Source organism: Callospermophilus lateralis, chromosome 1, assembly GCF_048772815.1.
Source record: "Callospermophilus lateralis isolate mCalLat2 chromosome 1, mCalLat2.hap1, whole genome shotgun sequence".
Taxonomy (NCBI): Eukaryota; Metazoa; Chordata; class Mammalia; order Rodentia; family Sciuridae; genus Callospermophilus; species Callospermophilus lateralis.
Genome location: NC_135305.1, coordinates 213,093,234 through 213,165,322, shown reverse-complemented (window position 1 = coordinate 213,165,322; position 72,089 = coordinate 213,093,234). Strand labels below are relative to the sequence as shown.

The 72,089-nt window shown below is 40.0% G+C and overlaps 5 protein-coding genes and 1 pseudogene across 5 annotated transcripts; all 6 read left to right on the top strand.

Annotated features, from left to right (window-relative positions):
- The first annotated feature begins 5,193 nt into the window (after positions 1-5,193).
- LOC143386810 (olfactory receptor 7A5-like) lies at positions 5,194-6,129 on the top strand. The gene has a single exon (XM_076841638.2). It carries the CDS (start codon positions 5,194-5,196, stop codon positions 6,127-6,129), a length of 936 nt encoding a protein of 311 aa, XP_076697753.2.
- An 11,329-nt stretch (positions 6,130-17,458) lies between these two features.
- On the top strand, positions 17,459-18,385 carry LOC143642129 (olfactory receptor 7A10-like). The gene has a single exon (XM_077110257.1). The coding sequence runs from the start codon at positions 17,459-17,461 to the stop codon at positions 18,383-18,385; it is 927 nt and encodes a 308-aa protein (XP_076966372.1).
- A 13,451-nt stretch (positions 18,386-31,836) lies between these two features.
- LOC143642128 (olfactory receptor 7A10-like) lies at positions 31,837-32,592 on the top strand. The gene is made up of 2 exons (XM_077110256.1): positions 31,837-32,280; positions 32,392-32,592. Exons 1-2 carry the CDS (start codon positions 31,837-31,839, stop codon positions 32,590-32,592), a joined length of 645 nt encoding a protein of 214 aa, XP_076966371.1.
- Positions 32,593-37,363: 4,771 nt separating this feature from the next.
- Positions 37,364-38,290, top strand: LOC143386811 (olfactory receptor 7A10-like). Its single transcript, XM_077110255.1, has one exon. The coding sequence runs from the start codon at positions 37,364-37,366 to the stop codon at positions 38,288-38,290; it is 927 nt and encodes a 308-aa protein (XP_076966370.1).
- A 639-nt stretch (positions 38,291-38,929) lies between these two features.
- Positions 38,930-55,734, top strand: LOC143642127 (olfactory receptor 7A10-like; annotated as a pseudogene).
- Positions 55,735-66,617: 10,883 nt separating this feature from the next.
- On the top strand, positions 66,618-67,547 carry LOC143642126 (olfactory receptor 7A10-like). Its single transcript, XM_077110254.1, has one exon. The coding sequence runs from the start codon at positions 66,618-66,620 to the stop codon at positions 67,545-67,547; it is 930 nt and encodes a 309-aa protein (XP_076966369.1).
- The last annotated feature ends 4,542 nt before the right edge of the window (positions 67,548-72,089 follow it).

Here is a 72,089-nt window from a genome sequence, read left to right as displayed (position 1 = left end):
AACAAACAAACAAAAACAGCTCACTCCTCTGGTTAAAGATGGAATGGAAAACTTCTGGAGATGCCAGAGACTGTGTCCCCAATGTGAGTCAGTGTTTGGAGGACACAAGATACCTAACCAGGGCAGGTTTCTTAGTTTTAGACGTGGGAAGAAAAGTAGAACACAAAGGGTGGATGTGGTGATGGGTGGTGGGACATTGGGAGGTGAGGCTCTTGGATTGGTGGTAAAAAGGGACAGATTAATAGCACTCCACTCTGATCTCAGGGGAATCTATGAAAAATCTTCCTTTCCTGACTATAGACCAGAGTCCTGCAGGGAAATCAGGTGCTTAGAGGTTGGCATAAAAAGAAGGACATGTGCCTAATGAGCAGATACAGAATGCTGTTGGCTGTGATTGCTCCTGTCTCCCTGAGTGCACTCCCTGGGGCATACTTGATTCTTCAGGATCTTCAAATCTGACTTAAGGACCAAAGCTGGACCCATTTCTCTTCTCTTGTCTGGGGTTAGAGCCTCACTCTACACCTTCAACATCTAGGGAAGAACTGACACCTGTGCATGAAAACCCTCCCATCAGAGATGCCACCCAGGTGAGCCTGAGGACCCAGCAGACACTGCAGGAGAGGACTGAAGAGAATGAAGGCAGAGCTTTCACCTGAGGTTCCCTGAGAGCCCAACTAGCCTGGCCTGCAACCCAGAGATGGGGTGTCCTTTGCTAGCCTTATTAATTTATTAATGGATTCATAAGGTACTAAAAAGGAGAAGTGACTAAGAAATCAGCAACACGGGGTCACTGTTGACCATTAACTTCTGGTAACAGAATCTCAATTAGAAGAGGGATGAGAGGCACTAAGTGATTCAAATAAAGTAAAATGTAAGTCTGCTTACCTTTGCAAAGAAGGGGAATGGATAAATCCAGTATTAAGTATGGAGAGATATGCACTGGAGGGAGCTCATTAAAAAAAATTATAATGAAACATATTTCAGCCCATTTTCATATTGGTGAGAAAGATTTAGATTTAGGAGTTTCTATAAATAAATTCCTGCAGGAGAAAATCATGATATAGATATTTCATTGATTCCTCTTCCTCTCTGGGTATCCACATGGAAAATGAACTAACTTAATAAGTGAAGATGAGTATGCCAAAGAGTTTTACGTTACAAATATTTTACAACTTGTAAAGAAGAAGTCAACAGGATGGCTGTCGACCTATTTCAATTTGTTAAGATCCTTTGCTTAGGGTTGGAGTGTATTCCCTCTCATTCTATTTTTTTTTTGATTCTTTAGTTTTTTTTTAACTGATTTTGCATGTTGTCCCTAGTTTCATTTATATAAGCACAGCACATAAGTGAAGATGTATCTGTGGGGAGTTACTGAAAGTCCACAGATTCTGATGTTTTCCAATAGACCAGTGTTTGTTATTGGGCTTCTGGCAGTGTTTTTCATTCTGAAAGATGTGACTCAACATTCAGATATTTCTTGACTTGTGAATACTTGCTTTAAAGAAAATTCTGCACTCCTTGCACTAATAAGTCAACTTTTCAACATAATTCCAACTTATTTTCATGTCTCTCTTAGGTCTCTGTGCCTCTTGATTTTCCATGATTCAATGTAGGCTTTGCTCCTCATTATTTTACTGGAGATTACATCCACCATGCACAAGTATATTGGAGTTTGTTTCTCTATAGATAAGAAAGATTCAATCATAACTTTTTACTCTACTTCCTTATATTTTATTTCCAAGGCTTTAGCAATTTATTTTTACATTTTCTTGCTAGTACACTTTTTTGATCATTATGCAACATTTTCATGTATCAAAACAAAACAATATGCCCCATAAACATATAATTAGTATGTCTAACATGCATAAAAAATTTTAAAAAGCCCCAAACCCAAGAACAATCATGAAATGACACATACAAAACAAGCAAAGTAAAAAGATAAGGAAGTAGAGTAAGGACTTAAGGAGATTGAAAGGATAATTACCCTGATTTGATCATCACACAGCACATACATGTATGGAATGATCACATATGGTGAGAAAAGGCCTGCCTTATCTGCAACATAACCAGGGACAAGCCAATAGGGAAAGGGGCAGAACTAGGGAAGACAGATCTGCTATTTCATATTCAAAGTTCCCCACTTTGCTTCAGGTAGATATCTCCTCTTGTGAATTGCTGATTTTTGACCTTTGGTCATTTTTTTTCTTTTGAAATGTATGGTCTGTCAGGTTCCTTGACACAAGGAAGAGGAAGACTGGGAGTGACAGAGGAGTGAAAAGGGAGGTACTGGGGACTAAAGTGGAGCAAAATAGATTCCCTGCATGTGACATTGTTTCAAAGTGACCCCGACAGAGCTGTGGCTGTGGTCCAGTGGCAGAGAGCTTGCAAAGCAGGTGTGGGCACTGGGTTCAATTCTCAGTACCACATAAGAATAAATAAGTAAAATACAGGTATTTCGACCATCTACAACTAAAAATATTTAATGACCCCCAATTATGCATCACTGCAATGCAATGAAAACATTTAAAATGTAGATGAAGAACATGATGTCACCACTTTGGAGTTTTTGGGTAAATGTATTTTGCTGCTTATGATTTTTTGCTGGGCACTCAGCGAGGGTCACTGGGTTTGGAATGCTGCCAGGACCAAGAAAGCTTTTCCTCCTGGAGAAGAGACACCTGGGCTTGCAAGGTCCTGTTCCTGGGTCCACGTCAGCTTGCTCTGTCTCTGCCCTCACCTCTTCATTTTCTGTCCATCCCTTTGCCTTCTCTCTCCTTTTCTCTCACTCCTCATCCTTCTCTATTTCTCTTCCTCCCTCTATTGACGGCACAGTTTTTATGCTCCTTTTCAAACAGGGGAAGAAGAGCAGCAGTCTTTTTTTTATTTCTTTTATACACGACAAGAGTGGAATGCATTACATTCATAATTATCCATTCACAGCACAAATTTTCATAACTCTGTGTATAAAGTATGTTCATGCCAAATTATGCCGTTATACATAAGCTCTCTCATTGATTTTTTTTGCATTACGATTCTTAATACACCTTTATACCACAATTTGTCATATATCTGTTTGTATATAAGGTGGGTTCACTCATTTGTTCATGTAAAGATTGTAGAGTGGACTCTCCAGGTACCCTGTCCACATTCTTCAGACAAAAGACAAACTCGGCTTGTTTTTGTGAAGCTCACAGCCTTGTAAGGGTGATTGGTGCTGAGAGGCCATGGCAGAAATCAGGCTATGAGAGTGTGTGAGTGTGTGTGTTTGCCTCATGGAGGGCTCAGAAAAGGGGACCTGATCTTATATATTCCAGGGTGATTCTTATCAGCTAGAGGCCAGAACTTAACCCTCAGGTGGTAGCAAGGAGGAAATGCTTTTGCAATCCACAGAATGTGTTTGCAGCAAATCTAAGGGCAAGAGGTTCAGAGTATGGACAAAAGACTCCCTGTACCTTGGAGCCTCAGAGAGCAATGCGACCAGATCATTCTTTGATATTCTCTGACACCATCTCTCATCACTCTCACTCTTTTCCCTACCCCTTGCCAGCAGATTTCTTTTAAGCCTCAGTTTTTTTAAACAAGCATGTTCCTTAGGATCTGTGCATTGACTGTCCCCACAGTGAAGACCATACTGCTGAGGGACTTGTGGCACCTGCCCTGTTTTCCTTGTGGTCTCTGTTTAGATGCCCCTCTTCCTGCTGGTTTTCCCTGCATTGCTATAAAATTACAACTTCCTCTCTGCTCTTTCTTTTTCCTCTTAGTACCCATCACCATGGGACATATTAGGTGATTTTAACCATTTTTGCTTATGTTCTTTCCCTCTCTTTGGATAATGGGGATTTCTTTGTTTTAACTCATACAGATTACTCATCCAAGGCGTGGAACATAGTTGGTACTCAGTAATTAGTTATTGCTTTATTTTAATTGACATATAATTATACAAGTTCACAAAATAGCTTTATCCTTACATATCTGTATAAATTGCATATTATTGGCTTAATTTTCTCAAAATATAAATAATATGATTGGCTTAATTTTCTGAAACATTTATCATTTCTCTGTGACAAACATTCAAAGTCCTCCCCTCTATATATTTTTTAAAAGGTAACATGTTATTTTTAACTATAATTAGCCTACTGTACAGTACATCACCAGAAGCTATTCCTCTTCTCTTACTGTATTTTTTCCCCTTGAGGAGCTTCTCCTATTCCATTGGGACCAAAATGCACCTCAGCTTCTGTGACCATCATGCTATGCTGACATTCTATGAGATCAAATTTCTCAGAATCCACACAGGAATGATATCATGCAGCTTTAGTGTTCCTGTTCCTGGCTGATTTCACTTCATAACTGTCCCTCAGGTTCATCTATCTTATCTCCAATGCTAAGATTCATCATTTTATTAATAGCTGAATATTATTCCACTGTGTATCTGTATGGCCAATAGCCTTAAGAAATATGCTCAAAATTGCTTAACTATCTGGTAAATGCTAATCAAAGTCTAATTCCAGTTGGAATGTCTATTATCAAAAAGAGCAAGGATATCAAGAGATAGTGAGTATGTGGAGAAAAAAAAATGAATACTGACCTAGAGTTGGCAGAAATGCAAGTTATTGAAGCCATTATGGAAAACATTATGGAGAATCCACAAAAAATATGAAATACAGTTATCACTTGATGCAGCAATCCTGTTACTGGGTATGTGGCCAAAGAAAACGAAATGGCTATTTTGAAGAGATCTGCCCTTCCACGTTGACTGATGCACAATTCACTGTAGCCAAGACACAGAAACAACCAAAGTGTTCATGAGGAGTGCTCAATTTATACTGCTCAAAGGCCTGATTAACTTTCTCATTAGAATTCTGAAATGCATAACTTGCTAGTGAAACCTTCAGAATGAAACAGAAATTCCTCAACAGAGGTGGCACAAGATCCCTTAGGGGACAAGAGCCACAAATGTTCTATAGAAGTTATGTTTTTCCCTTTCTCTTAGCTTTTCTTGCTTTCTTTTCTGAGGTATAGGGATGGTAACCAGGGCCTTGCATATGTTAGGTAACCAATCCAACACGAGCTACACACTCATCACTGAAATTTTTATTTACACCAAAATATGCAGTGTTTCATTCCAATGATGTAAGTAATATCTGTCTATGAAAGATTAGTTATGCTCTTTTTCTCATTTCTGATAGTCACATGCATTTGGAACCAGGGAATGATACTCAACATTTAGAATTCCTTCTTCTGGGACTTGCAGAGGACCCAGAACTGAAGTCCCTCCTCTTCGGACTTTTCCTGTCCATGTACCTGGTCACTGTGGTGGGGAACCTGCTCATCATCCTGGCCACCATCTCAGACTCCCACCTGCACACACCCATGTACTTCTTCCTCTCCAACCTGTCCTTTGTGGACATCTGCTTCACCTCCACCACCATCCCCAAGATGCTGGTGAACATCCAGACACAGAGCAAGGCCATTCCCTACGCAGGCTGCATCACCCAGATTCACTTTTTTGTACTCTTTGCTGGATTGGATGATTTCCTTTTGAGTGTGATGGCCTATGACCGGTTTGTGGCCATCTGTCACCCCCTGCACTACATGGTCATCATGAACTGCAGGCTCTGTGGATTGCTGGTTCTGGTGTCCTGGGGTTTGAGTTTCCTACATGCATTGTTACAAAGCTTAATGACGTTGCGGCTATCCTTCTGCACAGACTTGGAAATCCCACACTTTTTCTGTGAACTTAACCAGGTGGTCCAGCGTGCCTGCTCTGACAACTTTCTCAATGAGGTGGTGTTATATTTTGCTGCTGTCTTGCTGGGAGGTGTCCCCCTCACTGGCATCCTTTACTCTTACTGCAAGATCGGGTCCTCCATTCGTGCAATCTCATCAGCTCAGGGCAAGTACAAAGCCTTCTCCACTTGTGCGTCCCACCTCTCTGTGGTCTCCTTATTTTATGGCACAAGCCTAGGTGTGTACCTCAGTTCTTCTATGACCCCAGACTCACGCTCAATTGCAACTGCTTCAATGATGTACACTGTGGTCACCCCCATGCTGAACCCCTTCATCTACAGTCTGAGGAACAAGGACATCAAGAGTGCTCTGAGAAGACTCTGTGACACAGGAAGATAAAAGTGTTAATTGTGCTGAGACTGAATAAGTGTCTATGATTGCAGGGCTCAGAGCCTCAGAATCAGAATCCGGGATTCTTTACCAGAATGTGGAAGCAGGACTTGGCCCTTCTATGCTAACACAGAGTTTCCATTTTTTGATTTCAACTTCGACATAGAATCCCACTACATCTTTCACTCTGTTACATATACGATCACTATGAAATCCAACCTTTTCCCTTGTCATATCCAGCTTGCCCCAAACTATTCCCACTTTGGATGAGAAATACTTGAAAATTCACACTTATCCATAAGATATATTTTTAGAAATAATCTCAAATGTCTTGCTAAGTAATTCTTCATTTTGCTTAAAATATGCATAATTACTACTCACATGTGAAAAAACTTCATATAACAATAAAGTTAATTTTCATAATTTTATTGTGGAAGTAAATCTTAGAAAAACAAATTTTGGTATCTTGGATTGAACCCAAGACTGTTTAACCACTGAGCCATAGACACAGCCCTTTCCGTTTTTTGTTTGAGACAGTGTCTTTCTATGTTGCTTAGGGCCTTACTACATTGCTGAGGGTGGCTTTGATATGTGACCATCCTGCCTCAGACTCCTGAGTCACTGGGATTGCAAGTGTGCACCATGCATGGATGAGAATAGATATTCAATTTTGTATTTTTAATTTTTTTTCTTATATTATTTCCAAAACTTCCATTTTTGATAAGGTAGCCTTTAACTTACCAAGTTATTAGCTGGTCATTAGGTTTTATTCTCACGTTTGGATTGTGTTTATTTTTGAGGATGATGTCCACAGTGTCTAACATAGTCATGGGCAAAACAGGTCATGTTCCCAGAGGTATCTACTCCACCATTTTTTCCAGGTGCATATTTTTATGTGCTTGACAACACTTTTGAAATACTAGCAATATATAAATGGTGAATAAATTGATGATTCTGTGGGGTCAGGCACTGGGCAGGGAGAAAGGTGGATGGGGCTGTAACTTGTCATACTTGACTACTGGAAACTGTTCTGTATGTGATTTTGATTAGTGTAAATAATTGTAACTATTAAGGAAGTTCAGTGTGATATTTCCACACATGCCCATGCTGAACACTCATCAAATATAGCCATCTATTATCCACCCTCTCCAACCTGATGTATAGTAATCTCTATTCAACATTCAAGTCAGCATTTATTTTATTTTATTTTATTTTTATCTTCCTCATATGACAGAGACCATAAAGTACTTTTCTTTTCATATCTGCCTTATTCACTTAGCACGATGTGCTCTGGTTCCATCCTCATTGGCCTAAATGACAGGATTTCATCCCTACATAAGGATAAATGGTGTTCCATGTTGTATATATGCCATGTTTTTTCCCTTCACTCCTCTGGTGATGGGCACTTAGATTGGCTCCGTATCTGAGCCTGTGTGAATGATGTGGTAAGACATGAGCAGGGAGCTTCTCCTGGCTCTGTGTGTTCATTTCCTTGTTATCAGCACTGATGAGCTGCCTGTGATATTTTGCTCAGTGTTACCATGGTGGAAACTGATTAAAGGTCTTTGGATATCTCTCTGTCATTTTTTTACTACCACATGTTAATCCACAACTTTCTCCAAATGAAAAGTTCCATTAAGAATTATAAATCAAAAGGGAAAGCAGAGCAAGCCATTTGTACATAGTTTAAAAGTTGATGTGTTCTCCTTTCCTCCTGAACTCATGATTGCTGTTCACTTTCTCCCATGGAATCGCAAGCTGTCATTGCTGCCCTGGTGCATCCTAGGCTTCAAATTCCCCTCATGTGCTTTCTTCTAATGAGAGCTGGTAAATGAAAGGCAACACCATCTTGATGACAATGTCAACCCACACACAAAATGTACAAAGACTGTGGTGAAGTCTGCTTTTCAGGTTGGTGTAAAAATGTTGGATATTGAAATAAACAGATTTGGGACAAAAAGAAATGTTGGCATATGGCAATTCATTGATCTTGATCTCTGCTACATAGACAGAGAGAAGAGAGTACTGATGGATATTTCATTTAGAATATGGTTTCTACTTAAGTAAACCTCTTCTACTGCCCCCCTTCTGAACAAACATAGGAACCCCACACTGTTCTGGACTTGCAAGAATCCTGAGTTCCCCTATTCTGGCAACCTCTTCAATAACATAGAGTGTCCATAGCTTCTATCATTCTAAAATTTTGACAGTCAGGAATCAGTTCAAAGCCTTTTCTGCATGTGGGTCTAAACTATGGGTAATGTCCTAGCATTATCCACTGGCTATGCAAGTCAGCATTCTGTTACTATAACTCAACACCTGAGATAATTGATTTATAAGGAGAGAACATTTATTTTGGCTCAGAGTTTTCAAGATTCCAATGTGTTCTGGATTGGCCTCATGGCTTGGCCCTATTGCAATGAGCACATGACGAGGGGTGGCAAGAATGTGACAGAAGAAAGCTGCTGACCTCATGGCCTGGAAGTAAAAAAAAAAAAAAAAGGATGAGATAAAAGTTCTAAAATCCCTTTCAAGTGTAATTTCCAAATGAACTAAGGCTTCTTACTAGACCTTCCTCTTAGCATTTCCTCCACCTTCCAATAGCACAAGATGGGGACCAAGATTTAACACAGGGCCTTTGGGTGACACTTAAGATTGAAACTGTAGCACTGGCCTTGAGGTCTTCCTCAGTTCTGCAGGCACTTTGTTGTCTAGATGACCTTGATGTGGCCTTGGTGTCAGCCACATGTTGAGCCTCTTTGTCTACAGTCTGTGGAGCAGGGAGTTGGAGGGGTCAGGTGGATGGTGTCCCAGTGAAGGCCATGGCAGGACTCTCCTGAGCAGCAGTGGGCACTACATCAAGGGCCGAGAGCCTGGCCTCCTCCATCCAGCCCTTTGATGACTTCAGCTTTCACAGGTTTTAAAGCCACTCCTCCCTGGGGTCTCCCTTCAGGAGCTCCCTGTCCCCAGGACTGTTCCTGAGGTTCCACATTGGATCAGCCTTTTAAAGTTCACCAGGAAATCTCAGTTGTGTGAATTTAACAGGGCACTTTCCCAGTTATCTATAATAATGGATTGTCTTCAATTTTAACAAACCAAGATTATACCTTTAACAAGTGACCTCACAAGTGATGATCTGGGTGCCTTATTGCCCTGGAAACTCACTTGCAGAGATGTGTTCTGAGGTGATGCAAATGAGCACGACTCTGAAGATTTCCTGCCTTTTTGTTGGATCCTCTTTCCTTCCCATCATCCTCAACTTACTGAAGTTTTCCACTCACTCACTATGAATTCCTAGAAATTCTGAACCCTATCTCTTCTGTGCCTACAACCGTGATGTCTCGTACAGTTCCTGATAAGGAGTTTGTCCTGTTTTAGTTGAATAGAATGAAAATTAGGAAATGGTTGAAGAGAAAAAAGAGAGTGTCTGAGCCACAAAACTACACATGGGCAGATTAGCTTTGAGGCAGAAAGAAAAATCTAGACTCATGGAGGTAGATCTTGATAATAACAAAATAGAGGGAGTGAAATTAGCTTACAAAGACGTGTCTGCACTTCCCAATGTTCCTGGAGCACTATTCACAGTCGTCAAATGTGGTATATTTATAACTGAGTGCTCTTCAGCCTTCAAGAAGAATGAAATCCTGTCATTTACAAGAGAATAAAGGGGACAGTCCCTTCTGTCCCATGAAAGAAGCCAAACAGAACAGAATAGGGGCTCTGGAGGCTGGAAGGAGGCAGGGGGAGGAGGAGAAGGGAGGCTGGATAACAGGTATAGGAACACAGGTGAATAGAAGACCCAGTCCTGGTGTGCCACAGTTAGTGGGGGTGGGTGGGGGCTGCAGTGCCCAGACCTTGTCATGAGTTTAATGAAGATCTGAAGTGAGGAGTGCAGACCTGGAATCATAAGGTAATGATATGGGGAGGGAAAGTCTTTTAAAGCTGTTTTGTTCAGCACACATTGTGTGCATGGGCTAAAAATATCATGTTCACCCTGTGGATACGTACAATCACTTGTCCATAAATATTAATTTAAGATTTTAAAACTTCACTCAGCATTTGCCACTTTGTTGACCATCTGATACACACTGTCTCTGGAGGTTCCTGGTCACTCCTTCATGAGGTAGCAGGACCTTATGGTCATCAGGCAATGAGCTTGAGGTCTCAGAGGGCAGTCCATGGTCCCAGACCTCATGTTAAGATGGCTCTAGAGAAGCTTTACTAAAGTATAAATTAAGCTCAGAGGAAACAAGAGCTTCTGATACAGACTCCTGCTTCTGAGATTCTCCCCAACAAAGAATCGCTCTGTCTCTGGGTGTTGCAGATTTAGGACTTCAGAAAACACAAAGTAAGGTATTCAAATTCCCCTTGATGATTTAAATATGATTTTCTCTGTATACTCGTGAAATTGAGCACATTTTCATGTTCCTAAGCCATTTGTGTTTATTCTTTTAGATCACTGACTCAGGCACATTAACCATTTTTTTTGTTACATTTTAAAAATTGTAATTGTTTTGAATTAATGTGTATATGTTTATTTTGACTTTTTAGATTTTGTTTAATTTAAATTTAATTTATTTTTAGGGTACATCTTATTGTTCATATTTGAGATTTGCAACCTGATATTATAGGGTAAATATAGTGAGGCAAATATCCATAGTATACAAATAAAGTTTTTCCTAGTTTTAAAACATTTCTTATCAATTCTTTAAATTTATTTTTTAAAAAATTGGTTTAATTTGTTATACATGTCAGTAGACTGCATTTTGACACATTATACATAAATGGAGTATGACTTCTCATTCATTGGGTTTACATGATGTAGAGTAGTAACATAGGTATCATAGTAACGAAGGGTAATAATCTCTAACTTATTCTATTATTTTATCATTTTAGATATGCACAATTTAAAATATTTTATTCAATAATTATTTTCTTAATTTAAAAAATAGGGTATGGCCTTAATTCAATTCATGTATATAGCGTATATTGATTTTTGTAAGGATAGTCAATTCTATTTTCTTAAGCAATTTCAGAAAGACATAACTAACATGTAATAATTGCATGTAGGTGTGAATACACTGTAATACTTTAATACTTGTGCACAGTAAGTATTGATAAAATGAAGATAATTAATGCTCCTAACGACCTCTGCTCTGGAGACTTTGAACTCCTCTTTCCTAGTTATTCATAAAAAGATATAAAACTTTACTATGAACAGTTCCCCTCATGTGCTCAATTGAAGAAAGTGTTCAATAAGGTTTAACTGTTTTATATATAATTGTTATAAAATTGGCATCCTCGATCCTATGGAGAGAACTGGAGGTCACTGTGTGAAGCCAGGCACAGAGAGATAATTACGGCAGGACCTCACTCACATGAAGAAGGTTCAGAAGTTGCTCTCACAGGAGCTCAGAGCAGAATTTTGGTTCCCAGAGGCTGGAAAGGGTAAGGGAGCAGGAGGGACAGAAGAAGGTTGGCCCCAGGGTCCTAAGTTGTAGTCAGGTAAAAGGAAGGGGTTCTGCTGTTCTATCGCACAGTACCGTCATGATAAGGTCCTGCATTTTCAAAAATGATGGAATCCAATATCCTTTGCAATTAGTGCTTCATAATTATACATAATATTGGGGTTCATTCTGCCATAATCATAAAGCATGGAATACAATTTGCTCCATCTAAACCCCAGTACCTCTCCATTCCCTTCGCTCTCCTTGCCCTATTTCATTTTCCTTTTCTCTACCAGTCTGGAGTGTGTTCACCACAAAGAAATAATAAATCTTGAGGAGGTAAATATGTTTACTTCGATCTGCTCATTACCCAGTGTATACCAGTATAAAAATATCATATGATGCCCTAAAAATATGTGACACTAAAATGGCACCATTGAAAATTTAATCTCAAGAAAGTTAACACCCCCAGTGCCCTTTATTCTGAAGTTAATCTGGGGAAACAAGTGTAATGTTATAACAATGTTGTGTGAAATAAATGAAGTGTGTGGAAATACTTTTTGGGTCCACAGAAAGTGGTCATGGTGCCAGGTGTGAATACGACATGTGTGCCTGTGCATTTGTGATTTTCTTAACAGTTGCGTCATCCACCCACAAATCTGCAAGTACATACAAAATCATGTTTTATTTTGAAATTTGAGAGAAGAGATCTGAAAAGAGCCAACTTTGAATGAGCATGAACTGAGAAGGGAGCTCAAGTCATAGTGCCTGAAGAGATTCTTATCTCTTCAAACTCATACTCACATCCTAAGGTAAGAGCCATCATTTGGTCCCTCATTAGAAACATGTGAGTTTATCAGATGCATGACATTGTGGGTATTGTTGGCAAAGTGTGATGAATACAGGAGGTGTTGTCTTATGGATTCACATTTTAAACAAAAAAGAGCTCTCTCCTCTGTTAAACAGGGATACAAAAATTTCCGTAAACACCAGAGACTGTGTCTCCAACATACGAGATTTTTGTAAGGATAGTCCTCAATAGTTTTGAGAACACAAGGTAACTACCTGGGGCAGGTTTATTAGTTTCACAAGTGGAAGAAAACTATAACTCACAGGAGGGATATGGTGACAGGTGGTTTGGACTTTGGGAAGATGGGGCCTGTAGATTGGTGGTAATATGGGCTGATGCACCTGACTCCACTCTGCTCCCTGAGGAATTCATGGGAACTGCTCCTTTTCTGTCTAGACCAGAATCCTGCAGGGAAATAGGTGCTTAGAGGTTGCAGTATAAAGAAGGACTTTTGCCTAGTGAGAAGATAGAGAAAGGTGTAGGCTGTGATTGCTCCTGCTCTCCCTGAGTGCATGCCCTTGGGACATAATTCCTTATTCAGGATCTTCAAATCTGACCTGAGGACCAAAGCTGGACCCATTCCTATTCTCTTGTCTGGGGTCAGAGCCTCATTCTGCACCTTCAACATCCAGGGAAGGACTGATGCATGTTTATGAAGACCCTCCCACCAGAGATGCCACCCAGGTGAGCCTGAGGACCCAGCAGACACTGCAGGAGAGAACGGGAGAGAAGGAATCAGAGCTTTCCCCTGAGGTTCCCTGAGAGCCCAACTAGGCTGGCCTGCAGCCCAGAGATGGTGGTGTCCTTTGCTAGCTTAAGTGATTTATTAATGGAGTTATAAGATACTAAAAATGTCCCAGAAATCAGCAACACAGGTCGTTGTTGACCATTAAGTTACAGTAGCATAAGCTCATTTAGAACATGGATGGTAGGTATGAAGGTTCGAATCACAGTAAATGTAAGTCTGAGTACCTTTGCAAGGAAGGGGAATGAAAAATCCAGAGTGAACAGCAGAGGGATGTACCCTGGTGGGAGATCCTTTAAAAAATTACAATGGAGCATATATCAGCACATTTTTAATATTTGTGAGAAAGTTCCAGATTTAGGAATTTTTTTTGTAAATAAATCTCTGCATCAGAAACTCTTAATACAAATATAACACTGATTCTTCTTCCACACTTGGTATTATCCACATGAAAAATAAATTTACTTAAGTGAAAAATAGGTATGCTAAAGAGTTTTATATTGCAATTATTTCATAACCTGTCAAGTAAGTGCATTGGAGGGATGTTGACTTCTCTATTTCAGATTTTTAAAACACTTTGCTTTGAATTTGAGGGTATTCCTTCCCATTTTTTCTTTCTTTGTTATTTTTGCATTTTATTCTTTCAAACAGAATGTTTTTCACTGATTTTGATGTTGGAACTTGTTTCTTTTCCATGAGCGCAGCAACCATGTGGAGATGTATCTGTGGCAAGTGTCAGAAAGTCTACAGATTTTAATGTCTTCCAATAGATGAGTGTTTTATTGGGCTACTGCCAGGGCTCTTCATTCTGAAGGATCTGACTCAACAATGTGATATTTCTTCACTTGTAAATCCCCACTTTATCAAAAATGCCAGTGAACATTCTTCTGCACTAATAAGTCAACTTTTCTACATATTTCCAAATTATTTTCGTATCACTCTTATGTCTCTGTGCCTCTTGATTTTCCTCATTTTGACACAGGTGTATTTCTAGAAGCCTCTTCACCTTTGACCAGCTGTTGGAAGGTGTTCCTCTTCATCATTTCACTAAAGATCATGTCCATCATCCACAAGTAAATTTGAATTTATTTTTCTTTAGATGAGTCATAACATTTTATCTGACTTCCTGATCTTTTAATTCTAAGAGTCCAGCAATTTATTTTTACATTTTATTCCCAGTACCCTGATCTGATCACTATATAACATATAAATGTACCAAAACATCACAATACACACAATAAACCTATACAGTTATTATGTGTCTAACAAAATAAACTTATCAGAAAATATAAAAAACAACACAAGATCAACCAGGAATTGATGTCACATACAAAAAAAAAATGGAATCAATGAAATGGTCAGTGATAAAGAGATTCAAAGCACCTTATCCTGATTTGATCATTGCACAGCACACACATATATTGGATTGTCACCTATAGACTCAATGAACAGGCACAATCATGCTGTGTGAATTTTAAGACAGGGAGAAAGAGGCCTGCCGTATCTGCTGTGAATCTAGGGAAAAGTCAATGATCAGGTGAAAGGAACAGCAACAGGAAGACAGATCTGCTGTTTCCTATTATTCCACTTTTCTGTTTCTGTAGGTACTTTGGATATCTCCTGTTGTCAATTGTTGATTTTTGACCTTTGGTCATTTTTAAAATGTGTATGAAGTGTCAGACACCTTGACATGAGGAAGAGAAAGAGTGGGAGGGAGGAGGGGAAGGAGAGAAAGTACTGAGGACTGAAGTCGAGCAAAACAGATTCCCTGCATGTGAGATTGTGTCCAAATGACCCCAACAGGGCTGGGGCTGGGGCTCAGGGGCAGAGCGCTTGCCTGGTATCTGTGAGGCACTGGGTTGGATCCTCAGCACCACACACACAAATATGTAAATAGAATACAGGTATTGTGTCCACCTACAAATAAAAATACTTTCAAAGCATAGCCCCAACTTTATGTATCACTGCAATGCAATAATATAAACATTTAAAAACTAGGTTAAAAAAAAACAATGTCACTACTTTGGTCTTTTAGAAAACATACTTTTATTGTTTATGGTTTTAGATGAGCACCCAGCGAGGGTCACTGGGTTTGGAACACTGCCAGGACCAAGGCAGCCTTTCCATCCTGGAGAAGAAACACCTGGGCTTGCAAAGTCCTGTTCCCCTGGGTCTATGTCAGCTCTCTCTCTGCCCTCACCTCTTCATGTTCTGCCCACCCCTTTGCCTTCTGTGTCCTTTTCTCTCACTCCCCATCCTTCTCTATTTCTTTTTCTCCCTGTGTTGACTTCACAGATTTTCATGCTCCTTTTTAAACACAGGGAAGAAGTGTGTTCTTTTGTGTGTGTGTGTGTGTGTTTGTGTGTGTGTGTGTTTATGTGCCTCCTGGAGGGCTCAGGGAAGGGGTACCTGAGCTTATACATTGCAGGGCGACTCTTAGCAGCTAGAGGTCAGAACTTAACCCTCAGGTGGTAGCAAGGAGGGATTCCTTTGCAATTCACAGAATGTGTTTGTAGCACATTTAAGGGGGTAAGAGGTTCAGGGTGTGGATGAAGGACTCCCTGTACCTTGAAGCCTTAAATAGCAATGAGGCCAGATCATTCCTCAACATTATCTGACACCATCTCTCATCACTCTCCTACTTGAGCCTTCTCTGGCCAAGGGCTTTCTATTAAGCCTTGTTTTTCCAAAACAAGCATGTTCCTCGGGAATGACTGTCCCCAGTGAAGACCACACCACTGAGGATGACTTGTGGGTCCTGCCCTGCCTTCCTTGTGGTCTCTGTTTGGATGCCTCTCTTCCTGCTGGTTTTTCCTGCATTGCTGTAAAAGTACAACTACGTCTCTACTCTTTCATTTTCCTCTTAGTACCCATCACCATGGGACATATTAAGTGATTTTCACCATTTTTGCTTATGTTCTTTCCCTCTCTTTGAATAATGCTGACTTTTTTTAACCTCATACAGATTACTGATACAATTCCTGGAATGTAGTTGGTACTTAGTATTTAATTATTGCTTTGTATTGAATAGCATGTAATTATACAACTTTACTAGTATAACTTTATATTTCCACGCATTTATAAATTGTGTAATTATTGCACAAGGGTAATTAGTTAATCACCCTAAACATTTATCATTTCTCTGTGGTGGAACATTCTGAATCCTCTGCTCTAGCTATTTTGAAATATATAATATATTATTGTTAATTATAATTCCCTACAGTGCAGTACAAATCCAGAAGTCATTCCTCTTCTCTAATTGTGTGTTTGATCACCTTGAGAAGCTTCTCAAAATCTCTTTGTCCCCACCACGCTCCTCAGCTTCTGGTGACCATCTTGCTCTGCTGCACTTCTGACATCAGCTTTTACAAAATCTTCCTAAGAATGATGTCATGCAGCTTTAGTGTTCCTGTACCTGGCTTTTTTCAGTTCACATAATGTCCCTCAGGTTCATCCAGGTTGTCCCCAATGACAGGATTCAATCTTTTATCAACAGCTGAGTATTATTCCACTGTGTACTAGATACATACAAATGGCCAATAGCCATATGAAAAATGCTCAATTGCCAATTATCAGGGAAATGCTAATCAAGTTGTCATAGAATAATATCTTATTTCAGTTAGAAGGTCTACTGTAAAAATTTCAAAGATAATAAGGGCCAGTGAGTTTGTAGAGAAAAATAAACTACTCATCCAGAGTTATTTGGAATACAAATTAATGAAGCCATTAAGAAAAACAATTCGGAGGTTCTATAAAAATTAAAATGCAGTTATCACATGATGCAGTAATCCCAGTACTGGGAATATAGTCAGAGAAAATGAAATGCATGTAGTTGGATATATCTATCCTTCCATGTTTACTGATGCACTATTCACTGTAGCCAAATTACAGGAACCACCAGAGTGCACATCAGGGGTGCTCCTTTTATACTTCTAAAGGCACTATTAATGTTTCCTTTAGAATTCTGAAATACATGACTTCCTAGTAAAACCCTGAGAGTGAAAGAGGAATTCATCATCAGAGATGGCACAGCATCCCTTAGGGGAACACAATACATGCACGTTCTATAGAAGTTAATTTCCATTCCATTGATTTTTCTTTTTGTTTACTGTGGGGCTAATGATGGAATCCTGGGCCTTGCACATGTTAGACTAGCACTCCTCCACTGAACTACACACCCATTTCTAAAATTAATTTTTTAGAGTAAAATATGTTTTATCTCTCTATAATGATGTGATACCTGCCTATGGGAAAATTCTTTATGCTCTTTTTCTCATTTCTGGTAGTCACATGCATATGGAAACAGGGAATGATAGTCAACGTTTAGAATTTCTTCTTCTGGGAATTGCAGAGGACCCAGAACTGCAGCTCCTCCTCTTTGGCCTTTTCCTGTCCATGTACCTGGTCACTGTGCTGGGGAACCTGCTCATTATCCTGGCCACCATCTCAGACTCCCACCTGCACACGCCCATGTACTTCTTCCTCTCCAACCTGTCCTTTGTGGACATCTGCTTCACCTCCACCACCATCCCCAAGATGCTGGTGAACATCCAGGCACAGAGCAAGGCCATTTCCTATGCAGGCTGCATCACCCAGATTCAATTTTTTGTACTCTTTGGTGGGTTGGATGACTTCCTTTTGACTGTGATGGCCTATGACCGGTATGTGGCCATCTGTCACCCCCTGCACTACATGGTCATCATGAACCGCAGGCTCTGTGGATTGCTAGTTCTGATGTCCTGGGTTGTGTGTTTTTTACATGCAATTTTGCAAAGCTTAATGATCTTTAGGCTGTCCTACTGCACAGACTTGGAAATCCCACACTTTTTCTGTGAACTTAACCAGGTGGTTCAGCGTGCCTGCTCTGACACCTTTCTCAATGAGGTGGTGATATATATTGCTTCTTTCTTGCTGGGAGGTGGCCCCATCGCTGGCATCCTTTACTCTTACTGCAAGATAGTGTCCTCCATCCGTGCAATCTCATCAGCTCAGGGCAAGTACAAAGCCTTCTCCACCTGTGTGTCTCACCTTTCTGTGGTCTCCTTATTTTATGGCACAGGGCTAGGTGTGTACCTCAGTTCTGCTGTGACCCAAAACTCACACTCCACTGCAATAGCCTCAGTGATGTATACTGTGGTCACCCCCATGCTGAACCCCTTCATCTACAGTCTGAGGAACAAGGTCATCAAGAGGGCTCTGAGAAGACTCTGTGAGAAAGATTAAATTTCAATTTCTTTGATATTGAATAAGTGCCCCTGATTGCAAGGCTCAGAGCTTCCGAGTCAGAATCTGGGATTCTTTATCAGATGCTGGAAGCAGAACTTTCTTCTTCTCCTTTTTCCCTGCATTTCCATTTCTTTGATTTTGACTTCTGCATACAATTTCACTGAATCATTATTTTTTTTGCACATTCTGATCTCCATGAACTTCATTCCTGTTCATTTGTCATTTTTGAACTTTCTCAAAATATTCCCATCTTTGGATGAGAAATACTTGTGAGTTCTCATTTGTCCCATGAGAGATAATTTTAGAAATAAGTTAATCTCAAATGACACATGTCATAATATTTAATTATTTATTTTGCTAAAAATAGTCATAATTTATATTCAAATGTGAAAATATTTATCAACTAAGGCTGTTTTCATAATTTTATTGTGGAGGCAAATCTGAGAAAAAAAATATTTGTAGTACTATGGATTGAAACCAAGGGTGCTTAACTACTGAGCCATATCCATGGACATTTTTGTTTTTTGTTTGAAATAGTAACTTGCTAAATTATTTAGGACCTCACTAAATTTTGAGGCTGACTTTCACCTTTGATCCTCCTGACTCAGCCTCCTGAGTCACTGGAATTAGAAGCATGCACCACCATGCCCAACAGAAAATAGATCTTCAATGGTGTGTTCATGATATATTTCCTGTATGATTTCCAGAATTTCCAATCTTCATAAGGTGGCCTTTAACATACCATGGTGTTAGCTGGTCATTAAGTTTTATTCTCAACTTTTTGGATCCTGTTTCTTTTTCATCATGGTGTCCGTAGTGCCTAACATAGTCACGGGCCAAACAGGTCCCCAGAGGTACCTACTTCGCCGTTTCCCAGGTACATATTTCAATGTGCTAGACAACATTTGTTAAATGCTAGCAATATATTAATGGTGAATAAATTAGTGGTTTGAAGGTCCAGCCTCTGGGCAGGGAGGGGAGTAGATGGGGTTGTAACAGGGCAAAACTCAGGGAATGTGACTGATGCGAGCTATTCTGTATTTTATTTTGAATATCATAAATTATTGTAAATGTTAGGTTCAGCATGGCATTTCCACACCTGCCCACAGGGTGCACTGATCAAATCCAGCCTCCCTTATCCAACCTCTTGAACGCCTTTCCCAATGTCTAGTAATCTCTATCCTATGTTCAGGGTGACATTTTACTTTTTTTTTCTAACCTCCTCTTGAGACACCATGAAGTACTTGTCTTTGTTGAATGCCTTCTTCACTTAGCACAATATGCTGCAGTTCCATCCACATTGCCCCAAATAACAGGATTTCATCCTTAAATATGGCTGAATATGCTTAGGTTGTATACATGCCACATTTCTTTCCTCCTATCATCAGGGGATGGGCACTTAGGTGACATCATAGTGTAGCTGTTGTGAATGATGCTACAGTAAACATGGCCATGGATGATTCTCTTTGCTGTGACTGCATTTCCTTGTTATCAGTGTAAACTCCTGGCTGTGATATTTTGCTCAGTGTTACCATGGTGGACGCTCACGAAAGGGGCCTTGATCTCCCTGTCAGTTTTTACTACTGCCCATTAATCTACAATTCTCTTCAGTTAAAAGTTCAATTAAAATTATAAATAAAAAGTGATGGACATCTGAGTAAGCTGTTGAGTTCAGACTGTGGACAAAGGGGCTCGGATTGTGGGTGACCTTCTCCAGCCTCCCAGCAATGTGGATGGACCTGGAGGATATTGTGCTCAGTGAAGAAGGCAGATACTGAAAGACAAGTACATCAGGGTGTCTCAAGAGGAGGTTTAAAACAAAAAACTAAAATGTCACCCTGAACATAGGATAGAGATTACTAGACATTGGGAAGTTGTTGGAGAGGGTGGATAAGGGAGGCTGGATTTGAACAGTAAACACTGTGGGCAGGTGTGGAAATATCATGCTGAACCTAACATTTTTTTGTTCAGCATACATTGTGTGGATGTGCTAAAAATATCACTATAATTTATGTTCATCAAAATAAACTGTTCACATTTTGATGTGTTTCCCTTTCCTCTTGAACCTGTGACTGCGGTTCACTTTGTCCCATGTGACTGTAAGCTGTCATTGGTGTCATGGTGCATCCTGGGCTGAAAATTACCCTATGCACTTTCTTCAATCAAGACCAGGTAAATGAAAGAGAACACCGACTTGTTGATAATGGGCTGTGGCTTTCTGTCAATCCAGACATAAGATGTACAGAAGACTGTGGTGAAGTTTGCTTTCTGATTGGGGTCAAAATGTTGGATATTGAAGTAAACAGATTTGGGACAATAAGAAATGCTGGTGTCTGACATTTCATTTCCCTCACCCTCTTTTCTATAGATACAAGGGGAGACAATATAGGTGGACGTGTGATTTACACTGAGGCTTTTACTACTTAAGAACCTCTCCTCCTGCCTCCCTTCTGCACACACATGGGAAGTCCACACTCCTCTGAGATCTTGGCAGATTCCTGAGTTCCTCTGTTCAGGCAACCTCATCAATAACATAGCAGGGTATTTAGTTTCTATCATTCTAGTTTTTTGACAGTCTCGAACCAGTTCAAAGCCTTTGCTGCATGTGTGTCTAAACTATTGCTAATGTCCTTGCATTATGCACTGGCTACGTGAGTCAGCATTCTGTTACTATAACACAACATCTGAGATAATTGATTTATAAGGAGAGAACATTTATTTTGGTTCACAGTTTTCAAGATTCCAATCTGTTTTGGATTGGCCCCATGGCTTGGCCCTATTGCAATGAGCACATGACGAGGGGTGGCAGGCATGTGGCAGAAGAAAGGTTCTGAAATCATGGCCTGAAAGTAGAAAAGAAAACGGACAAGATGAAGGTCCTACAATCCCTTTCGAGGGCAATTCCCAAATGAACTAAGATTTCCCACTAGACCTTCCTCTTAGCATTTCCACCACCTTCCAATAGCACCAAGCTGGGGACCAAGCTTTAACACAGGGCCTTTGGGTGACACTTAAGATTGAAACTGTAGCACTGGCCTTGAGGTCTTCCTCAGTTCTGCAGGCACTTTGTTGTCTAGATGACCTTGGTGTGGCCTTGGTGTCACCCACATGTTGAGCCCCATTGTCTACAGTCTGAGGAGCAGGGAGTTGGAGGGGTCAGGTGGATGGTGCCCCAGTGAAGGCCATGGCAGGACTCTCCTGAGCAGCAGTAGGCACAGCATCAAGGGCCCGAGAGCCTGGCCTCCTCCATCCAGCCCTTTGACGACTTCAGCTTTCACAGGTTTTAAAGCCACCCCTCCCTGGGGTCTCCCTTCAGGAGCTCCCTGTCCTCAGGACTGTTCCTGAGGTTCCACATTGGATCAGCCTTTTAAAGTTCACCAGGAAATCTCAGTTGTGTGAATATAACAGGGCACTTTCCCAGTTATCTACAATAAGGGATTGTCTTTAATTTTAACAAACCAAACCTTATACCTTTAACAAGTGACCTCACAAGTGATGCCTTGTTGCCCTGGAAACTCACTTGCAGAGATGTGTTCTGAGGGGATGCAAATGAGCACAAGTCTGAAGATTTTCTGCCTTTTTGTTGGATCCTCTTTCCTTCCCATAATCCTCAACTTACTGAAGTTCTCCCCTCACTCACTATGAATTCCTAGAAATTCTGAACCCTATCTCATCTGTGCCTGCAACCATGATGTCTAGTACAGTTCCTGGTAAGGAGTTTGTCCTCTGTGAATTTTAGTTGAATAGAATGAAAATTTTAGGAGATGGAAGAAGAGAAAGATGAGAGAATCTGAGCCACAAAACTACACATGGGCAGATTAACTAAGAGGTTTTTGAGGCAGAAAAACATAAAAATCCAGACTCATGGAGATAGATCTTGATAATAACAAAATAGATGGTATGAAATTAGCTTCCAAAGATATACCTGCATTTCCCAAAGTTCCTGGGGCAGTCTTCACAGTAGTTAAATATGGTATATTTATAACTGAGTGCTCTTCAGCCTTCAAGAAGAATGAAATCCTGTTATTTACAAGAGAATAAAGGGGACAGGCCATTGTGTTTCAATAAAGAAGCCAGGCAGAAGCAAACACTGTATGTGTTTCTATGTGGAGGCCAAAGGAGCCTCAATCTACATACAGAATAGTGGCCCTGGAGGCTGAGAAGGAGGCAGGAGGAAGAGGAGAAGGGAGACTGGATAACAGGTATAGGAACACAGGTGAATAGGAAGACCCAGTCCTGGTGTGCCACAGTGAGTGGGGGTGGTGGGGGCTGCAGTGCACAGATCTTGTCATGTGTTTTATGAAGATTTGAAGTGAGGAGCGCAGACCTGGAATCATAAGGTAATGGTGTGGGGAGGGAAAGTTCCCTTAAACTATTTTTTTCAGCATACATTATGTGCATGTGCTAAAAACATCACATTCACCCTATGGATACATACAATCACTTGTCCCTAAATATTAAATTAAGATTTTAGAACTCCACTCAGCATTTGCCACTTTGTTGGACCATCTGATACACATGGTCTCTGGAGGTTCCTGGTCACTCCTTCATGAGGTAGCAGGACCTTATGGTCACCAGGCAATGAGCTTGAGGTCACAGAGGGCAGGACATGGTCCCAGACCTCATGTTATGATGGCTCTAGAGAAGCTTTACTAAAGTATAAAAAAGCTCAGGGGAACCAAGAGTTTCAGATACAGACTCCTGCTTCTGGGATTCTCCCCAGCAAAGAATCGCTCTGTCTCTGGGTGTTGAAGATTTAAGACTACAGCAAACACCAGGGCAAGGTATTCAAAGTCCCCTTGATGATTCTAATGTGATTTTCTCTGAGTACTCATGAAATGTAGCACATTTTCATGTTCCTAAAACCATTTTTATCTATTCTTTTAGTCACTGACTCAGACACATTGACCATTTTTTCTTGCAATTCAAAATATGTAATTGTTTTGAAATAATCTGTATATTTTTAAATTTTATTTAATTTAAATTTAATTTGTTTTAGGGTGAATCTTATAGTTCTTATTTGCGGTTTGCAACCTGATGTTATAGGGTAAATATAAGTAGGTAAATAATTACAAATAATGAGGCAAATATCCACAATATACAAAAAAATTTTCACCTAGTTTTTAAAATTTTCTTATCAATTTTTAAATATATTTCTAAAAAAATTGTGTCAATTTATTATACATGACAGCAGAATGCATTTTGATGCATTATACATAAATGGAGGATGACTTATCATTCATTGGGTTTATATGATATAGATAGTAACATAGGTCATATAATCATGTATGCATATAGAGTAATAATGTCCGAGTTATTCTATTATCTTATCATTTTTGACATGGATAATTTAAAATATTTTATTCAATAATTATTATCTTAATTGTACAAATAGAGTATTGCATATTAATTCAATTCATGTTTTCAGTGTGTAATGATCGTGTCAGGATTGTCAACAATTCTATTTTCTTAAACAATGTCAGAAACGTGTAATTAACAAGTAATAATTTCATGTAGGTATGGGTGCAGTATAATACTTTAATTCTTCTGTGTATTAAATACTGATAAAATGAAGAAAATTAATGCTTCCATCTCCTCCTAACCACCTCTGCCCAGGAGACTTTGACCTCCTCTTTCCAGGTTATTCATAAAAAGATATAAAACTTTACTATAAACAGTTCCCCTCATGAGCTCAATTGAAGTACATGTTCAATAAGCGTTAACTGTTTTTATGTATAATTGTTATAAAATTGGCATCCTTGGTTCTATGGAGAGAACTGGAGGTCACCATGTGAAGGGCAATAAGACAAGCACAGACAGACAAGTACGCCAGGACCTCATTCACATGTAGAAGGCACAGAAGTTGCTCTCACAGGAGTGCAGAGCAGAATGCGGGTTCCCAGAGGCTGGAAAGGGTAAGGGAGCAGGAGGGACAGAGAAGGTTGGCTCCAGGGTACTAAGTTGTAGTCAGGTAGGAGGAAGGGGTTCTGCTATTCTATTGCACAGTACAGTCATGATAAGGTCCTGCATATTTAAAAAATGAGGAATCCAATATTCTTTGCAATTATTGCTTCATAATTATACATAATTTTGGGATTCATTTTGCCATAATCATAAAGCATGAAATATAATTTGCTACAACTTAGTCCACAGTACCTCTCCTTTCCCTTCACTTTCCTTGCCCTATTTCACTTTCCTTTTTTCTACCAGTCTGGAGTGTGTTCACCACAAAGAAATGATGAATCTTGGGGAGGTAATTATGCTTACCTGGATCTGGTCATTACCCAGTGTATAAAAGTATGGTGCCCTGAAATTTGTGACACTAAAATGGCACCATTAAAAATTTAATATCAAGAAACTTAACACACCCCAGTGCCCTTTATCTGGAGTTAATCTGGGTAAATAAGCATAACCTCAGAACAATGTTGTGAGGAATAAATGAAGTTTGTGGAAATACATTGTGGGTCCACAGAAATTGGTCATGGTACCAGGTGTGAATACGACATGTGTGCCTGTGGATTTGTAATTTTTCTTAAGAGTTGAGTCATCCACCCACACAAATCTGCAAGTAAATACAAAATCATGTTTCATTTTGAAATTTGAGAGAAGAGATCTGAAAAGAGCCAACTTTGAATAAGCATGAAATGAGAAGGGAGCTCAAGTCATGTGCCTGAAGAGATTCTTATCTCTTCAAACTCATACTCATGATCCTAAAGTAAGAGCCTCATTAGAAGCATGTGATTTTTTCAGATGCATGACATTGCGTGTATTGTTGTCAAAGCGTGATGAATACAGGAGGTGTTACCTTATGGATTCACATTTTATGCAAACAGCTCACTTGTCTGTTAAAGAAGGATACAGAAAATTTCTGGAAACACCAGTGACTTTTCCCCCAACATCAGTCAGTGTTTTGAGGACACAAGATAACTAACCAGAGCAGGTTTCTTGGTTTCACATATGGAAGAAAACTATAACTCACAGGAGGGATATGGTGGTAGGAGGTCTGCACTTTGGGAAGATGGGGCCTGTAGATTGGTGGTAATAAGGGCTGATGCACCTGACTCCACTCTGATCTCAGGGGAATCTATGCAAACTCTTTTTTCCCTGATTATATACCAGAATCCTGCAGGGAAATAGGTGCTTAGAGGTTGCAGTATAAAGAAGGACATGTGCCTAGTGAGAAGATAGAGAAAGCTGTAGGCTGTGATTGCTCCTGCTCTCCCTGAGTGCACACCCTTGGGACTTACTTCCTGATTCAGGATCTTGAAATCTGACTTGAGGACCAAAGCTGGACCCATTTCTGTTCTCTTGTCTGGGGTCAGAGTCTCACTCTGCAACCAGGGAAGAACTGATGCACGTTCATGAAGACCCTCCCATCAGAGATGCCACCCAGGTGAGCCTGCGGACCCAGCAGACCCTGCAGGAGAGGACTGAAGAGAATGAAGGCAGGAGTTTTCCCCTGAGGTTCCCTGAGGGTCCAACTAGCCTGGCCTGCAGCCCAGAGATGGGGTGTCCTTTGCTAGCTTAAGTAATATATTAATGGATTTATAAGGTACTAAAAGTGTCCCAGAAATCAGCAAAGCAGGGTCATTGTTGACCATCAATTTATAGTAACAGAAGGTCAATTTAGAAGATGGATGGGAGGTGTGAAGGTTCAAATCCAAGTAAATGTAAGTCTGAGTACCTTTGCAAGGAAGGGGAATGGATCAATCCAGGATGAACAGCAGAGGGATGTACACTGGTGGGAGATCCTTTAAAAATTACAATGGAGCATATTTCAGCACATTTTTAATATTTGTGAGAAAGACCCAGATTTAGGATTTTATTTTTTGAAAATAAATCCCTATAGCAGAAACTCTCCTTAGAGATTTTTCAAGAATCGTCTTCTTCTCTTGGTATTATGTACATGAAAAATACATTTATTTAATAAGTAAAATAGGTATTCTAAAGAGTTTTATATTACAATTATTTGTTAACCTCTCAAGTAAGTGCCTTGGAGGGATGTTGACTTCTCTATTTCAAATTTTAAAAACTGTTTGCTTTGAGTTGGAGGATATTTCTTCCTATTCTTTTTTTTTCTTTTCTTCTTTTTCCTGCATTTCATTCTTTCAAACAGAATGTTTTTCACTGATTTTGATGTTGTACTGGTTCCTTTTCCATGAGCACAGCACCCATGTGGAGATGTATCTGTGGGCAGTGTCTGAAAGTCGACAGATTTTAATGTCTTCCAACAGATGAGGGTTTGTTATTGGGCTGCTTCCAGGGCTCTTCATTCTGAAGGATCTGAATCAAAAATATGATATATCTTCTTGTGAATCCCCACTTTATTTAAAATACCAGTGAAAGTTCTTCTGCACTAATAAGTCAACTTTTCTACATATTTCCAAATTATTTTCATTTCTCTCTTATGTCTCTGTGCCTCTTGATTTTCCACAGTTCGATGTAGTTATATTTCCAAAAGCCTCATCACTTTTGGCCAGCTTTTGGAAGGTGTTCCTCTTTATCGTTTCACTAAAGATCATGTCCATCGTCCATAAGTAAATTTGAATTTATTTTTCTTTAGATAAATTATAACATTATATCTGATTTTCCAATCTTTTATGTCCAAGAGTCTAGCAATTTATTTTTACATTTTATTCCTAGTACCTTGATCTGATCACTATAAAATATATTCATGTATCAAAACATCACAATATACCCAATAAACCTATACAGTTATTATGTGACTAACAAATAACACTTATAAAAAATAATAAAAAAACAAGATCAACCAGGAATTGATGTCAAATACAAAAAAAAATGGAATCAATAAACTAGTCAGTGATTAAGGAGATTGAATATTTCTTATCTTGATTTCATCATGGCACAGCACACACATATATTGAATTATCACCTATAGACTCAATGAACAGGCACAATGATGCTGTGTCAATTTTAAAACAGGGAGAAAGAGGCCTGCCGTATCTGCTGCAAATCTAGGGAAAACTTAATAGGTCAGGTGAAAGGAACAGCAACAGGGACACAGATCTGCTGTTTCCTATTAAAAGTTCCCCACTTTGCTGTAGGTACTTTGGATATCTCCTGTTGTGAATTGTTGATTTTTAACCTTTGGTCATTTTTTCTAATGTGAATGAAGTGTCAGACACCTTGACATGAGGAAGAGAAAGAGTGGGAGGGAGGAGGGAAGGAGGGAAAGTACTGGGGACTGAAGGGGAGCAAAACAGATTCCCTGCATGTGAGATTGTGTCCAAATGACCCCAACAGGGCTGGGGCTGGGGCTCAGGGCAGAGTGCTTGCCTAGCCTGTGTGAGGCACTGGGTTGGATCCTCAGTACCACACAAAAAATAAGTATATAGAATACAGTTATTGTGTCCACCTACCAATAAAAATACTTAAAAAATAGCCCCAACCGTATGTATCACTGCAATGCATAATAAAAACATTTAAAAACTAGGTTAAAAACAATATTACTACTTTGATCTTTTAGAAAACATATTTTATTGTTTATGGTTTGTGCTGGGCACTCAATGATGGTCACTGGGTTTGGAACGCTGCCAGGACCAATGCAGCCTTTTCCTCCATTAAAAGAGACACCTGGGCTTGCAAGGTCCTGTTCCCCTGGGTCCACGTCAGGTCACTCTGTCTCTGCCCTGACCTCTTCATGTTCTGTCCACCCCTTTGCCTTCTCTCTCCTTCTCTCTCACTCCTCATCCTTCTCTATTTCTCTTCCTCCCTCAGTTGACTGCACAGGTTTTCATGCTTCTGTAAACTCAGGGAAGAGGAGCAGCATTCTTAAGTGGGTCTGCTCATTTGTTCATGGAAAAGTGTGTCCAGTGGAACCTCCAGGTACCCTGGCCACATTCTGTGGGAAAAGATCATCTCAGTTTGTGGTGTGAACAGTCACAGCCTTGTCAGGGTGATTGGGGCTGAGAGGCCAGGCAGAAATAAGACCATGAGCCCAGGGTGTGTTGTGTGTTCCTGTGTGTGTGTGTGTGTGTCTGTGTCTGTGTGTGTGTATGTGTGTGTGTGTGTGTTTAAGTGCCTCATGGAGGGCTAGAGAAGTGGTACCTGAATATATACATTGCAGGGTAACTCTTAGCAGCTAGAGGTCAGAACTTAACACTCAGGTGGTATAAGGACGGAATCCTTTGCAATTCATAGAATGTGTTTGCAGCAAATTTAAGGGGGTAAGTGATTCAGGGTGTGGATTAAAGATTCCCTGTACATTGTAGCCTCATAGAGCAGTGAGGCCAGCTCATTCCTCAACATTCTCTGACACCATCTCTCATCACTCTCGTACTTGATCCTTCTATGGCCAAGGGCTTTCTTTTAAGACTTGATTTTCCAAAACAAGCATGATCCTCAGGAATGACATTCCCTCCAGTGAAGACCACCCCACTGAGGGTGCCTTCTGACTCCTGCCCTGCCTTCTTTGTGGTCTCTGTTTGGATGCCCCTCTTCCCGCTGGTTTTCCCTGCATTGCTTTAGAAGTACAACTACCTCTCTGCTATTTCTTTTTCTTCACCATGGGATATATTAAATGATTTTAACCATTTTTGCTTATGTTCTTTTCCTCTCTTTGGATAATGGGAACTTTTTTTTTAAACCTCATAAAAATTACTGATACAATGCCTGGATTATAATTGGTTCTCAATAATTGGTTATTGCTTTATATTTAATAACATGTACTTATACAACTTTATTAGTATAACTTTATATTTCCACACATGTATAAATTGTGTAATAGTTGCACAAGGGTAATTAGTTAATCACCTGAAACATTTATCAGTTCTCTGTGGTGGAACATTCTGGATCCTCCACTCTAGCTATTTTTAAATATGTAATATATTATTGTTAATTATAATTCCTTATAGTGCAGTACAAATCCAGAAGTCATTTCTCTTCTCTAATTGTGTGTTTGCTTGCCTTGAGAAGTTTCTCTAAATCCTTTGTCCCCACCACTCTCCTCAGCTTCTGGTGACCATCTTGCTCTGCTGCACTTCTGTGACATCAGCTTTTACAGAATCTGACTATAGATGATGTCATGCAGCTTTAGTGTTCCTGTACTTGGCTTATTTCAGTTCACATAATGTCCCTCAGATTCATCCAGGTTGTCCCCAATGACAGGATTCAATCTTTTATCAACAGCTGAGTATTATTCCACTGTGTACTATACACATACAAATGGCCAATAGCCATATGAAAAATGCTCAATTGCCAATTATCAGGGAAATGCTAATCAAGCCTGCCAGAGAAGATTTTCTCATTCCGGTTAGAAGTGCTATTATAAAAAGACCAAAGATAACAAGGGCCAGTGATTATGTGGAGAAAAAAAACTCCTTACCCAAAGCTGTTTGGAATGCAAATTCATGAAGCCATTATGGAAAATGATACAGAGTTTTCATATAAATTAAAATGCAGTTATCACATGATGCAGCAATCGCAGTATTGGGAATATAGTCAGAGGAAATGAATAGGTGTGGTAGGAGATATCTGTCCTTCCATGTTTACTGATGCCAAGTGTTGAGAGCCACAGCCGAAGGGGCCCCAGCAAACTTTCAGACTGCCAGCTGATGATTGGCTCACAGCGGCCCCAGCAACATCTAGGTGATTGGTTCCTCTGCGGTGATTCTCATTGGAGATGCTCATTGAGCTGTTTCCCCGCCCTTTCAGACTACCAGCTGATGATTGGCTCACAGAGGCCCCAGCAACACCTAGCTGATTGGCTCCTCTGCGGTGATGCTCATTGGGCTGTTTCCCTGCCCTTTCAGGCCACGGAGCTGCTCATTGGGGGACTTTTTGGCTCTGCCCACTTGACCTAGCCAATCGGTCTCAAGAGCAAGAGGATTGTGGGAGGTAGAGAGGCTGGTGGTGGGGGCAGTGGCTTGTGGGAAGCCGGTGGTGGCAGTTGGGCTCTGAGGGTTTTTCCTGAGGAGCTGATTTGTTTGGCGTGTGTGGTTCTAAAAATAAAGTTAGTTTCTTTTGACAAATGGCTCCTGAATTGTATCTTTTCTTTAGTCAGGGGCCACTGAGGAACCCACACTGGTCTTTCTGATTTCCAAGTAATTTTTATTGTCTCAGTGGCCCTTTCTGAAAATCCAACCCATATCTGTCTGTTCCTTGATCTATTTGTATTGGTGCTGCTATACCTTGTTCTTGTTTTTCTAATCTTTTTCCTTTCCTAAAACCTTGTCTAGTCATAATAGTGGGTGCATTATGGTTGATGTTATTTGTTAATGTCAAACCTAATTGATCTAGGACATCTTGTCCCCATAAATTTATAGGAAGATGATCGAATACATATGGCTGTATAGTTCCTTCACATCCTTCAGGATCCTTCCAATCTAATACCATTGCACTTATATGGGGATTAGTCGCCACTCCTAGGCCTCGAAGCGTTTGAGTGGCTTGTTGTACTGGCCAATGTTTTGGCCATTCTTGACGAGAGATGATGCTAAAGTCTGCACCTGTATCCAGTAGCCCATTAAATTCATGTCCTTGAATATTTAGTTTTAGCATGGGGCGAGAATCTAAATTTAAAGACAGCATAGCCCAATCTACACCTGTGGAGCCTAATCCCTTGGAACCTCTTTCTACAGCACAACTGGAAAATTTATCATGTAGGCTTGGTATTATCAGTAACTGTGCTATTCTATCTCCTGGTGAAATTACTGATATACCCTTTGGAGAACTGGCTATAATTTTTATTTCACCTTCATAATCGGGATCAATTACCCCAGGACTTATCATAAGTCCTTTTAGAGTAGAAGAGCTGCGTCCCAATAATAAGCCTACTATTCCTTCGGGAAGAGGTTCTTTCACCCCTGTGGGAATGATTTGAACTCCCATCTCTGGAGTTAGTACTGATCTGGCGGAGGCGCAGATGTCCAACCCTGTGCTCCCTCTGGTTTGTCTGATGAGGGATCTGATGGACAATGTGTCCTGGGCACTACCCTGATGGGGTTGCTGGGTTCCTCCTGTGCTCCGTATATTTGTGGTTTGGGGCCCCGGAGCATTGGGCCCCCCTGTCTATTTTTTGGCAATGGAGCCCGATGCCTTTCTCCACTATATCGTGGATAAACACTTGGTCCTTGTTCGTTTTTTGATAATGGAGTACCCTCTATGGTGGTTTGAGAAAGGCATTCATTAGCCCAATGTCTCCCTCTACGGCATCGTGGGCAAATACCCTTAGGGGAACACAGTACATACACATTCTATAGAAGTTAATTACTTTCCATTCTACGTTTTTTTTTCTCTTTTTGTTTATTGTGGGGCTAAGGATGGAATCCTGGGCCTTGCACATGTTCCACAAGCACTCCTCCACTGAGCTACACACCCATTCCTATAATACATATAGAAAAATATGTATTGTTTCCTTTCAATGATATGAGAAACACCTGACTATGGGAAAATTAGCTATGCTCTTTTTTCTTATTTCTGGTACTCACATGCATGTGAAACCCGGAAATGATACTCAACATTTAGAATTCCTTCTTCTTGGACTTGCAGAGGACCCTGAACTGCAGCCTCTCATCTTTGGGCTTTTCCTGTCTATGTACATGGTCACTGTGCTGGGGAAACTGCTCATCATGCTGGCTGTCATTTCAGACTCCCATCTGCACACACCCATGTACTTCTTCCTCTCCAACCAGTCCTTTGTGGACATCTGTTTCACCTATAGCACCATCCCGGAGATACTGGTGAACATCCAGACACAGAGCAAGGCAATTACCTACGCAGGCTGCATCACCCAGATTCACTATTTTGTACTCTTTGTTGTGTTGGATGACTTTCTTCTGACTGTGATGGCCTATGACCGGTATATGGTCATCTGTCTTCCCCTGCACTACATGGTCACCATGAACCGCAGGCTCTGTGGATTGCTAGTACTGGTATCCTGGCTTGTGAGTTTTTTACACGCAATTTTGCAAAGCTTAATGTTGTTGTGCCTGTCTTTCTGCACAAACTTGGAAATCCCACCTTTTTTCTGTGATCTTAAGCAGGTGGTTCACCATGCCTGCTCTGACACCATTCTCAATGAGGTGGTGATATATTTTGCTGCTCTCATGTTGGCTGGTGCCCCCCTCATTGGTATCCTCTACAATTACTGCAAGATAGTGTCCTCCATCCATGCAATCTCATCAGCTCAGGGCAAGTACAAAGCCTTCTCCATCTGTGCATCTCACCTCTCTGTGGTCTCCTAATTTTATGGCACAGGCCTAGGTGCGTACCTTAGTTCCACTGTGACCCAAAAGTCACACTCTACTGCAACAGCCTCAGTGATGAACAGTGCGGTCACACCCATGCTGGACCCCTTCATCTACAGTCTGAGGAACAAGGACATCAAGAATGCTCTGAGAAGACTGAGAGAGAAAGATAAAAGTCTCAATTGTTTTGAGACTGAATAAGTGCCCATGATTGAAGGGCTCAGAACCTCAGAGCTAAAAACTGATTTTCTGTATCAGAACCTGGGAATAGAACTTCCTCCTTCTATATTATTCCTTCATTTCCATTTCTTTGATTTCAAGTTTCTCATTCAATTCCACTGAGTCATTATTTTTATTGTGCATTGTGATCTCTATGAAATTAAATCATTTTCATTTGTCATTTCTGAACTTTACCAAAATCATTTTCATCTTTGGATGAGAAATACTTGAAAATTCTCATTTGTCACATAAGATGTAATTTTAGAAATAATTTTATGTCAAATGACATATGTCATGCTACTTAATTGTATATTTTGCTAAAAAGAGTCCAAATTTGTATTCACATGTGAAAATAATATTTATCAACTGAGGCTATTTTCATGATTTTGTGTGGAAGCAACTATGAGAAAAAAAAAACATTTTTAGTACTAGGGATTGGACGCACAGGTGCTTAACCACTGAGCCATATCCATGGATATTTCTGGTTTTTGTTTGATATTGTGTCTTGCTAAGTACTTAGGGTCTCACTAAATTGCTGAGGCTGACCTTCATCTTTGATCCTCCTGCCTCAGCCTACTTAGTCACTGGGATTAGAACCATGCACCACCATGTATGACAGATAATAGATCTTCAATTGTGTGATCATGATTTATTTCCTGTATGACTTCAGAACTTCCAATCTTGATAAGGTAGCCTTTAGCATAAGTGCAGGAGGTGCTGTCTTGTGGTTTCACATTTCAAAAAAACACAGCTCACTCCTCTGTTAATGAGGGACAGAGAAAACTTTTGGAGATGCCAGAGACTGTGTCCCCAATGTGAGTCAGTGTTTTGAGTACACACCATACCTAACCAGGGCAAGATTCTTAGTTTTAGGCATGGGAAGAAAAGTGGAACACAAAGTGTGGATGTGATGATGGGTGGCGGGACATCAGGAAGGTGAGGCTCATGGATTGGTGGAAACAAGAGGCAGATTAATAGCTCTCCACCCTGATCTCAGGGGAATCTATTCAAACTCTTCCTTTCCTGATTATAGACCAGATTCCTGCAGGGAAATCAGGTGCTTAGAGGTTGGAGTAAAAAGAAGGTCATGTGCCTAATGAGCAGATAGAGAAAGCTGTGGGCTGTGATTGCTCCTGCTCTCCCCGAGTGCACACCCTGGGGCACAGTTGATTCTTCAGGATCTTGAAATCTGACTTGAGGATCAAAGCTGGACCCATTTCTATTCTCTTGTCTGGGATCAGAACCTTATTCTGCACCTTCAACATCCAGGGAAGAACTGAAGCCTGTGCATGAAGACCCTCCCATCAGAGATGCCACCCAGGTGAGCCTGAGGACCCAGCAGACACTGCAGGAGAGGAATGAAGAGAATGAAGGCAGGAGCTTTCACCTGAAATTCCCTGAGAGCCCAACTAGCCTGGCCTGCAGCCCAGAATTGGTCATGTCCTTTGCTAGCTTAATTTATTTATTAATGGATTTATAAGATACTAAAAAGGAGAAATGACCAAGAAATCAGCAACATGGAGTCACTGTTGACCATTAACTTATGGTAACAGAATCTAAATTAGAAAAGGGATGGGAGGCACGAAGTGGTTCAAATAAAGTAAAATGTAAGTCTGCTTACCTTTGCAATAAATGGGAATGGGTAAATTCAGAAGGATGTATGGAGAGATATGCACTGGAGAGAGCTCATTTTTTTTTAAAAAAATGTATAATGGTATATATTTAAGTCCATTTTCATATTGATGAGAAAGATCCAGAGTTAGGAATTTCTATAAATAAATTCCTGCAGGAGAAAATCATGATATAGAGATTTCATTGAATCCTCTTCCTCTCTGGGTATCGACAAGGAAAATGAACTAACTTAATAAGTGAAGATGCATATGCCAAAGAGTTTTTCGTTGCAAGTATTTCACAACCTGTCAAGATGAAGTCAGCGGGATGGCCGTCGACCTCTATATTTCAAATTGTTAAGACCCTTTGCTTAAGGTTGGAGTTTATTCCCTCTCATTCTATTTTTTAAAAATTCTTTAGAGGTTTTTTACACTGATTTTGCATGTTGTCCCTAGTTTCATTTACATATCCACAGCACATAAGTGGAGATGTATCTGAGGGGAGTCTCTGAAAGTCTACAGATTCTAATAATTTCCAATAGACCAGTATTTGTTATTGGTCTCCTGGCAGGGTTTTTCATTCTGAAATATGTGACTCAACAATCGGACGTTTCTTGACTTGTGAGTCCTTGCTTTAAACGAAAATGCTGGTGAAAGTTCTTCTGCACTCCTTGCACTAATAAGTCAACTTTTCAACATATTTCCAACTTATTTTCATGTCTCTCTTAGGTCTCTGTGCCTCTTGATTTTCCACAATACAATGCAGGGATTGCTCCTCATCATTTTATTGGAGATCACATCCACCATGCACAAGTATATTGGAGTTTGTTTATCTTTAGATAAGAAAGATTCAATCATAAATTTTTACTCTACTTCCTTATCTTTTATTTCCAAGGCTCTAGCAATTTATTTTTACATTTTCTTGCTGGTACCCTTTTTTGATCATTATGCAATATTCTCATGTATCAAAACATCACAATATGCCCCTTAAATATATATAATTATTATGTCTATCAAAATAACATTTATAAAAAAAATATTTAAAAGCCCCAACCCAAGAACAATTATGGAATGATGCCACACACACAAAACAAGCAAAGTAATGGTAAGAACTTAAGGAGATTGAAACACTAATAACCCTGATGTGATCGTCACACAGCACATACATATATGGAATGATCATATATATATACTCAGTGAACAGGCACTGTTCACTGTACGAATTTTAAAATAGTGAGAAAAGACCTGCCTTATCTGTGACATAAATAGGGACAAGCCAATAGGTCAGGTGAAAGGGGCAGAACAAGGGAAGACAGATTTGCTATTTCATATTAAAAATTCTCCACTTTGCTGTAGGTATCTTGGATATCTCCTCTTGTGACTTGCTGACTTTTGACCTTTGGTCATTTTTTTTTCTTTTGAAGTGTATGGTCTGTCAGGTGCCTTGACATAAGGAACAGGAACAGTGGGAGGGAGGAGAGGAGGGAAAAAGAAGGTACTGGGGACTAAAGTGGAGCAAAATAGATTCCCTGTATGTGAGATTGTGTCAAAATGATCCTAACAGGACTGGGGCTGGTCCTGAGGGACAGAGCGCTTGCCTAGCAGCTGTGGGCACTGGTTTCAATTCTCAGAAAAAAATAAGTAAATAAAATACAGGTATTGTGACAATCTACAACTAAAAATATTTAATGACCCCAACAGTATGCATCACTGCAATGCAATAATGAAAACATTTAAAATGTAGATTGAGAAAATGATGTCACTACTTTGGTGTTTTGGGCAAATTTATTTTGCTGCTTATTGTTTGTGCTGGGTACTCAGAAAGGGTCACTGGGTTTGGAATGCTGCCAGGACCAAGGCAGCCTTTCCCTCCTGGAGAAGAGACACCTGGGCTTGCACGGTCCTGTTTCCCTGGGTCCACATCCGGCCGCTCTCTCCCTGCCCTCACCTCTTCATGTTCCATCCACCCCTTTGCCTTCTCTCTCCTTCTCTATCACTCCCCATCCTTCTCTAATTCTCTTCCTCCCTCTGTTGATTTCACAGATTTTCATGCTCCTTTTTAAGCACAGGGAAGAGGAGCAGCATTCTTAAGTGGGTCTGCTCATTTGTTCATGGAAAGTGTGATGAGTGGACTCTCCAGGTGCCCTGTCCACATTGTGTAGGGAAAAGGTCATCTCAGCTGTGGTGTCCACACTCAGAGCCTTGTCAGGGTGATTAGTGCTGAGAGCCATGGCAGAAAAAAGACAAGTTATTCCAGTAAGAAGGTCTATTATAAAATGTTCAAAGATAATAAGGGCCAGTGAGTATGTAGAGGAAAAAAACCTCCTTATCCAGTGCTGTTTGGAATGTAAATTAATGAAACCATTCTGAACGTAGGTTCTATAAAAATTAAAATGCAGTTATCACATGATGCAGCAATCACAATATTGGGAATGCAGTCAGAGGAAATGAAATGGGTGTAGTAGGAGACATCTGTCCTTCCATGTTTACTGATGCACTATTCACTGTACACAAGTTACAGGAACCACCAGAGTGCACATCAGGGGTGCTCTTTTTATACTTCTCAAACGCACTATTAATTTTCCCTTTAGAATTCTGAAATACATGACTTCCGAGTGAAACCCTGGGAGTGAAAGAGGAATTCATCAACAGAGATGGCACAGCATCCTTTAGGGGGACATGACAGACACATGCACGTTCTATAGAAGTTAATTACTTTCCATTCCATTTTTTTTTTCCTTTTTGTTTATTGTGGGGCTAATGATGGAATCCTGGGCCTTGATCATGTTAGGTAAGCACTCCTCCACTGAGCTACATACCCATTCGTAAAATTTAGTTTCTTTTCAGTAAAATATGTACTGTTTCACCTCAATGATGTAATACCTGTCTATGGGAAAATCAGTTATGCTCTTTCTCTCATTTCTGGTAGTCACATGCATATGGAACCAGGGAATGATACTCTACGTTTAGAATTCCTTCTTCTGGGACTTGCAGAGGACCCAGAACTGCAACCCCTCATCTTCGGATTCTTCCTCTCCATGTACCTGGTCACTGTGCTGGGGAACCTGCTCATCATCCTGGCCACCATCTCAGACTCCCACCTGCACACGCGCATGTACTTCTTCCTCTCCAACCTGTCCTTTGTGGACATCTGCTTCACCTCCACCACCATCCCCAAGATGCTGGTGAACATCCAGACACAGAGCAAGGCCATTACCTATACAGGCTGCATCACCCAGATTCACTTTTTTGTTATCTTTGCTGAGTTAGACATTTTTCTGTTGACCGTGATGGCCTATGACCGGTATGTGGCCATCTGCCAACCCCTGCACTACATGGTCATCATGAACCACAGGCTCTGTGTAATGCTAGTTCTGGTGTCCTGGGTTGGGAGTTTTTTACATGCAATTTTGCAAAGTTTAATGGTGTTGCAGCTGTCCTTCTGCACAGACTTGGAAATCCCACATTTTTTCTGTGAACTTAACCAGGTGGTTCACCGTGCCTGCTCTGACATCTTTCTTAATGACCTGGTGATATATATTACAGCTGTCTTCCTGGGAGGTGGCCCTCTCACTGGCATCCTTTACTCTTACTGCAAGATAGTGTCCTCCATCCGTGCAATCTCTTCAGCTCAGGGCAAGTACAAAGCCTTCTCCACCTGTGCATCTCACCTCTCTGTGGTCTCCTTATTTTATGGCACAAGCCTAGGTGTGTACCTCAGTTCTGCTGTGGCCCAAAACTCACGCTCCATTGCAACTGCTTCAGTGATGTACACTGTGGTCACCCCCATGCTGAACCCCTTCATCTACAGTCTGAGGAACAAGGACATCAAGAGTGCTCTGAGAAGATTCTGTGAGAAAGATTAAAGTGTCAATTCTACTGAAACTGAATAAGTGCCCGTGATTACAGGGCTCAGAGCCTCAGAGCTCAGAACTGATTTTCTGTATCAGAACCTGGAAACAGAACTTGCTCCTTCTCCTTTATTCCTGCATTTCCATTTCTTTGATTTTGAGTTCCTCATACAATTCCACTGAGTCATTATTTATATTGCGCATTGTGATCTCTATGAAATTCAGTCCTTTTCATTTGTCATTTCTGAACTTTCCCAAAATCATTCCCATCTTTGGATGAGAAATACTTGAAAATTCTCATTAGTTCCATAGGATATAATTTTGGAAATAATTTTATCTCAAATGACATATGCCATGTTACTTAATTGTATATTTTGCTAAAAGAGTACTAATTTGTATTCACATATGAAAATAATATTCATCAACTGAGACTATTTTCATGACTGTGTGTGGAAGCAAGTATGAGAAAAAAATATTTGTAGTACTATGGATTGGACCGAAGTTTGCTTAACTACTGAACCATATCCATAGACATTTTTGGGTTTTGTTTGATATAGTGTCTTGCTAAGTACTTAGGTCCTCACTGAATTGCTGAGGCTAACCTTCATCTTTAATCCTCCTGCCTCAGCTTCCTGAGTGACTGGGATTACAAGCATGCACCACCATGCCCAACAGAGAATAGATCTTCAATTGTGAGTTCATGATTTTCCTGTAAGACTTCCAGAATTTCCAATCTTTATAAGGTAGCCTTTAACATACCAGGGTGTTAGCTGGTCATTAGGTCTTATTCTCAACTTTTTGAATCCTGTTTCTTTTTCAGCATGGTGTCCACAGTGCCTAACATAGTCATGGGCAAACAGGTCCCCAGAGGTAACTATTTCACCATTTTCCCAGGCACAAATTTCTATGTGCTAGACAACACTTATGAAATGCTAGCAATATATAAGTGGTCAATAGATTAATGGTTTGAAGGTACAGGCTCTGAGAAAGGAGGGGAGTACATGGGGCTATAACAGGGCAAATCTTGGGACCCTTGGCTGATGGGATCTATTCTGTATTTTTTTGATGATCATAAATTATTGTAAATTTTAGGTTCAGCATGACATTTCCACACCTGTCCACAGTGTGCACTGATCAAATCCAGCCTCCCTTATCCACCGTCTCCAACCCCTTCCCAACATCTAGTAATCTATATCCTTTGTTCAGGGTGACATTTTACTTTATTTTTAAAACCTCTTCTTGAGACACCATGAAGTACTTGTCTTTCAGTATCTGCCTTATTCACTTGCACAATATACTCCAGGTCCATCCACATTGCCCCAAATAACAGGATTTCATCCTTACATGTGGCTGAGTATGTTCAAATTGTACATGTGACACGTTTCTTTCCTCCTCTCATCAAGTGATGGGCACTTAGGTGACTTCACAGCGTAGCTATTGTGAATGATGCTACAGTAAACATGGCCATGGACAATTCTCTTTGCTGTAATTTCATTTCCTTGTTATAAGTGTAAACACCTGGCTGTGATATTTTGCTCATGTTACCATGGTGGAAGCTCATTAAAGGGGCCTTGGATCTCTCCCTGTCAGTTTTTACTACTGCCCATTAATCTACAATTTTCTCCAATGAAAAGTTCAATTAAACTTATAAATTTAAAAAAGTGATGGACATCTGAGGACGCTGTTTATAAACTGTTCACAGTTTGATGTGTTTCCCTTTCCTCTTGAACCAGTGACTGCTGTTCACTTTCTCCCATGTGACTGTAAGCTGTCACTCCTGTCATGGTGCATCCTGTGCTTAAAATCATCCCGTGTATTTTCTTCAAGCAAGAGCAGGAAAATGAAAGAGAACACCAACTAGTTGATAATGTGCTGTGGCTTCCTGTGAATCCAGACATAAAATGTACAGAAGACTGTGGTGAAGTTTGCTTTTTTGATTAGGGTAAAAGTGTTGAATATTGAACTAAACACATTTGGGACAATAAGAAATGTTGGCTTCTGATGTTTCATTGTTCTCACTCTCTGCTGTGTAGATACTAGGGAAGATGGTACAGATGGAAATGTGATTTACACTGTGGCTTTTACTACTTAAGAACCTCTCCTACTGCCTCCCTTCTGCACACACATGGGAACCCCACACTCCTCTGTGCTTGCCAGAGTCCTGAGATCCTCCATTCAGGCAAACTTATCAATAACATTGCAGGGTATTTAGTTTCTATCATTCTAGGTCTTTGTCTCTTCAAACTCCTACACACATCCGAAATCAGGAACCATCCTTTGGTACCTCATTTTAGAAATGTATGTTCAGTACCAGCATAAAATTTCTGGTATTGTCAGCAAAGTGTGATGAGTGCAGGAGGTGCCATCTTATGGTTTCACGTTTCAAAAAACAGCTCACTCCTCTTTTAAAGAGGGACAGAGAAAACTTCTGGACATGCCAGAGACTGTGTCCCCAATGTGTGTCACTATCTTGAGGACACAAGCTACCTAACCAGGGCAGGTTTCTTATTTTTAGACATGGGGAAAAAGTAGAACAAAAAGGATGGATGTGGTGATGGGTGGTGGGACATCAGGAAGGTGAGGCTCATGGATTGGTGGTAAAAAGGGGCAGATTATTAGCACTCCACTCTGATCTCAGGGGAATCTATGCAAACTCTATCTTTCCTGATTATAGACCAGATTCCTGCAGGGAAATCAGGTGCTTAGAGATTGGAGTAAAAAGAAGGACATGTGCCTAATGAGCAGATAGAGAAAGCTGTAGGCTGTGATTGATCCTGCTCTCCCTGAGTGCACACCCTGTGGCACACTTGATTCTTCAGGATCTTCAAATCTGACTTGAGGACCAAAGCTGGACCCATTTCTGTTCTCTTGTCTGTGGTCACAGTCTCACTCTGCACCTTCAACATCCAGGGAAAAACTGAAGCCTGTGCATGAAGATCCTCCCATCAGAGATGCCACCCAGGTGAGCCTGAGGACCCAGTGACACTGCAGGAGCTTTCCCCTGAGGTTCCCTGAGAGCCCAACTAGCCTGGCCTGCAGCCCAGGGATGGTGGTGTCCTTTGCTAGCTTAATGAATTTATTAATGGATTTATAAGGTACTAAAAGGAGAAGTGACCAAGAAATCAGTAATATGGTATCACTGTTGACCATTAACTTATGGTAACAGAATCTCAATTAGAAGAGGGATGGGAGGCACGCAGTGATTAAAACATAGTAAAATGTAAGTCCTCTTACCTTTGCAATAAAGGGGAATGGATAAATCCAGCATTAAATATGGAGAGATATGCACTGAAAGGAGCTCATTTTTTTAAAAAAAGTTATAATGGAACATATTTCAGCCCATTTTCATATTGCTGAGAAAGATAGATTTAGTAATTTCTATAAATAAATTTCTGCAGGAGAAAATCATGATATAGATATTTCAGGAATCTTCTTCCTCTCTGGGTATCCACATGGAAAAATGAATTAATAAGTGAAGACAATTATCCAAAGAATTATACGCTGCAAGTATTTTACAACCTGTCAAGATGAAGTCAACAGGATGGCTGTCGACTTCTCTATTTCAAATTGTTAAGACCCTATGCTTATGGTTGGAGTGTATTCCCTCTCATTTTATTTTTTTTAATTCTTTAGAGTTTTATTTCACTGATTTTGCATGTTATCCCTAGTTTCATTTACATATGCACAGCACATAAGTGGAGATGTATCTGTGGGGAGTCTCTGAAAGTCTAGAGATCCTAATGTTTTCCAATAGGCCAATGTTGTTATTGGGCTCCTGGCAGGGTTTTTCATCCTGAAAGATGTTACTCAATAATCGGATATTTCATGACTTGTGAATCCTTGCTTAAAATGAAAATGCTGTGAAAGTTCTTCTGCCCTCCTTACACTAATAAGTCAACTTTTCAACATATTTCCAACTTATTTTCATGTCTCTCTTAGGTCTCTGTGCCTCTTGATTTTCCATGGTTCAATGTGGGCATTGCTCTTCATCATTTTACTAGAGATCATATGCAACATCCACAAGTATATGGGAGTTCGTTTATCATTAGATAAGAAAGATTCAGTCATAACTTTTTACTCCACTTCCTTACTTTTATTTCCAAGGCTCTAGCAATTTATTTGTACATTTTATTAAAGGTACACTTTTTTGATCATTATGCAATATTTTCATGTTTCAAAACATCACAATATTCCCCATAAACATATGTAATTTTTATGTCCAAAAAAATAACATGTAAAAAATATTTTAAAAAGCCCCAAACCCAAGAACAATCATGAAATGATGCTACACACACAGAAAAAGTAAAGTAATGGTAATGAGTTAAAGAGATTGAAAGGTTAATTACCCTGATGTGATCGTCACACAGCACATACATGTATGGAATGATCACATATATACTCAGTGAACAGGCACAATGATTCTGTATGAATTTTAAAATAGTGAGAAAGGCCTGTCTTATCTGCTACGTGACTAGGGACAAGCCAATAGGTCAGGTGAATGGGGGAGAACTAGGGAAGACAGATCTGGTATTTCATATCCAAAGTTCACTTTGCTGTAGGTATCTTGGATATCTCCTATTGTGATTTGCTGATTTTTGACCTTTGGTCATATTTTTTTTTCTTTTGAAGTGTATGGTCTGTCAGGTGCCTTGATCAAGGAAGAGGAACAATGGGAGGGAGGAGAGGAGGGAAAAGGAAGGTACCGGGGACTAAAGTGGAGCAAAATAGATTCCCTGCATGTGAGATTGTGTCAAAGTGACCCTGACAGGGCTGGGGCTATGGCCGAGTTGCAGAGAGCTTGCCTAGCATGTGTGGGCATTGGGTTCGATCCCCACACCACATAAAAATAAATAAATAAAATACAGGTATTGTGACCATCTACAACTAAAAATATATAAAATGACCCCCACATTATGCATCACTGCAATGCAATAATGAAAATATTTAAAATTTAGATTGAGAAAATGATGTCACTACTTTGTTTTTTTGGCGAATTTATTTTGATGCTTATACTTTTTTGATGGGATTGGAGTGCTGCCATGACCTCCTGGAGAAGAGACACCTGGGCTTGCAAGGTCTGTTCCTCTGGGTCCACATCAGCTCTCTCTCTGCCCTGACCTCTTCATGTTCCGTCCACCCCTTTGCCTTCTCTCACCTTTTCTCTCACTCTCCACCCTTCTCTATTTCTCTTTCTCCCTGTGTTGACTGCACAGCTTTTCATGCTCTTTTTCAAAAACAGGGAAGAAGAGGAGCATTCTTGTTTTATTTCTTTCATACATGACAATAGTGGAATGCATTACATTCATAATTATCCATTCACAGCCCAATTTTTCATAACTCTGTATAAAAAGTATCTTCACACCAAATTATGCCATTATACCTGAGCTCTCTTATTGATTTTTTGCATTAAAATTCTTAATACACATTTATACCACAATTTATCATATCTCTGTTTGTATATGAGGTGAATTCACTCATTTGTTCATGGAAAGAGTGTCAAGTGGACTCTCCAGGTACCCTGTCCACATTCTTCAGAGAAAAGACAAACTCAGCTTGTTTTGTTGAAGCTCACAACCTTGTCAGGGTGACTGGTGCAGAGAGGCCATGGCAGAAATGAAGCTATGAAAGTGTGTGAGTGTGTGTGTTTGCCTCATGGAGGGCTCAGAATAGGTGACCTGATCTTATATATTCCAAGGTGATTCTTAGCAGCTAGAGGCCAGAACTTATCCTCAGGTGGTAGCAAGGAGGGAATCTTTTTTTTTTATTTTAAACATCAGAAATTTATTGATTGCTTAAAATATTATGTTGATCTTGACATAACAATTATCATAATTTGTTTCAAATGGGGTATGAATTCTTATTATCCCCCCCGTGTACAGACTGCAGGATCTCATTGATTATACATCCCCATTTATACATAATGCCCAACAAGTGTCTCTTGTATTCATCTGCCCTTCCCATCCCCTTCCTATTACCCCTCCCCTCCCCTCCCATAACCTCCACTCCCCTCCCTCTACCCCATCTACCATAACTCATTTCTCTCACTCTCTCTTATTTATTTTTTTCTCCCCTTCACCTCACATACTCTTATATGTATTTTGGTATATCAATGAAAGTCTCCTTCAAGGAGGGAATCATTTTGCAATCCACAGAATGTGTTTGCAGAAAATCTAAGGGCAAGAGGTTCAGGGTGTGGATGAAGAGCTCCCTGTACCTTGTAGCCTCAGAGAGCAGTGAGGCCAGCTCATTCTTTAATATTCTCTGACACCATCTCTCATCACTCTTGGGCTTTTGCCTCCTCCTTGCCAAGAGATTTCTTTTATGCCTCAGTTTTTTGAAACAAGCATATTCCTTTGGACCTGTGCACTGATTGTCCCCACAGTGAAGGCCACCCCACTGAGGATGACATGTGGGTCCTGCCCTGCCTTCCTTGTGGTCTCTGATTGGATTCCCCTCTTCATGCTGGTTTTCCCTGCATTGTTATAAAGTACAACTACCTCTCTACTCTTTCTTTTTCCTCTTAGTACCCATCACAATGGGACATATTAGGTGATTTTAACCATTTTTGCTTATGTTCTTTCCCTCTCTTTGGATAATGGGGACTTCTTTGTTTTAACTCATGCAGATTACTTTTCCAATGCATGAAATGTACTTGGTACTCTGTAATTAGTTTTTGCTTTATTTTTAATTAAAATATAATTATACAAGTCCACAAAAATAACTTTATATTTACATACACTATAAATTGTATAATAATTGAACAAGTATGATTGGCTTAATTTTCTGAAACATTTATCATTTCTCTGTGACAAACATTCAAAGTCCTCCCCTCTATCTATTTTAAAATAGGGAACATGTTATTTCTAACTATAATTACCCTACTGTACAGTACATCACCAGAAGCTATTCCTCTTCTCTTACTGTATTTTTCCCCTTGAGGAGCTTCTCCTGTTCCATTGGGCCCCAAATGCACCTCAGCTTCTGTGACCATCATGCTATGCTGACATTCTATGAGATCAAATATCTCAGAATCTACACAGGAATAATATCATATAGCTTTAGTGTTTCTGTATCTGGCTGATTTCACTTCATAAATGTCTCCCAGGTTCATTTGTGGTTTCTCTAATGATAAGATTCATCATTTTATTAATAGACAAATATTATTCCACTGTGTATCTGTATAGCCAACAGCCGTCTGCAATGTGACAAAGTTGCTAATCATCTGGGAAATGCTAATCAAAGCTATGATAGAATATTGCCTAACTCCAGTTGGAAGGGCTATTGTCAAAAAGACCAAGGATATCAAGGGCCAGTGAGTATGTGTAAAAAAAAAGAATCCTGTCCTAGAGTTGCTGGGAATGCAAGTTAATGAAGCCATTATGGAAAACAATATGGATATTTCACAAAATTTAAAATACAGATATCACTTGATGCAGCAGTCCTACTACTGGGTGTGTAGCCAAAGAAAATAAAATGGGTATTTTGAAGAGATCTGCCCTTCCACGTTGACTGATGCACAATTCACTGTAGCCAAGACACAGAAACAACCAAAGTGTTCATAAGGGGGGCTCAATTTATAATTCTCAGAGGCCTGAATAACTTTCTCATTAGAATTCTGAAATACATGAATTCCTAGTGAAACCTTGAGTATGATACAGGAATTTCCCATCAGAGGTGGATCAGATCCCTTAGGGAACCAGAGCCACATATGTTCTATAGAAGTTAATTTTATTCCTTTTCCTTGGCTTTTCTTTATTTTTTGAGATATATGGATGGTAACCAGGGCCTTGCATATGTTAGGAAACCACTCCAACATGAGCTACACACCCATTACTGAAATTATTATTTACAGCAAAATATGTATTGTTTCATTTCAATGATATAAGTAATACCTGTCTAGGGAAAATTAGTTATGCTCTTTTTCTCATTTCTGGTAGACACATGCATATGGAACCAGGGAATGATACTCTATGTTTAGAATTTCTTCTTCTAGGACTTGCAGAGAACCCAGAACTGCAGCCCCTCATCTGTGGCTGTTCCATGTCCATTTACCTGGTCACTGTGCTGGGGAACCTGCTCATCATCCTGGCCACAATCTCAGACTCCCACCTGCACATGCCCCTGTACTTCTTCCTCTCCAACCTGTCCTTTGTGGACATCTGCTTCACCTCCACCACCATCCCCAAGATGCTGGTGAACACCCAAACACAGAGCAAGGCCTTTACCTATGCAGGTTGCATCATTCAGATGTGCTTTTTTTTTTTACTCTTTGCTGGGTTGGATAGCTTCCTTTGAATACCATGGCATATGACCGGTTTGTGGCCATTTGTAACCCCCTGCACTACATGGTCATCCTGAACCAAAGGCTCTGTGGATTGGTGGTTCTGATGTCCTGGGTTGTGAGTTTCCTGCATGCATTGTTACAAAGCTTAATGGTATTGCGGCTGTCCTTCTGCACAGACTTGGACATCCCCCACTTTTTCTGTGAACTTAACCAAGTGGTTCACCGTGCCTGCTCTGACATCTTTCTTAATGACCTGGTGATATATATTATGGCTGTCTTCCTGGGAGGTGGCCCCCTCACTGGCATCCTTTACTCTTACTGCAAGATAGTGTCCTCCATCTGTGCAATCTCATCAGCTCAGGGTAAGTACAAAGCCTTCTCCACCTGTGCGTCTCACCTCTCTGTGGTCTCCTTATTTTAATGCACTTGCATAGGTGTGTACCTCAGTTCTGCTGTGGCCCAAAACTCACACTCCATTGCAACAGCTTCTGTGATGTACTCTGTGGTCACCCCCATGCTGAACCCCTTCATCTACAGTCTGAGGAACAAGGACATCAAGAGCGCTCTGAGAAGAAACTGAGAGAAAGATAAAAGTGTCAATTGTATTGAGACTGAATAAGTGCCCCTGATTGCAGGGTTCAGAGCCTCCAAGTCAGATTCTGAGATCCTTTATCAGATTCTGGAAGCAGAACTTACTCCTTGTCCTTTATTTTTGCATTTCCATTTCTTTGATTTTGACTTCTGCATACAATTTCACTGAATCATTATTTTTTTTGCACATTCTGATCTCTATGAAATTCATTCCTTTTCATTTGTCTTTTCTGAACTTTTCAAAATATTCCCATATTTGTATGAGAAATTCTTGAGAATTCTCATGTGTTCCATGATATATAATTTTAGAAATAAATAAGTATATATCATGTGTTCCATGAGATATGATTTTATAAATAAATAAGTAAATATCATGACATATGTCATGATATTTACTTATTTTACTAAAAATAGTCATGATTTATATTCATATGTGGAAATATTTATCAAATAAGGCCGTTTTCATAATTTTATTGTGGAGGCAAATCTGAGAAAAAAATATTTTTAGTACTATGGATTGAACCCAAGGGTGCTTAACCACTGAGCCATATCCATAGACATTTTGGGCTTTTATTTGAGATACTGACTTGCTAAGTTATTTAGGGACTCACTAAATTTTTGAGGATGACATTAAACTTTGATCCTCCTGACTCAGCCTCCTGAGTCACTGGGATTAGAAGCATGCACCACCATGACCGACAGTGAATAGATCTTCAATTGTGTATTCATGATTTTTTTTCCTATATGACTTCCGGAATTTCCAATCTTCATAAGGTAGCCTTTAACACACCATGGTGTTAGCTGGTCATTAGTTCTTATTCTCAACTTTTTGGATCCAGTTTATTTTTTATCATGGTATCCACAATGCCTAACATAGACATGGGAAAAACAAGTTCCCAGAGGTATGTATATCGCTGTTTTCCCAGGCACATATTTCTATGTGCTAGACAACATTTTGGAAATGATAGCAATATATTAATGTTAATAGAATAATGATACAAAGTTCTAGGCTCTAGATTACTGGTTCAAAGATCCAGGCTCTGGGCACAGAGGGGAGCAGATGGGGCTGTAACAGGGCAAAACTTGGAACACATGACTGATGGGAGCTATTCTGTATTTTATTTTGAACATCATAAATTATTGTAAATGTTAGGTTCAGCATGACATTTCCACACCTGCCCACAGGGTGCACTGATCAAATCCAGCCTCCCTTATCCACCCTCTCCAAACACTTCCCAAAATCTAGAAATTTCTATCCTTTGTTCAGGCTGACAGTTTACTTTTTTTTAAAACCTCCTCTTGAGACACCATGAAGTACTTGTCTTTCGGTATCTGTCTTCTTCACTGAGCACAATATCCTCCAGTTCCATCCACATTGCCCCAAATAACAGGATTTCATCCTTACATGTGGCTTAGTATGTTCAAGTTGTATATATGCCACATTTCTTTTCTCCTCTCATCATTGATGGGCACTTAGGTGACTTCACAGCGTAGCTATTGTGAATGATGCTACAGTAAACATGGCCATGGACAATTCTCTTTGCTGTGACTTCATTTCCTTGTTATCAGTGTAAACACCTGGCTGTGATATTTTGCTCAGTGTTACCATGGTGGAAGCTCACGAAGTGGGCTTTGGATTTCTCCCTGTCAGTTTTTACTACTGCCCATTAATCTACAATCTTCTCCAATTAAAATTTCAATTAAAATTATAAATAAAAAGTGATGGACACCTGAGGAAGCCGTTTATAAACTGTTCACATTTTGATGTGTTTCCCTTTTCTCTTGAACCTGTGATTTCTGTTCACTTTCACCCATGTAACTGTAAGCTGTCACTCCTGTCATGGTGCATCCTGTGCTTAAAATTATCCTGTGTATTTTCTTCAAACAAGAGCAGGAAAATGAAAGAGAACACCAACTAGTTGATAATGTGCTGTGGCTTTCTGTCAATCCAGATATAAAACGTACAGAAGACTGTGGTGAAGTTTGCTTTCTGATTGGGGTAAAAATGTTGGATATCAAAATAAACAGATTTGAGATAATAAAGAAATGTTGGCTTCTGATTTTCATTGCCCTCACTCTCTGCTGTGTAGATACTAGGGGAGACAGTACAGATGGATGTGTGATTTACACTGTGGCTTTTACTACTTAAGAACCTCTCCTACTGCCTCCCTTCTGCACACACATGGGAAGCCCACACTGTTCTGAGATCTTGCCAGAGTCCTGAGTTCCTCTGTTCAGGCAACCTCATTAATAACATATCAGGGTATTTAGTTTCTATCATTCTAGGTCTTTATCTCTTCAAACTCATACACACATCTGAAACCAAGAACCATCATTTGGTCCCTCATTATTAAAATGCATGTTCATTACCAGCATGAAATTTCTGGTATTGTCAGCAAAGTGTGATGAATGCAGGAGGTGCTTTCTTGTAGTTTCACATTTAAAAAAACACAGCTCACTCCTCTGTTAAAGAGGGACAGAGAAAACTTCTGGAGATGTCAGAGTCTATGTCCCCAATATGAGTCAGTGTTTTGAGGACAGAGATAAATAACCAGGGAAGGTTTCTTAGTTTTAGATATAGGAAGAAAAGTGGAACACAAAGGGTGGATGTGGTGATGGGTGGTGGGATATTGGGAAGGTGAGGTCATGGATTGGTGGTAAAAAGGGGCAGATTAATAGCACTCCACTCTGATCTCAGGGGATGTATGCAAACTCTTCCTTTCCTGATTACAGACCAGAGTCCTGCAGGGAAATCAGGTGCTTAGAGGTTGGAGTAAAAAGAAGGACATGTGCCTAATGAGCAGATAGAGAAAGCTGTGGGCTGTGATTGCTCCTGCTCTCCCTGAGTGCACACCCTGGGGCACACTAGATTCTTCAGGATCTTGAAATCTGACTTGAGGACCAAAGCTGGACCCATTTCTCTTCTCTTGTCTGGGGTTAGAGCCTCAGTCTGCCCCTTCAACATCCAGGGAAGAACTGAAGCCTGTGCATGAAGACCCTCCCATCAGAGATGCCACCCAGGTGAGCCTGAGGACCCAGCAGACACTGCAGGAGAGGACTGAAGAGAATGAAGGCAGAGCTTTCACCTGAGGTTCCCTGAGAGCCCAGCTAGCCTGGCCTGCAGCCCAGAGATGGTGGTGTCCTTTGCTAGCTTAATGAATTTATTAATGGATTCATAAGGTACTGAAAATGAGAAGTGACCAAGAAATCAGGAACACGGGGTCACTGTTGACCATTAACTTATGGTAATGGAATCTCAATTAGAAGAGGGATGAGAGGCACAAGTGGTTCAAATAAAGTAAAATGTAAGTCTGCTTACCTTTGCAATGAAGGGGAATGGGTAAATCTAGTATTAAGTATGGAGAGATATGCACTGGAGGGAGCTCATTTTTTTTAAAAAAAGTTATAATGGAACATATTTCAGCCCATTTTCATATTGGTGATAAAGGTCTCATTTAGGAATTTCTGTAAATAAATTCCTGCAGGAGAAAATAATGATATAGATATTTCATTGAATCCTCTTTCTCTCTGGGTATCCACATGGAAAATGAACTAACTTAATAAGTGAAGATGTGTATGCCAAAGAGTTTTTCATTGCAAGTATTTCAGAACCTGTCAAGATGAAGTCAGTGGGATGGCTGTCGACCGCTCTATTTCAAATTGTTAAGACCCTTTGCTTAGGGTTGGAGTGTATTCCTTCTCATTCTATTTTTTTTTAATTCTTTAGATTTTTTTTCACTAATTTTGCATGTTTTCCCTAGTTTCATTTACATAAGCACAGCACATAAGTGGAGATGTATCTGTGGGGAGTCTCTGAAAGTCTACAGATTCTAATGTTTTCCAATAGACCAGTGTTTGTTATTGGGCTCCTGGCAGGGTTTTTCATTCTGAAAGATGTGACTCAACACATATTTCTTGGCTTGTGAATCCTTGCTTTAAATGAAAATGCTGGTGTAATTTCTTCTGCACTCCTTGCACTAATAAGTCAACTTTTCAACATATTTCCAAATTATTTTCATGTCTCTCTTAGGTCTCTGTGCCTCTTGATTTTCCACAATGCAATGCAGGGATTGCTCCTCATCATTTTACTGTAGATCACATTCACCATCAACAAGTATATTGGAGTTTGTTTCTCTTTAAATATGAAAGATTCAATCATAAGTTTTTACTCTACTTCCTTAAATTTTATTTCCAAGGCACAAACAATTTGTTTTTACATTTTCTTGCTAGTACCCTTTTTTGATCAATATGCAATATTCTCATGTATCAAAACAACACAATATGCCCCATAAACATATATAATTATTATGTCTAACAAAATAACATGTAAAAAAATTTTTAAAAGCCCCAAACCCAAGAACAATCATGAAATAATGCCCCATACACAAAACAAGCAAAGTAATGGTAGGACTTAAGGAGATTGAAAGGCTAATAACCCTGATGTGATTGTCACAGCACAAAGATATATGAAATTATCACATATATACTCAGTGAATAGGCACAGTGATTCTGCAATAATTTTAAAATAGTGAGAAAAGGCCTGCCTTATCTGCAACAAATCTAGGGACAAGACAATAGGTCGGGTGAAAGGGGCAGAACTAGGGAAGGCAAATCTGCTATTTCATATTCAATGTCCCCCACTTTCCTGTAGGTAGCTTGGATATCTCCTTTTGTGAATTGCTAATTTTTGACATTGGTCATTTTTTTTCTTTTGAAGTGTATGGTCTGTCAGGTGCCTTGACACAAGGAAGAGGAATAGTGGGAAGGACGAAAGGAGGGAAAACGGAGGTACTGTGGACTAAAGTGGAGCAAAGTAGATTCCCTGCATGTGAGTCTGTGTCAAGATGACCCTGACAGGGCTGGGGCTAGGGCTCAGGGACAGAGCACTTTCCTAGCAGGTGTGGGCACTGGGTTCAATTCTCAGAAAAAATAAGTAAATAAAATACCTGTACTGTGACCATCTACAACTAAAAATATTTAATGACCCCAACATTATGTATCACTGCAATGCAATAATGAAAACATTTAAAATGTATATTGAGAAAATGATGTCACTACTTTGGTGTTTTGGGAAAATGTATTTTGCTGCTTAAAGTTTTTGCTGGGCACCCAGTGAAGGTCACTGGGATTGGAATACTGCCAGGACCAAGACAGCCTTTTCCTCCTGGAGAAGAGATACCTGGACTTGCAAGGTCCTGTTCCCCTGGGTCCACATCAGCTCGTTCTGTACCTGCCCTCACCTCTTCAGGTTCTGTCCAGCCCTTTGCCTTCTCTTTCCTTTTCTCTCACTCCCCATCCTTCTCTATTTTTCTTTCTCCCTCTGTTAACTGCACAGCTTTTCATGTTCCTTTTTAAACACAGAAAAGAAGAGAAGCATTCTTTTTTTATTTTTTTCATACATGACAATAGTGGAATGCATTACATTCATAATTACCAATTCACAGCACATTTTTTCATAACTCTGTATATAAAGTATGTTTATAACAAATTATGCCATTATACCTGAGCTCTCTTATTGATATTTTTGCATTACACTTCTTAATACATCTTTATACCACAATTTGTCATATCTGTGTTTGCATATTAGGTGAGTTCACTCATTTGTTCATGGAAAGAGTGTCAAGTGGACTCTCCAGGTACCCTGTCCACATTCTTCAGAGAAAAGACAAACTCAGCTTATTTTGTGGAAGCTCACAAGCTTGTCAGGGTGACTGGGGCAGAGAGGCCATGGTAGAAATCAGGCTATGAGAGTGTGTGAGTGTGTGTGTTTGCCTCATGGAGGGCGACCTGATGTTATATATTCCAGGGTGATTCTTAGCAGCTAGAGGCCAGAACTTATCCTCAGGTGGTAGCAAGGAAGGAATCCTTTTGCAATCCACAGAATGTGTTTGCAGCAAATCTAAGGGCAAGAGGTTCAGGGTTACCTTGTAGCCTCAGAGAGCAGTGAGGCCAGCTCACTCTTTAATATTCTCTGACACCATCTCTCATCACTCTGGGCCTTTTTCCTCTTCCTTGCCCACAGCTTTCTTTTATGCCTCAGTTTTTTGAAACAAGCATGTTCCTTAGGACCCGTGCACTGACTGTCCCCCAATGAAGACCACCCCACTGAGGATGACTTGTGGCTCCTGCCCTGCCTTCCTTGTGGTCTCTCTTTGGATGCCCCTCTTTCTGCTGGTTTTCCCTGCATTGCTGTAAAACTATAACTACCTCTGCTCTTTCTTTTTCCTCTTAGTACCCATCACCATGAGACATATTAAGTGATTTTAACCATTTTTGCTTATGTTCTTTCCCTCTCTTTGAATAATGGGGACTTCTGTGTTTTAACTCATGCAGATTACTGATCCAATGTGTGGAACGTACTTGGTACTCAGTAATTAGTTATTGCTTTATTTTTAATTGACATATAATTATACAAGTTCACAAAATAACTTAATATTTACATACATGTATAAATTGTATAATAATTGAACAAGTATGATTGGCTTAATTTTCTGAATCATTTATCATTTCTCTCTGACAATCATTAAAATCCTCCCCTCTATCTATTTTAAAATAGGGAACATGTTATTTTTAACTATAGTTACCCTACTGTGCAATACATCACCAGAAGCTATTCCTCTTCTCTAATTTTATTTTTCCCCTTGAGGATCTTCTCCTCCTCCCTTTGGGCACAGAATGCACCTCAGCTTCTGGTGACCATCATGCTATGCTGACATTCTATGAGATCAAATTTCTCAGAATCCACACAGGAATGTAACCATGCAGCTATAGTGTTCCTGTACCTGGCTGATTTCACTTCATAAATGTCCCCAGGTTCATCTACGTTGTCTCCAAAGATAAGACTCATAATTTCATTAATAGCTGTTATTATTCCACTGTGTATCTGTACTACTTACAAATGGCCAATAGCTATGTGAAATATGCTCAAAATTGCTAATTATCTGGGAAATACTAATCAAAACTATGGTAGACTGTGGACTAACTTCAGTTGGAAGAGCTATTATCAAAAGACATGGATATCAAGGGCCAATGTGTATGGGGGGAGAAAAGGAATCCTGACCTGGAGTTGGTAGGAATGCAAGTTATTGAAGCCATTATGGAGAACAATATGGAGAATCCACAAAATTAAAATACTGTTATCACTTGATTAGCAATCCTGTTACTGGGTATGTGGCCAAAGAAAATGAAATGGGTATTTTGAAGAGATCTGCCCTTCCACATTGACTGATGCACAATCCACTGTAGCCAAAACACAGAAACAACCAAAGTGCTCAGGAGGGGTGCTCAATTTACACTTCCCAAAGGCCTGAATAACTTTCTTATTAGAATTCTGAAATGCATGACTTCCTAGTCAAACCTTCAGAATGAAACAAGAATTCCTTTTCAGAGGTGACACAAGATCCCTTAGAGGACAAGAGCCACACATGTTCAATAGAAGTTATTTTTCCCCATTCTCTTGGCATTTCTCTATTGTTTTGAGGTGTGTGGATGGTAACCAGGGCCTTGCATGTTAGGCAACCACTCCAACATGACCGACACACATCACTAAAACTATTTTTATAGCAAAATATGTATTGTTTCATTTCAATGATGTAAGTAATACCTGTCTGTAAAAATTAGTTATGCTCTTTTTCTCATTTCTGGTAGTCACATGCATTTGGAACCAGGGAATGATACTCAACATTTAGAATTCCTTCTTTTGGGACTTACAGAGGATCCAGAACTGCTGCCTCTTTGGCCTTTTCCTGTTTATGTATCTGGTCACTCTGCTGGGGAACCTGCTCATCATCCTGGCCACCATCTCAGACTCCCACCTACACACACCCATGTACTTCTTCCTCTCCAACCTGTCCTTTGTAGACAACTGCTTCACCTTCAACACTGTCCCAAAGATGCTGGCGAACATCCAGACACAAGCAAGGCCATTACCTATGCAGGCTGCATCACCCAGATTCACTTTTTTGTACTCTTTGCTGGGTTGGATGACTTCCTTTTGACTGTGATGGCCTACGACCGGTATGTAGCCATCTGTCACCCCCTGCACTACATGGTCATCATGAACCGCAGGCTCTGTGGATTGCTAGTTCTGGTGTCCTGGGTTGTGAGTGTCCTACATGGATTGTTACATAGCTTAATGATATTGTGGCTGTCCTTCTGCACAGACTTGGAAATAATCCCACACTTTTTCTGTGAACTTAACCAGGTGATTCAGTGTTCCTGCTTTGACACCTTTCTCAATGAGGTGGTGATATATATTGCTTCTTTCTTGCTGGCTCTTGGCCCCCTCATTGGCATCCTTTATTCTTACTTCAAAATAGTGTCCTCCATCCGTGCAATCTCATCAGCTCAGGGCAAGTACAAAGCCTTCTCCACCTGTGCATCTCACCTCTCTGTGGTCTCCTTATTTTATGGCACAACCCTAGGTGTGTACCTCAGTTCTGCTGTGACCCAAAACTCACACTCTACTGCAACAGCCTCAGTAATGTACACTGTGGTCACCCCCATGCTGAACCCCTTCATCTACAGTCTGAGAAATAAGGACATCAAGAGTGCTCTGAGAAAAATTTGTAACACAGGAAGATAAAAATGTTAATTGTGCTGAGACTAAATAAGTGCCCATGATTTCAGGGATCAGAGCCTCAGTAGCAGAATCCGCAATTCTTCACTGGAATGTGGAAGCAGGACTGGATCCTTCTATGTTAACACAGAGTTTCCATTTCTTTGATTTCAACTTCGACATACAATCTCACTACACATTTCATTTTATTGCACACTGTGATCACAATGAAATTCAACCCTTTCCCCTGTCATTTCCAACTTTCCCAAATTATTCCAACTTTGGATGAGAAATACTTGAAAATTTTCATTTATCCCAAAAAATACATTTTTAGAAATAATCTCAAATGACATATATCATGCTAAGTAATTGTTCATTTTGCTTAAAATATGCATAATTACCATTCACATGTGTAAAACTGAATATAACAACAACTGTTAATTTTAACAATTTTATTGTGGAAGTAAATCTCAGAAAATAAAATTTAATACTGTGGATTGAACCCAAGGCTGTTTAACCACTGAGCAATAGGCACAGCCCTTTCTGTTTTTTGTTTGAGACCGTGTCTTGCTATGTTGCTTAGGTCCTTACTACATTGCTGAGGATGGCTTTGATATGTGAACCCCCTGCCTCAGACTCCTGAGTCACTAGGATTGCAAGTGCGCACCATGCATGGATGAGAATAGATATTCAATTTTGTAATTTGATTTTTTTCCTATATTATTTCCAAAAATTCCATTTCTGATTAGGTAACCTTTAACTTCTCAAGGTATTAGCTGGTCATTAGGTTTTATTCTCACTTTTGGATTGTGTTTCTGTTTCAGTGTGGTGTCCACAGTGCCTAACATAGTCATGGGCAAAACAGGTCATGTCCCCAGTGGTATTTACTCCACCATTTTTTTCCCAGGTGCATATTTTTATGTGCTAGACAACACTTTTGAAATTATAGCAATATATAAATGGTGAGCAGATTGATGGTTCTGTGGGGCCAGGCACTGGGCAGGGAGAAAGGTAGATGTGGCTGTAACAGGGCAAAACTTGGAATCCTTGACTCCTGGGAACTGTTCTGTTTGTTATTTTGATGAGCGTAAATAATTGTAACTATTAAGGAGATTTAGTGTGATATTTCCACACATGCCCACGGTGAACACTCATCAAATAGAGACATCCATTATTCACCCTCTCCAACCTGATGTATAGAAATCTGTATTCTATATTCAAGTTAGCATTTATTTTATTTTATTTTTATCTTCTTCATTTGAGAGGGACCATGAAGTACTTTTGGTATCTGCCTGATTCACTTAGCACAATGTGTTCCGGTTCCATCCTCATTGGCCTAAATGACAGGATTTCATCCTACATAAGGATAAATGGTGTTCCATGTTGTATATATGCCATGTTTTTTCCCTTCACTCCTCTGGTGATGGGCACTTAGACTGACTCCCTATCTGAGCCTGTGTGAATGATGTGGTAAGACATGGGCAGGGAGCTTCTCCTGGCTCTGAGTGTTCCTTTCCTTGTTATCAGCACTGATGAGCTGCCTGTGATATTTTGCTCAGTGTTACCATGGTGGAACCTGACTAAAGGGCCTTTGGATTTCTCTCTCTCTCTTTTTTTACTACCACATGTTAATCCACAACTTTCTCCAAATGAAAAGTTCCATTAAGAATTATAAATCAAAAGGGAAAGCAGAGCAAGCCATTTGTACATAGTTTAAATGTTGATGTGTTCTCCTTTCCTCCTGAACTCATGATTGCTGTTCATTTTCTCCCATGGAATCGCAAGCTGTCAGTTCTGTCCTGGTGCATCCTAGGCTTCAAATTCCCCTCATGTGCTTTCCTCTAATGAAAGCTGGTAAATGAAAGAGAACACCATGTTGATGACAATGTCAACCCAGACACAAAATGTACAAAGACTGTGGTGAAGTCTGCTTTTCAGGTTGGTGTAAAAATGTTGGATTGAAATAAACAGATTTGTGACAAAAAGAAATGTTGGCATATGACAATTCATTGATCTTGATCTCTGCTACATAGAGGCAAGATAAGACAGTACTGATGAATATTTCATTTAGAATATGTTTTTTACTTAAGTAAACCTCTTCTACTGCCCCCCTTCTGCACAAACATAGGAACCCCACACTGTTCTGGACTTGCCAGAATCCTGAGTTCCCCTCTTCAGGCAACCTCATCAATAACATAGTAGCATTCTTTGCTTCTATCATTCTAGAATTTTGACAGTCAAAAACCAGTTCAAAGCCTTTTCTGCATGTGGGTCTAAACTACTGGTAATGTCCTTGCATCATGCACTTTCTATGCGAGTCAGCATTCTGTTACTATAACACAACACCTGAGATAATGGATTTATAAGACGAGAGCATTTATTTTGACTCACAGTTTTTGAGATTCCAATCTGTTTTGGATTGGCCCCATGGCTTGACCTATTGCAATGACCTCATGACAAGGGGTGGCAAGAATGTGGCAGAAGAAGGCCGCTGACCACATGGCCTGGATGTGGAAGAGATAGAGGAACAGATGGGGGTCCTAAAATCCCTTTCAAGGGAAATTACCAAATGAACTAAGATTTTCCACTAGACCTTCCTCTTAGCATTTCCTCCACCTTCCAATGCACCAAGCTGGGGACCAAGCTTTAACACAGGGCCTTTAGGTGACACTTAAGATTGAAACTGTAGCACTGGCCTTGAGGTCTTCCTCAGTTCTGCAGGCACTTTGTTGTCTAGATGACCTTGATGTGGCCTTGGTGTCACCCACATCTTGAGCCTCTTTGTCTACACTCTTAGGAGCAGGGAGTTGGAGGGGTCAGGTGGATGGTGTCCCAGTGAAGGCCATGGCAGGACTCTCCTGAGCAGCAGTGGGCACTACATCAAGGGCCCGAGAGCCTGGCCTCCTCCATCCAGCCCTTTGAGGACTTCAGCTTTCACAGGTTTTAAAGCCACTCCTCCCTGGGGTCTCCCTTCAGGAGCTCCCTGTCCCCAGGACTGTTCCTGAGGTTCCACATTGGATCAGTCTTTTAACGTTCACAGGAAATCTCAGTTGTGTGAACATAACAGGGCACTTTCCCAGTTATCTACGATAAGAGATTGTCTTCAATTTTAACAAACCAAAATTATACCTTTAACAAGTGACCTCACAAGTGATGCCTTGTTGCCCTGGAAACTCACTTGCAGAGATGTGTTCTGAGGGGATGCAAATGAGACCAACTCTGAAGATTTCCTGCCTTTTTGTTGGATCCTCTTTCCTTCCCATCATCCTCAACTTACTGAAGTTCTCCACTCACTCACTATGAATTCCTAGGAATTCTGAACCCTATCTCATCTGTGCCTGCAACCATGATGTCTCGTACAGTTCCTGGTAAGGAGTTTGTCCTGTGTGAATTTTAGTTCAATAGAATGAAAATTAGGAGATGATTGAAGAGAAAGAAGAGAGAGTCTGAGCTACAAAAGCATACATGGGCTGATGATCTAAGAGGATTTGAGGAAGAAAAATAACCCAGACTCACGGAGGTAGATCTTGATAATAAAGGGAGAGAGGAAGTGAACTCAGCACCCAAAGACGTATCTGCACTCCCCACCTTCTTCACAGTAGTCAAGGTATGGAACTAGCCGAGCTTCCTGTCTGTGGATACATAGAAAAGGAAATGAGGTATATCCCTAACTGAGCTCTTCAGTCTTCAAGAAGATTAAAATTCTGTCATTTACAACATAATGAAGGGGACAGGCCCTTGTGTCCCGTGAAAGAAGCCAGACAGAAGCAAACACTGCATGTGCTCCTATGTGGAGGCCAAAGGAGCCTCAATCTATATACAGAATAGTGACACTGGAGGCTGGGAAGGAGGCAGGAGGAGGAGGAGCAGGGGAGGCTGGATAACAGGTACAGGAACACAGGTGAATAGGAAGACCCAGTCCTGGTGTTTCTCAGTGACTGGAGGTGGGTGGGGGCTGCAGTGCCCAGATCTTGACATGTGTTTTATGAAGATCTGAAGTAAGGAGCTCTATCTCTGGGTGTTGGAGTTTTAGGACTAAAGTGAACACCAAGGTAAGGTATTTAAAGTTCCCTTGATGGTTTTAATGTGACTTTCTCTGTGTATTCATGAAATTGAGCATGGGTTCGTGTTCCTAAACCATTCGTATTTATTCTTTTGGTCGCTGGCTCAGGCACATTGATCATTTCTTCGTGAGTTTTTAAGATTCTAATTGTTTTGAAATAATCTGTACATGTCTATTTTGCTACCTTGGATTTAATTTACTTTATTTTTCGGGTACATTTTATTGTCCATATTTGAGGTTTAAAACTTGGTGTTATAGGGGCAACATCATAGGTAGGTAAATTATTAGTAGTAATGAGACAAATTTCCACAGTACACAATATATCATATTTTTCCCTAGATTTTTATTTTCTTATCAGTGTTTCTTTTAATTTATTTAAAAAAAATCATTTCAATTAGTTATATATATAACAGTAGAATGCATTTTGATACATCATGCATAAATGGAGTATAACTTTTCATTTATGGGTTTATACATGATGTAGAGTAATGCAGGTCTTATAATCATGTATGCACATAGGGTAATAATGTCGGATTTATTCTATTATCTAATCATTTTATTGATATGCATAATTTAAGATATTTCATTCAAAATTATTTTCTTAATTTTACAAATTATTAGAGAGTGGCATATTAATTCAATTCATGTACACAGTATGTAATGATCGTGTTAGGATAGTCAACAAGTCTATTTTTTTAAGCAATTTCAGAAACGTGTAATTAACATGTAATAATTTCATGTAGGTGTGGGTACAGTGTAATACTTTAAGATTGTGCACAGTAAGTATTAATAAAAATGAAGATAATTAATGCTTCCATCTATTCCTAACTACCTCTGTTCTGGAGACTTTGACCTCCTCTTTCCTAGTTATTCATAAAATATATAAAGTGTTACTATGAACAGTTCCCCTCATGTGCTCAATTTAAGAACGTGTTCAATGAAATTTTACTGTTTTATATATAATATTTATAAAATTGGCATCCTTGATCCTATGGAGACAACTGGAGGTCACCATGTGAAGGGCAATAAGCCAGGCTCAGAGACACAAGTACGGCAGGATCTCACTCACATGTAGAAGCTACAGAAGTTGCTCTCACAGGAGCACAGAGCAGAATGCTGGTTCCCAGAGGCTGGGAAGGGTAAGGGAGCAGGAGGGTCAGAGAAGGTTGGCCCCAGGGTACTAAGTTGTAGTCAGGTAGGAGGAATTGGTTCTGCTATTCTGTCGCACAGTAGGGTCTTGATAAGGTCCTGGATATTTCAAAAATGATGGAATCCAATATCCTTTGCAATCAGTGCTTTATAATTATATATAATATTGGGATTCATTTTGACATAATCATAAAGCATGGAATACAATTTGCTCCAACTTAGTCCCCATTACTTCCCCTTTTCCTCCTCTCCCCCTTCCTTTTTTCACTTTCGTTTTTTTGAAACCACTCTTGAGTGTTGTCACCACAAAGAAATGATAAATCTTGGGGAGGTATACATGCTTACCTTGATCTGGACATTGCCCAGTGTATACCAATATGGAAACATCACATGGTGCCCTAAAAATATGTGACACTTATATGGCTCCATTAAAACTCTAATATCAAGAAAATTAATCTCCCCAATGCTCCTTTTTTCTGAAGGTAATCTTGGGAAATAAGCATAAATTCAGACCAATGTTGTGAGGAATAAATGAAATGTGTGGAAAATACCACAGAAAGTGGTCATGGTACAGGGTGTGAATAAGACCATGGGTGCCTCTGGATTTGTAAGACATTTTGCTTAAAAGTTGAGTTGTCAACCCTAATGGATACACATGTACATAAAATGTCCATTTTTCCTCTTGAATAGTGAGAGAAGGGATATGAAAAGAGCCAACTTTGAATGAGCATGAAATGGGAAGACAGCTCCGGTCATGGTGCCTGAAGAGATCTTTATTCATCTCTTCAAACTCAACTCACATCTGAAGTCAAGAGCCATAATTTGGTCTCTTATTAGAAACGTGAGTTTATTAGAATCATGTCATTCCAGGTATGATTGGCAAAGTGTGATGAATACAGGATGGGTTGTCTTATGGCTTCACATTAAAAAACCAACCAACCAACCAACCAACAAACAAAAACAGTGCATGCTTTTCTGATAAGAGGGAAACAGGAAAATTCTGGAGACACCAGAGGCTGTCTTCCCAATGTGAGTCAGTGTTTTGAAGATATACAATACCTAACCAAAACAAGTTTCTTAGCTTCAGACGTGGAAGTAAACTATGTCAGACGAGGGATATGGTGATGGGAGGTTGGGACTTTGGGAAGGTGGCACTGACAGATTGGTGGTAATAAGGGGAGGCTTTGCCTGATTCCACTCTGATCTCAGGGGAATCTATGCAAACTTTTCCTTTCCTGTATAGACCAGAGTCCTGCAGGGAAATCAGGTGCTTGGAGGTTAGAGTAAAAAGAAGGTCATGTGCCTAATGAGGAGATAGAGAAAGCTGTAAACTATGATTGCTCCAGTCTCCCTGAGTGCACACCCTGGGGCACACTTGATTCTTCAGGATCTTGAAATCTGACTTGAGGACCAAAGCTGGACCCATTTCTGTTCTCCTGTCTGGGGTCAGAGCCTCACTCTGCACCTTCAACATCCAGGGAAGAACTGAAGCCTGTGCATGCAGACCCTCCCATCAGAGATGCCACCCAGGTGAGCCTGAGGACCCAGTGACACTGCAGGAGAGGACTGAAGAGAATGAAGGCAGAGCTTTCACCTGAGGTTCCCTGAGAGCCCAGCTAGCCTGGCCTGCAGCCCAGAGATGGTGGTGTCTGTTGCTAGCTTATTTTTTTATTAATGGATTTATAAGATACTAAAATGAGAAGTGATCCAGAAATCAGCAACACGGGGTCATTGTTGACCATTAACTTATGGTCACAGAAGCTCAATTAGAAGAGGGATGGGAGGCATGAAGTGGCTCAAATTAAAGTAAAACCTTTGCAATGAAGGGGAATGTGTAAATCCAGAATTAAGTATGAAGAGATATGCATTGGGGAGGAGCTTGTTTAACAAAAATTACAAAGGAGCATATTTCAGCACATTTTCATGTTTGTAAGAAAGATTCAGATTTAAGATTTTTTTTCAAATAAATCCCTGTAGGAGAAACTCTTGATACAGATATTTCACAGAATCTTGTTTCATTCTGAGTATTATCCAAATGAAAAATAAATTTGCATAATAAGTGAAAATGGGCATGCCATAGAGTTTTATTTTGCAATTATTCCATAAACTGTCAAGATGAAGTAAATTGGAAAGCTGTTGACTTCTCTATTTCAAATTGTTAAAACCCTTATCTTTGGGTTGGAGTGTATTCCTTCCCCTTCTTTCTTTTTCCATTTTATTCTTTCTGACAGAATATTTTTCACTGATTTTGATGTTGCCACTTGTTTCTTTTACATAAGCACAGCGCATAGGTGGAGATCTGTGTGTGAAGAGTGTCTGCAAATCTACAGATTTTAATGTCTTCCAATAGATGAGTGTTTGAAACTGAGTTCCTGCCAGGGCTCTTCATTCTGAAAGATCTGACTCAATAATCTGATATTTCTTCACTTGGGAATCCTCAATTTAAATGGAAATGCTGATGAAAGTTTTTCTGCACTTTTGGTGCTAATAAGTCACATTTTCAGCACATTTCCAATTTATTTTCTGTTGTGTCTCTGTGTCTTGATTTTGCACAGTTAGATGTAGGTGCATTTCCAAAAGCCTGGTCATCTTGGGCAGCAGTTGAAAGGCATTCCCCTTCATCATTTCACTAAAGATCACCTCCATCCTCCACAAATAAATTTGAGTTTATTTATCTTTAGATGAGATGCAATCATGACTTTATGTTATACTTTCTAATCTTTTATTTTCAAGTCTCTAACAATTTATTCTTACATTTTATTGCTAGTACCCTGATCTGATCATTATATAATAGTGTATTCATGTATCAAAACATTTTAAAAAATACCTGATAAAAACACCTATACATTATTATGTGTCTTACAAAATAACACTTATAAAAAGTAAGACACCCTCAAGCCCAAGAACATGCATGAATTGATTCCACAATTCATGGAATCAAAGAAATGGTGTCTAAGGAGAATGAAATGCTAATCACCCTGATTTGATCAACACACAACACATACATATATTGAATTATCACATGTATACTCAAAAACAGGTACAATAATTCTGTGTGAATTTTAAAACAGAAAGAGGCCTGCCTTATCTGCTATGAATCTAGGGAAAAGCCAATACATTGGGTGAGCAGGGAAGACAGATGTGCCATTTCATATTAAAAGTTCTCAACTTTCTGTACGTACTTTGGCATCTGCTGTTATGTATTGTTGATTTTTGACCTTAGGTCATTTTATTATTTGAAGTGTATAATCTGTCAGGTGCCTTAACATCAGGAAGGGTTATGGTTAGTGGGTGGGAGGAGAGGAGGGAATGAGAATGTACTGGGGACCAAGGTGGACTAAATTATATTCCATGAATGTGTAATTGTGTCAGTAGGACCCCAACATTAGGTTTCACTGCAATGCACTACTAAAAACATTAAACAGTAGGTTCAAAAATGTTACTACTTTGGTCTTTTGGCAAATTTACTTTTGCTGCTTGTGGTTTTTGCTGGGCACCTAGTAAGGGTCACTGGGTTTGGAACGCTGCTAAAACCAAGGCAGCCTTTTCCTCCTGGAGAAGAGACACCTGGGCTTGCAAAGTCCTGTTCCCCTGGGTCCATGTCAGCTCGCCCTGTCTCTGCTCTCACCTATTCATGTTCTATCCACCCCTTTGCCTTCTCTCTCCTTTTCTCTCACTCCCCACCCTTCTCTATTTCTCTTCCTCCCTCTGTTGACTGGACAGATTTTCATGCTCCTTTGTAAACACAGGGAAGAAAAGCAGCATTCTTAAGTGGGTCTGCTCATTTGTTCATGGAAAATTGTGTCGAGTGGACTCTCCAGGTGCCCTGTCCACATTCTATAGGGAACTGATCATCTCTGTTGTGTTGACACTCACAATCTTGTCAGGGTGATTGGGGCTGAGAGGCCATGCTGAAATAAGACCATGAGCCCAGGGTGTGTTTTCTGTTCCTCTGTGTGTGTGTGTGTGTGTGTGTGTGTGTGTGTCTGTGTGTGTGTGTGTGTGTTTATGTGCCTCATGGAGGGCTCAGAAAAGGGGTACCTGAGCTTATGTATTCCAGGGTGACTCTTAGCAGCTAGAGGTCATAACAGAACTTAACCCTCAGGTGGTAGCATGGAGGGAATCCTTTGCAATTCACAGAATGTCTTTGCAGCAAATCTAAGGGCAAGAGGTTCAGGGTGTGGATGAAGGGCTCCCTGTACCTTGTAGCCTCAGAGAGCAATGAGGCCAGCTCATTCCTCAACATTCTCTGACACCACCTCTCTTCTCTCCCTCTCTTATTTTTTTCTCCTTGTCAAGGCCTTTCTTTTAAGCCTCGGTTTCCTGAAACAATCACATTTCTGAGGTTCTTTGCGCTTACGATTCCCCCAGTGAAGACCACACTGCTGAGGATCATTTGTGGCTCCTGCCCTGCCTTCCTTGTGGTCTCTCTTTGGATGCCCCTCTTCCTGCTGGTTTTCCCTGCATTGCTGTAAAAGCACAACTACCTCTCCACTCTTTTTTTTCTTCATAGTACCCATCACCATGGGATACATTAAGTGATCTTAAAATATTTTTCTTATGTTCTCTCCCTCTCACTGGGTAATGGAGATTTTTGTCCTTATACATATTACTGATGCCATAGAGTTGATGCTTAATAATTAGTTATTGTTTATTATTAATTAACATAATTGTACAACTTTATAGGTATAACTATAACTTTCCATACTTGTGTAAATAGTGTAATACTTGCCTAAGGGTAATCAGCTTAATTACCTGAAACATTTATCATTTCTCTGTGGTGGAATGCTCAAAATCCTCCCCTTTAGCTATTTTAAAATATGTAATATATTAGTGCTAACTATAATTATATACTGAGTAATACAGCATTATGTTGTCCCCAGTAACAGGATTCAATCTTTCATTAATAATGAATTTTATTCCACTGTGTATCTCTACCACATACAAACAACCAATAGCCATATGAAAAATGCTTAAAATTGCCAATTATCAGGGAAATGCTTACTAAGACTGCAGTAGAATATCACCTCACACCAGTTAGGAGGGCTGTTATCAAAATGACCAAAGATATCAGTGAGAGGGCCAGTGAGAATGTGGAGAAAAGGGGAATCCTTATTCAGAGTTGGTAGGAATGCAAATTAATGAAGTCATTATGGAAAAAGGTAGGGAGATTCCACAAAAATAAAACAGAGACACCATGGGAACCAGATATCCTACAGCTGGCTATGTAGTCAAAGAAATGAATTGGCTATGTTGGGGAGATATCTGACCTCCTAGTTTACTATGCATAATTCATAGTCGCCAAGACAAAAAGTGTTCATCAGGAGTGTTTGATTTGTATTTCTGAAATGCATGAAAATCTTTACAATTCTGAAATATATGACTTCCTAGTGAACCATACAGTGAAGTAGAAATTCATTATAGAGTTGGCACAGGATCCCTTAGGGGATAAGATACACAGATCTTCTATGGAAGTTAATTTCTCTCCTTTCCCTTGGTTTTTCTTTTTCTCTTTTTGTGGGGCTAAGGTTGAAACCCAGGACCTTGCACATGTTAGGCAATCACTCCACCACTGAGCTACTCCCTAAATTAATTCTTTTCAGAAAAATATGGATTGTTTCACGTCAATGATGTGAGTAATACCTGTCTAGGGAAAATCCATAATGCTCTTTTTCTCATTTCTGGTAGTCACATGGATATGGAACTAGGGAATGATACTCAACATTTAGAATTTCTTCTTCTGGGACTTGCAGAGGACCCAGAACTGCAACCCCTCATCTTTGGCCTTTTCCTGTTCATGTACCTGGTCACTGTGCTGGGGAACCTGCTCATCATCCTGGCTGTCATCTCAGACTCCCACCTGCACACGCCCATGTACTTCTTCCTCTCCAACCTGTCCTTTGTGGACATCTGCTTCACCTCCACCACCATCCCCAAGATGCTGGTGAACATCCAGACACAGAGCAAGGCCATTTCCTATGCAGGCTGCATCACCCAGATTCACTTTTTTGTACTCTTTGTTGGGTTGGATGACTTTCTTTTGGCTGTGATGGCCTATGATCGGTATGTGGCCATCTGCCTTCCCCTGAACTACATGGTTATCATGAACTTCAGACTCTGTGGATTGCTCGTTTTGGTCTCCTGGTTTGTGAGTTTTTTACATGCGTTGTTACAAAGCTTAATGATGTTGCGGCTGTCCTTCTGCACAGACTTGGAAATCCCACACTTTTTCTGTGAACTTAATCAGGCAATTCACCGTGCCTGCTCTGACACCTTTCTTAATGACCTGGTGATATATATTACAGCTGTCTTCCTGGGAGGTGGCCCCCTCGCTGGCATCCTTTACTCTTACTACAAGATAGTGTCCTCCATCCGTGCAATCTCATCTGCTCAGGGCAAGTACAAAGGCTTCTCCACCTGTGCATCTCACCTCTCTGTGGTCTCCTTATTTTATGGCACAAGCCTAGGTGTGTACCTCAGTTCTGATGTGGCCCAAAACTCACACTCCATTGCAACAGCTTCAGTAATGTACACTGTGGTCACCCCCATGCTGAACCCCTTCATCTACAGTCTGAGGAACAAGGACATCAAGAGTGCTCTGAGAAGACTCTATGAGAGAGAAAAATAAAGTGTCAATTCTACTGAAACTGGAGATGTGCCCATGATCACAGGGCTCAGAGTCTTTGGTCTGAAATCTGGGATTCTTTATCAGAACTTGCTCCTTCTAATTTATTCCTGAGTTTTCATTTCTTTGATTTAATCTACTGCATACAATTCCACTGAATTGGTCACTTTATTTCTCTTTCTGATCTCTATGTATTCAAATCCCCTCCATTTGTCATTTTTCAACTTTCTCAAAATTATTCCCATCTTTGGATAAGAAATATTTGAGAATTCTCACTTATCCCATCTTTTTTAGAAATAATTGAATCTCAATTTACATACATCATACTAAGTAATAGTTTATTTTGCCAAAATAGTCATAATTTGCATTCTTAGTGAAAAAAACTATTTGACAACTAATGCTATTTTTATAATTTTCTTGTGGAAGAAAATTTGAGAAAAAAATTTCTTTTGGTAGCATTGATTGAACCCACTGGTGCTTAACCACTGAGCTACATCCACAGACATTTCTGGTTTTTGTTTGAGACAGTGTCTTGCTAATTGCTTAGGGCCTCACTAAATTGCTGAGGCAGATCTTGAACTTGTGATCCACCTGCCTCAGCCTAATGAGTCGATTGTATTACGAGCATGTACCACCTTGTCTGCCTGAGAATAGATTTTCAATTGTGTATTCATGATTTTTTTTCCTATATAACTTCCATTCTTGAAAGGTAGCCTTTCACCTACTGTGGTGTTAGCTGTTCATTAGGTTTTATTTGCATCTTCTGGATCCTATTTCTGTTCCAACATGATGTTCACAGAGACCACATTAGGCATGGAAAAAACAGGTATCCACTCCACCATTTTTTCCAGGCACATATTTTTACACATTAGACAACATTTTTGAAAAGATAGCAATAGGTAAATGGTAAATAGATTAATGGCTCTAAGGGTCTAGGCACTGGGCAGAGGTGGGGGGTTGAAAGGGGTTGTAACAGGACAAAACTTGGGATCCTTGACTGATGGGAATCATCCTCTGTGTTGATGAGCATATATTAATTATAAACATTAATGAGGTTCAGCCTGATATTTCCACATATGCCAATGTCAATTCTACTGAAACTGGAGCATATATATATATATATATATATATATATATATATATATATTCATTCTTTAACTATAATGCAATGAGTATATTCCTTAAATAAGCCTCCATTTATCCATTCCTCTCCAACACCTTTCCAATATCTAGTAATCTCTATTCTACATTCTAGTTGGCATTTTATTAACTTCCTCATACAAGAGAGACCATGAAGAGCTTGTCTTTCTGTATCTGCATTATTCACTTTGCACAATGTCCTCCAGCTCCATCCACATGGCCCCAAATGACAGGATTTCATCCTTATATATAGCTGAATGATGTTCCATATTGTGTGTATACCATATTTTATATCTCCACTCATCTGTTGATAGGCACATAAGTTGACTCCATATCTTACTATTTTGAATGATGCAATAAACATGGGCATGGATGCTTCTCTTTGCTTTGTAATTTCATTTTTTGTTATTAGTGTAAATTCCCTGGATGTGATATTTTGCTCAGTGTTACCATTGTGGAAGCTCACGGAAGGGTCCTTGGATCTCTCATGGTCATTTATAATTTTCTCCAATTAAAATGTTAATTTATAATTTTCTACAATTAAAATTTCAATTAAAAATTATTAAAGTGAATGATATCTGCTAAGAGTTCAAATTTTGATATGTTTCCCTTTCCTGTTGAAGTCATGATTGCTTTTCACATTCTCCCATGTAATTGCGAGCTGTCATTGCTGTCACGGTGCATCCCGGGCTGAAATTACCCTTGTGTGCTTTGTTCTAGTGAGACCTGATAAATTAAAGACAACCCTGAAATGTGCTGTGGCTTTCTGTAAATCCAGACATAAGATGTACAGAAGACTGTGGTGAAGTTTGCTTTCTGATTGGGGTAAAAATGATGAATATTGAAATAAACAGATTTGGGATGATAAGAAAGACTGGCATCTGATGTTTCACTGTTCTCACTCTCTGCTGTGTAGAGACTAGGGAGACGGTACAGATGGACTTGTGATTTACATTGTGGTTTTTACTTAAGTGAACATCTTCTACTGCCTCCCTTCTGCACACACATGGGAACCCTCACTCTTCTGAGATCTTGCCAGAGTCCTGAGTTCTTCCATTCAGGCAACCTCATCAATAAAGTAGCACTGTATTTCGTTTCTATCATTCTAGTTTTTTTTCTCTCTTACTGAAATGCTCTTCTCTTCTTCTCAGATTTTTTTCCTGTCCATCCTGAAAGTTTTGTTACCTGGGGGCTAGTCCAAAGCCTTTTTCACCTGTGGGTCTAATGTCTTGCTTGATGCCCTGGCTGTGCTAGTCAGCACTCATTACTCAAATAATTGATTTATAAGGAGAGAAGGTTTATTTGGGCTCACAGTTTTCAAGGTTCCAATCTGTGATGGATTGGCCCCATGGCTTGGCCCTGTGGCAATGAGCCCTTGATGAGGGGTGGCAAACACGTTGCAGAGTAAAGCTGCTCACCTCATGGCCAGGAAGTGAAAAAAGAAAGAGGAAGAGACCTGGGTAACATTTCTCATTCACGGTAAATCTCCCAGTGAACTAAGACCTCCCACTAGACCTTCCTCTTAGCATTTCTACCACCTTCCAATAGCACCAAGCTGGGGCACGAGGTTTAACACAGGTCTTTGGAGGACACCTCAGATTAAAAATGCAGCTCTTGAGGTCAACCTCAGCACTGCAGTAACTCTCTTGTCTAGGATGACCTTGATGTAACTTTGGAGAAGGTCACCCACATGCTGAAACTCTTTGTCCACAGTCTGAGAAACAAGAATGTGAAGGGGCCAGCAGGATCATGCCCCCTAGTGAAGGCCATCACAGGACTCTCCTGAGCAGCAGCATGCATGACATCGAGGTCCTGAGAGCCTGGCCTTTGTCATCTAGCCCTCTGACTACTTCTGCTTTTACCTGTTTAAAGAAACTCATCCCTTGGATCTTCCTTCAGGTTTTTTTTTCTGATCTTGGCACTGTTCATAAAGTTCTATGTTGATCACCCATTTTACTTGTCATCCAGAAAATCTAAGTCGTATGAGTATAACATGGCATTTACCCAGCTATCTACAATAATGGTTTCTTTTCTAATTTTTAAGAAACCAAATCTTTAATAAACATTCTCAGAAGTGACACTAGTGACACTCTGTGTGTGCTTTTGCTCTGAAAACTCACTTGCAGAAATGTGTTCTGAGGTGAGGCAAATGAGACCAACTCAAAGATTTCCCCTTTTTGTGTGATTCTCTTTGCTCCCCGTCATCCTCAGCTTACTGAATTTGTCTACTCATGCACAGTATGAATTCCTCGAAATTCAGAACCCAATCTCATCTGTGCCTGAAAACTGTGATGTCCAGCCCAGTTCCTGGTAAGGAGTTTGTCCTCTGTGAATTTTAGTTGAATAGAACAAAAATTAGGAGATGGTTGAAGAGAAAGAAGAGAGAGTCTTAGCCACAAAAACTACACATGGGCAGGTGTACTAAGAGGCTTTGAGGCAGAAAAATAATCCAGACTCATGGAGGTAGATCTGGGTAATAAAGCAAGAGAGGGAGTGAACTCAACACCCAAAGATGTAGCTGCACTCCCCACCTTTCCTGAGGCAGTCTTCACAGTAGTCAGGGTATGGAAGCAGCTGAGCTTCCCATCTGTAAATGCATGGAAAACGGAAATGAGGTATATCCATAGTTAAGTGCTCTTCAGCCTTCAAGAAGAATGAAATCCGGTCATTTACAACACAATGAAGGGGACAGGTTCTTGGGTTACATGAAAGAAGCCAGCCAGAAGCAAACACTGCATGTGTGCATTTCTATATGGAGGCCAATGGAGCCTCAATCTATATAAAGAGGTTGGCATCTTCTTCACAGAAGGAGTTCAACACATGTATGTGCTTTTGAGTGAAAATGAAAGAAAACTTACTCGTGTGTTCCCTGGCCTTTGAGAAGAGATTATTCTTTAAAAAATGCAAGTTGTCATATGAGATAAACGGAAATTTCCAATATTTTCAATCCACAATTGAAAATAACTTTGAGAAAGTATGAAAGAGACAAAGGTGAACACAGTTAGGATGTCAAAGAGCAGAAAGCTTCACAAAGTGAGTTATGAAACTGTTGTAGAGGAGTTGAAACCAAAGAAAGGAAACTCAAGAAAATAAACAGAAGGAACAAGTTCTACTTCCACCTTCTGAATGAACTGGCCATTTCTCGGTCTGAGGCTTCAAACTCTGCAGTCAACAGCAATTTTTCAGTCTCAGGACAGTGGATGCTTATATAGTTTATCTGATAATATTTTCAGAGCGCTCTTGATGTCCTTATTCCTCAGACTGTAGATGAAGGGGTTCAGCATGGGGGTGACCACAGTGTATGTCACCAAGGCTCTTGCACTTGAGTGTGAGTTTTGGGTCACAGTAGAACTAAGGTGCACACTTGGAATAGTACAATAAAATAAGGGGACCACAGAGAGGTGA

Coding starts and splice junctions, on each gene's coding strand:
- LOC143642128 (XM_077110256.1), top strand. CDS start 31,837: ATGCATGTGAAACCCGGAAATGATACTCAACATTTAGAATTCCTTCTT. Junction 32,281..32,391: donor TCTGTGGATTGCTAGTACTG/GTATCCTGGCTT, acceptor GATCTTAAGCAG/GTGGTTCACCATGCCTGCTC.
- LOC143386810 (XM_076841638.2), top strand. CDS start 5,194: ATGCATTTGGAACCAGGGAATGATACTCAACATTTAGAATTCCTTCTT.
- LOC143386811 (XM_077110255.1), top strand. CDS start 37,364: ATGGAACCAGGGAATGATACTCTACGTTTAGAATTCCTTCTTCTGGGA.
- LOC143642129 (XM_077110257.1), top strand. CDS start 17,459: ATGGAAACAGGGAATGATAGTCAACGTTTAGAATTTCTTCTTCTGGGA.
- LOC143642126 (XM_077110254.1), top strand. CDS start 66,618: ATGGAACTAGGGAATGATACTCAACATTTAGAATTTCTTCTTCTGGGA.